General features: G+C 48.1%; 1 protein-coding gene across 1 annotated transcript; it reads right to left on the bottom strand.

The window, feature by feature from the left end:
* Positions 1–26017: 26017 nt before the first annotated feature.
* On the bottom strand, positions 26018–27651 carry LOC142290759 (trophoblast glycoprotein-like). Its single transcript, XM_075334751.1, has one exon. It carries the CDS (start codon positions 27272–27274, stop codon positions 26189–26191), a length of 1086 nt encoding a protein of 361 aa, XP_075190866.1. The 5' UTR covers positions 27275–27651; the 3' UTR covers positions 26018–26188.
* Between the last annotated feature and the right edge of the window lie 41454 nt (positions 27652–69105).

Here is a 69105-nt window from a genome sequence, read left to right as displayed (position 1 = left end):
CATACTATACAAGGATAAGGCTGCACATCAAACTTAGATAATGGTATAATACCTCAAGCATATGGAAAACTATTGGAAAATACAATGAAAAATGCTACTTGCTAACTTGAACATGTGAATAATGAATTGCATACCTGCCATGAATATTAGGAAAAAGGAGATATTTAGCAATTGCATTGATCAATGTAACTGATCCCTTTTTCCTAATATTCATGGCAGGTATGCATTTCATTATTCACATGTTCAAGTTAGCAAGTAGCATTTTTCATTGTATTTTCCACTATTTTTCCATATGCTTGAGGTATTATACCATTATCTAAGTTTGATGTGCAGCCTTATCCGTATATAGTATGTATTTTTTTGGCTTGCACTCATAATATATATATTAGTGCTCACTTCAGTTATCCTATTCAGTTATATGTAGTTTTTTTCTGAATGTGAACACAGCTCTGCCCCTTTCGGCCATGTTTTTTCCATCTCCTATATAAGAAAGTCCTTAGTTACCCCTCTCCACCCACAGCAGTTTTTAATTGCAATGAGATGACACACAGTTAGGGTCACAGAGCTAGGGACCCCAATATAGAGATATACCTTGACGAGGTCTTGGGGCTCAGTTACATTGATCAATGTGATTGCTAAATATCTCCTTTTTCCTAATATTCATGGCAGGTATGCAATTCATTATTCACATGTTCAAGTTAGCAAGTAGCATTTTTCATTGTATATTCCAATATTTTTCCATATGCTTGAGGCATTATACCATTATCTAAGTTTGATGTGCAGCCTTATCCTTGTATAGTATGTATTTTTTTGGCTTGCACTCATAATATATATATTAGTGCTCACTTCAGTTATCCTATTCAGTTATGTGTGTTTTACTGAGACTGTGTCTTCATCATTGGGCTGAGTGAGTACCACCATGCCATGCGGCACAGCGCTGCCCCGCGATCCTGCACCTTGCCAGGCCCCGTAGCCCACCTGCCATCCATCGCTACCCCATCACCGGGCCCCGGGACAACCAACCCCCTACCCACGGAGGGGAGAACTAACAACCAACCTGCTCCCAGTCACCGCTCCCGGGATCCCCGTCTAGAGCAGCGGTGGTGTCACCAAAATCACCACAACCGTGGGTGGCGTCACGGACAATAAATCCCCACAATCAAATCCCCTTTTCACTCACGGGCGAGGAGCGCCGCTCGAGTCCCCGGCTTCCGGCCCACCGCTCGAGCCACCACCGAGCAGCAGCAGCGGCCGCAGCAGCAGCGGCAGCCGGACCCGAGCAGTGGGAGAACGCAGTGTCCCCTCCTCCGCCCGCGACAACTTGGCATCACGAACAGGATCCTACCGTTCTACCGATTGGTGGAAGTGCGCCTTGTGTGACTGCCGGAGGTGTCCGGCCGGAAAATTTGAAAAGCCGCCATCTTGGGCGCGAAGAGTTCCCGCTCGAGCGTCTCCTCGAGTAGTGGAGGCGCGAAGGCCTAAACCCCGCCCCAATAGAGGAGGAGCCGAAAAAGAGGCTAAAGGGGACGAAATGGCGGCTGGTCGCATGTGAGCGCGGCTATGGAAGCAGGGACGCCAGGACCCTGCGGCCATTTACTGGTTCCTGGAAGAGGCCGCTGCTAAAGATGCTGAGTTCGACCGACAACACCGTGGTCCCCGCGCCTGGCCCCGCAGCGTGGGTGGAAGTCCGGACCGTCCAGCTAAGCAGCCGTCTGCAGGTCCGCATGCATCTCCTCCTGGAGGAGCGGGAGGCCGACATGGCGGAAGTGGTGGTGGCCATACGGAGACGCGAGGTGGAGGGAGTCTTGGAAGGGAGGGTAAGTGACCCACGCCCCTGTACCCCTAGTGGGTCGGTCATCGCGGCTGAGGGACCCGGTCCATACCCGCTCGCCCTGCTACCTCTCCCACTACCCGTGTTGGCTGCTGCTGCCCCGCCACAAGGCCCGCTACCACCACCACCGGTAGCGGTACCCTGCCAATCCGCCCCGGCGGACCGACCTGCAGCAGAAGCTCGTGACTGCCCTGATCCGCTTCCATGGAAGAAGCCGAAGGCTGAGGCAGTCAGCAAAGATGCACCGGAGGCACGGCGGGGATGCAGCTGCCAGGAGGCAGAGCAAGCCATGTCACAGCGGGGTCCCTCATTACTGAAGGTGCCGGTCGTAGCCGACACGGAGGGACTCTGGCTGGGTCCGTCCCCCACACACGCTGAACCGGAGCAAACAGAAAGTGCTCCCGGCTGGGAGCGGCGGCAACGGCAGCTGCGCAGGGAGATCGATGCCCGAGAGGGGTGTAGAGCGGATGTGCATGCCCGCATGAATATGGAGGAAGATCACCCGCAGCGAGCTACCATCGGGGTCCACAGCGGTGCACCATGTGAAGGTGGCACTAGAGCCCCGCGATGGAGAATGGACTGTTGAGCAGTAAAAGTCGGCGGTCCTCCGCCTAAAAGTTGTCCCCGTTGGGACCACCAGCGTGCTGGTCACCGTTTGAAAGTTTGAAAAAGAATGATAAGTGAATGAAACAGAAGAAAGTTATCTGATTGTCAACTGTGATTTGAACCGGTCGTAGCCGGCAGCTGGTCCCCGTTGGGACCCTTTTCACCACTTTACATAAGAAACTACTCATGGACAAGCCTGAGAACTTGCAGGGCAACCACAAACTAGTGGCATGTAAATAAAAATGTTTGTTACAGCTCCCACCGTTACCGCCTCCGGAGAGGCAGATTGGAGGAAGGGCCCGCAGTGGAGTAGGCTGGGGCCCAGCCACCACCGGAACCGGGGGCAATCCTCTGGGGGTTTCAGGGGCTCCCCATGGACGTGGATCCCCTGAAAAGGACAGAACCCGCTCGGGCAAATTGTGCAGGACTGGGGTCAAGGGGTGCTGTTTGCTTAGAGGCAGCATCAGGGCCAGGTTGCTTGGGTGGGAGAGAGCGGAAGCCGTAACCGTTTGCAACCGTTAGTAACGTTTGAGTAAGAGTACCTCCCGATGTGGGAAGATGTTATTATAATTGTATGTCTGTTACCGTTTTTTATATTTTTCAGTTGGTGACAATAAAACCGGTGATGGACAGGCAGCCCGCAGACGGTCTGCATTAAACTAAGGGGGAACGTGGCGCCCTGGACAAGCCAGGGGCCACAGAGCACAACACCCACACACCCCACACTCCCAGCAGGCACACCAAAGCCACAACACAAAACCCTTGTTGCCTTCCTCCAGGGGCTGATGTCCACACCAGGGGGTGGGCCAGGCGGTTGGTCCCGCCCACTGAGGAGTTCACAGTCTTGGAGGAGGGAAAACAGCTAGTCTAGTTGGAGAGGTGAAAGTGAGAGCAAGTGAAGTAGCAGTCGAGCAGTCTAAAGTGAGTCCGGGTGTGTGGCCCGGACAGATCAGCAAGGTTGGCAGACAGTGGTGACCGTCTGCAGGAGTGGCCGATTGGAGTCTACCGTAAGGACTGTGGATGGGTGGTGGCCCGGCGGTACCGGACCGGTACACAAAGAGAAGCCAGCACCATCTGGCAGGGGCTTTTCGGACCCCAGCAAGGCTAGGAGTCGCCGTGAATTTGCCAAATCCGTTAGTGAAGGGGACCTCCTGGGTTTCCAAACAGTCAAGTCACGACAGAAGCCAACCGTCCAACCGAGTGAGAGAGACACCGCCACCGCCAAGGCAACCGTTTCTCAGGGCCAGTGCCTGCGGGCAAAAGGGGCTCCTCCGGCCCATATCCAAGCCGGGGAGCGGGTTACCGGTGGGAACCCATTGGGACCGTACAGACATCTTAGGTGCAGGGAAAAGCAGTCACCACCAACCTGCCGGGAGCAACAACACCGCAGCCGTCTGTGGGACCCATCCATCCAGCCGTGTGTTTTACCGAGACTGTGTCTTCATCATTGGGCTGAGTGAGTACCACCGTGCCGTGCGGCACAGCGCTGCCCCTGCGACCCTGCACCTTGCCAGGCTCCGTAGCCCGCCTGCCATCCATCCCTACCTACCCCATCACCGGGCCCCGGGACAACCAACCCCCTACCCACGGAGGGGAGAACTAACAACCAAGCTGCTCCCTTTCATCGCTCCCGGGATCCCCGTCTAGAGCAGCGGTGGTGTCACCAAAATCACCACAACCGTGGGTGGCGTCACGGACAATAAATCCCCATAATCAAATCCCCTTTTCATTCACGGGCGAGGAACGCCGCTCGAGTCCCCGGGATCCGGTCCACCGCTCGAGCCACCACCGAGCAGAAGCAGCGGCCACAGCAGCAGCAACGGCAGCCGGACCCGAGCAGTGGGAGAGCGCAGCGTCCCCTCCTCCGCCCGCGACATATCTATCCCTCTATCTATCTATCTCTCTATCTATTATCCCTATATCTATCTATCCATCCATCCATCATATCTGTTATACAGTGTGTCCACCCATATCCTGTATACACCGCACCTATATACAGTGTGTCCACCCATATCCTGTATACACTGCACCTATATACAGTGTGTCCACCCATATCCTGTATACACCGCACCTATATACAGTGTGTCCACCCATATCCTGTATACACCGCACCTATATACAGTGTGTCCACCCATATCCTGTATACACCGCACCTATATACAGTGTGTCCACCCATATCCTGTATACACCGCACCTATATACAGTGTGTCCACCCATATCCTGTATACACCGCACCTATATACAGTGTGTCCTCCCATATCCTGTATACACCGCACCTATATACAGTGTGTCCACCCATATCCTGTATACACCGCACCTATATACAGTGTGTCCACCCATATCCTGTATACACCGCAACTATATACAGTGTGTCCACCCATATCCTGTATACACCACACCTATATACACTGTGTCCACCCATATCCTGTATACACCTCACCTATATACAGTGTGTCCACCCATATCCTGTATACACCGCACCTATATACAGCGTGTCCACCCATATCCTGTATACACTGCACCTATATACAATGTGTCCACCCATATCCTGTATACACCGCACCTATATACAGTGTGTCCACCCATAGCCTGTATACACCGCACCTATATACAGTGTGTCCACCCATATCCTGTATACACCGCAGCTATATACAGCGTGTCCACCCATATCCTGTATACACCGCACCTATATACAGCGTGTCCACCCATATCCTGTATACACCGCACCTATATACAGTGTGTCCACCCATATCCTGTATACACCGCACCTATATACAGTGTGTCCTCCCATATCCTGTATACACCGCACCTATATACAGTGTGTCCACCCATATCCTGTATACACCGCACCTATATACAGTGTGTCCACCCATATCCTGTATACACCGCACCTATATACAGTGTGTCCACCCATATCCTGTATACACCACACCTATATACAGTGTCCACCCATATCCTGTATACACTGCACCTATATACAATGTGTCCACCCATATCCTGTATACACCGCACCTATATACAGTGTGTCCACCCATAGCCTGTATACACCGCACCTATATACAGTGTGTCCACCCATATCCTGTATACACCGCAGCTATATACAGCGTGTCCACCCATATCCTGTATACACCGCACCTATATACAGCGTGTCCACCCATATCCTGTATACACCGCACCAATATACAGTGTGTCCACCCATATCCTGTATACACCGCACCTATATACAGTGTGTCCACCCATATCCTGTATACATCGCACCTATATACAGCGTGCCCACCCATATCCTGTATACACCGCACCTATATACAGTGTGTCCACCCATATCCTGTATACACCGCACCTATATACAGCGTGTCCACCCATATCCTGTATACACCGCACCTATATACAGTGTGTCCACCCATATCCTGTATACACTGCACCTATATACAGTGTGTCCACCCATATCCTGTATACACCGCACCTATATACAGTGTGTCCACCCCTTTCCTGTATACACCGCACCTATATACAGTGTGTCCACCCATATCCTGTATACACCGCACCTATATACAGTGTGTCCACCCATATCCTGTATACACCTCCCCTATATACAGTGTGTCCACCCATATCCTGTATACACCGCCCCTAGATACAGTGTGTCCACCCCTATCCTGTATACACCGCACCTATATACAGCATGTCCACCCATATCCTGTATACACCGCACCTATATACAGTGTGTCCACCTATATCCTGTATACACCGCAAGTATATACAGTGTGCCCACCCATATCCTGTATACACCGCACCTATATACAGCGTGTCCACCCATACCCTGTATACACCGCACCTATATACACTGTGTCCACCCATATCCTGTATACACCGCACCTATATACAGTGTGTCCACCCATATCATGTATACACCGCACCTATATACAGCGTGTACACCCATATCCTGTATACACCGCAACTATATATAGTGTGTCCACCCATACCCTGTATACATTTCACCTATATACAGTGTGTCCACCCATATGCTGTATACACCGCACCTATATACAGTGTGTCCACCCATATCCTGTATACACCGCACCTATATACAGTGTGTCCACCCATATTCTGTATACACCGCACCTATATACAGTGTGTCCACCCATATCCTGTATACACCGCACCTATATACAGTGTGTCCACCGATATCCTGTATACACCGCAACTATATACAATGTGTCCACCCATATCCTGTATACACTTCACCTATATACAGTGTGTCCACCCATATCCTGTATACACCGCAACTATATACAGTGTGTCCACCCATATCCTGTATACACCGCACCTATATACAGTGTGTCCACCCATATCCTGTATACACCGCACCTATATACAGTGTGTCCACCCATATCCTGTATACACCGCACCTATATACAGTGTGTCCACCCCTTTCCTGTATACACCGCACCTATATACAGTGTGTCCACCCATATCCTGTATACACCGCACCTATATACAGTGTGTCCACCCATATCCTATATACACCGCACCTATATACAGTGTGTCCACCCATATCCTGTATACACCGCACCTCTATACAGTGTGTCCACCCCTTTCCTGTATACACCGCACTTATATACAGTGTGTCCACCCATATCCTGTATACACCACACCTATATACAGTGTGTCCACCCATATCCTGTATACACCGCACCTATATACAGTGTGTCCACCCATATCCTGTATACTCCGCACCTATATACAGTGTGTCCACCCATATCCTGTATACACCGCACCTATATACAGTGTGTCCACCCATATCCTGTATACACCACACCTATATACAGCGTGTCCACCCATATCCTGTATACACCGCACCTATATACAGCGTGTCCACCCATATCCTGTATACACCGCACCTATATACAGTGTGTCCACCCATATCCTGTATACTCCGCACCTATATACAGTGCGTCCACCCATATCCTGTATACACCGCACCTATATACAGTGTGTCCACCCATATCCTGTATTCACCGCACCTTTATACAGTGTGTCCACCCATATCCTGTATACACCGCACCTATATACAGTGTGTCCACCCATATCCTGTATACACCGCACCTATATACAGTGTGTCCACCCATATCCTGTATACTCCGCACCTATATACAGTGCGTCCACCCATATCCTGTATACACCGCACCTATATACAGTGTGTCCACCCATATCCTGTATACACCGCACCTATATACAGTGTGTCCACCCATATCCTGTATACACCGCACCTATATACAGTGTGTCCACCCATATCCTGTATACACCGCACCTATATACAGTGTGTCCACCCATATCCTGTATACACCGGAGCTATATACAGTGTGTCCACCCATATCCTGTATACACCGCACCTATATACAGTGTGTCCACCCATATCCTGTATACACCGGAGCTATATACAGTGTGTCCACCCATATCCTGTATACACCGCACCTATATACAGTGTGTCCACCCATATCCTGTATACACCGGAGCTATATACAGCGTGTCCACCCATATCCTGTATACACCGCACCTATATACAGTGTGTCCACCCATATCCTGTATACTCCACACCTATATACAGTGCGTCCACCCATATCCTGTATACACCGCACCTATATACAGTGTGTCCACCCATATCCTGTATACACCGCACCTATATACAGTGTGTCCACCCATATCCTGTATACACCGCACCTATATACAGTGTGTCCACCCATATCCTGTATACACCGCACCTATATACAGTGTGTCCACCCATATCCTGTATACACCGCACCTATATACAGCGTGTCCACCCATATCCTGTATACACCGCACCTATATACAGTGTGTCCACCCATATCCTGTATACACCGCACCTATATACAGCGTGTCCACCCATATCCTGTATACACCGCACCTATATACAGCGTGTCCACCCATATCCTGTATACTCCGCACCTATATACAGTGCGTCCACCCATATCCTGTATACACCGCACCTATATACAGTGTGTCCACCCATATCCTGTATACACCGCACCTATATACAGTGTGTCCACCCATATCCTGTATACACCGCACCTATATACAGTGTGTCCACCCATATCCTGTATACACCGCACCTATATACAGCGTGTCCACCCATATCCTGTATACACCGCACCTATATACAGCGTGTCCACCCATATCCTGTATACACCGCACCTATATACAGTGCGTCCACCCATATCCTGTATACACCGCACCTATATACAGTGTGTCCACCCATATCCTGTATACACCGCACCTATATACAGTGTGTCCACCCATATCCTGTATACACCGCACCTATATACAGTGTGTCCACCCATATCCTGTATACACCGCACCTATATACAGTGTGTCCACCCATATCCTGTATACACCGCACCTATATACAGTGTGTCCACCCATATCCTGTATACACCGCACCTATATACAGTGTGTCCACCCATATCCTGTATACACCGGAGCTATATACAGTGTGTCCACCCATATCCTGTATACACCGCACCTATATACAGTGTGTCCACCCATATCCTGTATACACCGGAGCTATATACAGTGTGTCCACCCATATCCTGTATACACCGCACCTATATACAGTGTGTCCACCCATATCCTGTATACACCGCACCTATATACAGTGTGTCCACCCATATCCTGTATACACCGCACCTATATACAGTGTGTCCACCCATATCCTGTATACACCGCACCTATATACAGTGTGTCCACCCATATCCTGTATACACCGCACCTATATACAGTGCGTCCACCCATATCCTGTATACACCGCACCTATATACAGTGTGTCCACCCATATCCTGTATACACCGCACCTATATACAGTGTGTCCACCCATATCCTGTATACACCGCACCTATATACAGTGTGTCCACCCATATCCTGTATACACCGCACCTATATACAGTGTGTCCACCCATATCCTGTATACACCGCACCTATATACAGTGTGTCCACCCATATCCTGTCCACTGCCATTAACTAAAGAACGGCGGCAGCTATAGGCATAGAAGTGGTGTCTAGGTATAGTAAAGTAGCCATGTGCTATGCAATGAAACCACCTATAGCGCCACCTGGTGGAAAACAACGGAGTTACCATTTTTATCTCGGAAACGGAAAGAGATAGAGAAAAAAAGTGGATTAAAAAATTGTAGATCATCATCAATTCAATCCGAGTCCACACCTTGCACAGAAATGCTGTGATTAGAAGGTGTAAACCTCACAAGGCTGCGGACGTGAAGCGACACCTCATGGAGGCCGCCTACAAGTCACTGGGTATAGAGGCTGTGTGGCCTCCGCTCACCTGACCTGACCCCACTGCACTTCTTTCTGTGAGGTCACATCACACAGCAGGTGTATGCGACCCCTCCCCCAACATTGCAGGACCCACCACCACGTATCACAGATGCTTGTGCAAACGTGTCACCTACCATATTGCACAACGTGCAGCAAGATACAGTATGCTGTGCAGAGGCCAGATGTGCATTGCAGCCATATACAGTATGCTGTGCAGAGTGCAGATGCGCATTGCAGCCAGATACAGTATGCTGTGCAGAGGCCAGATGTGCATTGCAGCCAGATACAGTATGCTGTGCAGAGGCCAGATGTGCATTGCAGCAAGATACAGTATGCTGTGCAGAGGCCAGATGTGCATTGCAGCCAGATACAGTATGCTGTGCAGAGTGCAGATGCGCATTGCAGCCAGATACAGTATGCTGTGCAGAGGCCAGATGTGCATTGCAGCCAGATACAGTATGCTGTGCAGAGGCCAGATGTGCATTGCAGCAAGATACAGTATGCTGTGCAGAGGCCAGATGTGCATTGCAGCCAGATACAGTATGCTGTGCAGAGGCCAGATGTGCATTGCAGCCAGATACAGTATGCTGTGCAGAGGCCAGATGTGCATTGCAGCCAGATACAGTATGCTGTGCAGAGGCCAGATGTGCATTGCAGCCAGATACAGTATGCTGTGCAGAGGCCAGATGTGCATTGCAGCCAGATACAGTATGCTGTGCAGAGGCCAGATGTGCATTGCAGCCAGATACAGTATGCTGTGCAGAGGCCAGATGTGCATTGCAGCAAGATACAGTATGCTGTGCAGAGTCCAGATGTGCATTGCAGCAAGATACAGTATGCTGTGCAGAGGCCAGATGTGCATTGCAGCAAGATACAGTATGCTGTGCAGAGGCCAGATGTGCATTGCAGCCAGATACAGTATGCTGTGCAGAGGCCAGATGTGCATTGCAGCCAGATACAGTATGCTGTGCAGAGGCCAGATGTGCATTGCAGCAAGATACAGTATGCTGTGCAGAGTCCAGATGTGCATTGCAGCAAGATACAGTATGCTGTGCAGAGGCCAGATGTGCATTGCAGCAAGATACAGTATGCTGTGCAGAGGCCAGATGTGCATTGCAGCCAGATACAGTATGCTGTGCAGAGGCCAGATGTGCATTGCAGCAAGATACAGTATGCTGTGCAGAGGTCAGATGTGCATTGCAGCAAGATACAGTATGCTGTGCAGAGGCCAGATGTGCATTGCAGCAAGATACAGTATACTGTGCAGAGGCCAGATGTGCATTGCAGCAAGATACAGTATGCTGTGCAGAGGTCAGATGTGCATTGCAGCAAGATACAGTATGCTGTGCAGAGGCCAGATGTGCATTGCAGCAAGATACAGTATGCTGTGCAGAGGTCAGATGTGCATTGCAGCAAGATACAGTATGCTGTGCAGAGGCCAGATGTGCATTGCAGCCAGATACAGTATGCTGTGCAGAGGCCAGATGTGCATTGCAGCCAGATACAGTATGCTGTGCAGAGTCCAGATGTGCATTGCAGCAAGATACAGTATGCTGTGCAGAGGGCAGATGTACATTGCAGCCAGATACAGTATGCTGTGCAGAGTCCAGATGTGCATTGCAGCCAGATACAGTATGCTGTGCAGAGGCCAGATGTGCATTGCAGCAAGATACAGTATGCTGTGCAGAGGCCAGATGTGCATTGCAGCCAGATACAGTATGCTGTGCAGAGGCCAGATGTGCATTGCAGCCAGATACAGTATGCTGTGCAGAGGCCAGATGTGCATTGCAGCAAGATACAGTATGCTGTGCAGAGCCCAGATGTGCATTGCAGCCAGATACAGTATTCTGTGCAGAGGCCAGATGTGCATTGCAGCAAGATACAGTATGCTGTGCAGAGTCCAGATGTGCATTGCAGCCAGATACAGTATGCTGTGCAGAGGCCAGATGTGCATTGCAGCAAGATACAGTATGCTGTGCAGAGCCCAGATGTGCATTGCAGCAAGATACAGTATGCTGTGCAGAGTCCAGATGTGCATTGCAGCCAGATACAGTATGCTGTGCAGAGGCCAGATGTGCATTGCAGCCAGATACAGTATGCTGTGCAGAGGCCAGATGTGCATTGCAGCAAGATACAGTATACTGTGCAGAGCCCAGATGTGCATTGTAGCAAGATACAGTATGCTGTGCAGAGGCCAGATGTGCATTGCAGCAAGATACAGTATACTGTGCAGAGCCCAGATGTGCATTGTAGCAAGATACAGTATGCTGTGCAGAGGCCAGATGTGCATTGCAGCAAGATACAGTATGCTGTGTAGAGTCCAGATGTGCATTGCAGCAAGATACAGTATGCTGTGCAGAGGCCAGATGTGCATTGCAGCCAAATACAGTATGCTGTGCAGAGTCCAGATGTGCATTGCAGCCAGATACAGTATGCTGTGCAGAGGCCAGATGTGCATTGCAGCCAGATACAGTATGCTGTGCAGAGGCCAGATGTGCATTGCAGCAAGATACAGTATGCTGTGCAGAGGCCAGATGTGCATTGCAGCCAGATACAGTATGCTGTGCAGAGGCCAGATGTGCATTGCAGCAAGATACAGTATGCTGTGCAGAGGTCAGATGTGCATTGCAGCAAGATACAGTATGCTGTGCAGAGGCCAGATGTGCATTGCAGCAAGATACAGTATGCTGTGCAGAGGTCAGATGTGCATTGCAGCAAGATACAGTATGCTGTGCAGAGGCCAGATGTGCATTGCAGCCAGATACAGTATGCTGTGCAGAGGCCAGATGTGCATTGCAGCCAGATACAGTATGCTGTGCAGAGTCCAGATGTGCATTGCAGCAAGATACAGTATGCTGTGCAGAGGGCAGATGTACATTGCAGCCAGATACAGTATGCTGTGCAGAGTCCAGATGTGCATTGCAGCCAGATACAGTATGCTGTGCAGAGGCCAGATGTGCATTGCAGCAAGATACAGTATGCTGTGCAGAGGCCAGATGTGCATTGCAGCCAGATACAGTATGCTGTGCAGAGGCCAGATGTGCATTGCAGCCAGATACAGTATGCTGTGCAGAGGCCAGATGTGCATTGCAGCAAGATACAGTATGCTGTGCAGAGCCCAGATGTGCATTGCAGCCAGATACAGTATTCTGTGCAGAGGCCAGATGTGCATTGCAGCAAGATACAGTATGCTGTGCAGAGTCCAGATGTGCATTGCAGCCAGATACAGTATGCTGTGCAGAGGCCAGATGTGCATTGCAGCAAGATACAGTATGCTGTGCAGAGCCCAGATGTGCATTGCAGCAAGATACAGTATGCTGTGCAGAGTCCAGATGTGCATTGCAGCCAGATACAGTATGCTGTGCAGAGGCCAGATGTGCATTGCAGCCAGATACAGTATGCTGTGCAGAGGCCAGATGTGCATTGCAGCAAGATACAGTATACTGTGCAGAGCCCAGATGTGCATTGTAGCAAGATACAGTATGCTGTGCAGAGGCCAGATGTGCATTGCAGCAAGATACAGTATACTGTGCAGAGCCCAGATGTGCATTGTAGCAAGATACAGTATGCTGTGCAGAGGCCAGATGTGCATTGCAGCAAGATACAGTATGCTGTGTAGAGTCCAGATGTGCATTGCAGCAAGATACAGTATGCTGTGCAGAGGCCAGATGTGCATTGCAGCCAAATACAGTATGCTGTGCAGAGTCCAGATGTGCATTGCAGCCAGATACAGTATGCTGTGCAGAGGCCAGATGTGCATTGCAGCCAGATACAGTATGCTGTGCAGAGGCCAGATGTGCATTGCAGCCAGATACAGTATGCTGTGCAGAGGCCAGATGTGCATTGCAGCAAGATACAGTATGCTGTGCAGAGTCCAGGTGTGCATTGCAGCCAGATACAGTATGCTGTGCAGAGGCCAGATGTGCATTGCAGCCAGATACAGTATGCTGTGCAGAGGCCAGATGTGCATTGCAGCAAGATACAGTATGCTGTGCAGAGGCCAGATGTGCATTGCAGCAAGATACAGTATGCTGTGCAGAGGCCAGATGTGCATTGCAGCAAGATACAGTATGCTGTGCAGAGGCCAGATGTGCATTGCAGCCAGATACAGTATGCTGTGCAGAGGCCAGATGTGCATTGCAGCAAGATACAGTATGCTGTGCAGAGGCCAGATGTGCTTTGCATGAAGATACAGTATGCTGTGCAGAGGCCAGATGTGCATTGCAGCCAGATACAGTATGCTGTGCAGAGGCCAGATGTGCATTGCAGCAAGATACAGTATGCTGTGCAGAGGCCAGATGTGCATTGCAGCAAGATACAGTATGCTGTGCAGAGACCAGATGTGCATTGCAGCAAGATACAGTATGCTGTGCAGAGTCCAGATGTGCATTGCAGGAAGATACAGTATGCTGTGCTGAGTCCAGATGTGCATTGCAGCAAGATACAGTATGCTGTGCAGAGGCCAGATGTGCATTGCAGCAAGATACAGTATGCTGTGCAGAGGCCAGATGTGCATTGCAGCCAGATACAGTATGCTGTGCAGAGGCCAGATGTGCATTGCAGGAAGATACAGTATGCTGTGCAGAGGCCAGATGTGCATTGCAGCCAGATACAGTATGCTGTGCAGAGGCCAGATGTGCAATGCAGCAAGATACAGTATGCTGTGCAGAGGCCAGATGTGCATTGCAGCAAGATACAGTATGCTGTGCAGAGACCAGATGTGCATTGCAGCAAGATACAGTATGCTGTGCAGAGTCCAGATGTGCATTGCAGGAAGATACAGTATGCTGTGCTGAGTCCAGATGTGCATTGCAGCAAGATACAGTATGCTGTGCAGAGGCCAGATGTGCATTGCAGCAAGATACAGTATGCTGTGCAGAGGCCAGATGTGCATTGCAGCCAGATACAGTATGCTGTGCAGAGCCCAGATGTGCATTGCAGCAAGATACAGTATGCTGTGCAGAGGCCAGATGTAGTATGCTGTGCAGAGGCCAGATGTGCATTGCAGCAAGATACAGTATGCTGTGCAGAGTCCAGTGCATTGCAGCAAGATACAGTATGCTGTGCAGAGGCCAGATGTGCGTTGCAGCCAGATACAGTATGCTGTGCAGAGGCCAGATGTGCATTGCAGCAAGATACAGTATGCTGTGCAGAGGCCAGATGTGCATTGCAGCCAGATACAGTATGCTGCGCAGAGGCCAGATGTGCATTGCAGCCTGATACAGTATGCTGTGCAGAGGCCAGATGTGCATTGCAGCAAGATACAGTATGCTGTGCAGAGTCCAGATGTGCATTGCAGCCAGATACAGTATGCTGTGCAGAGGCCAGATGTGCATTGCAGCAAGATACAGTATGCTGTGCAGAGGCCAGATGTGCATTGCAGCAAGATACAGTATGCTGTGCAGAGGCCAGATGTGCATTGCAGCAAGATACAGTATGCTGTGCAGAGCCCAGATGTGCATTGCTGGAAGATACAGTATGCTGTGCAGAGGCCAGATGTGCATTGCAGGAAGATACAGTATGCTGTGCAGAGTGCAGATGTGCATTGCAGCAAGATACAGTATGCTGTGCAGAGTCCAGATGTGCATTGCAGGAAGATACAGTATGCTGTGCAGAGGCCAGATGTGCATTGCAGCAAGATACAGTATGCTGTGCAGAGGCCAGATGTGCATTGCAGCAAGATACAGTATGCTGTGCAGAGGCCAGATGTGTATTGCAGCCAGATACAGTATGCTGTGCAGAGCCCAGATGTGCATTGCAGCAAGATACAGTATGCTGTGCAGAGGCCAGATGTAGTATGCTGTGCAGAGGCCAGATGTGCATTGCAGCCAGATACAGTATGTTGTGCAGAGCCCAGATGTGCATTGCAGCAAGATACAGTATGCTGTGCAGAGGCCAGATGTAGTATGCTGTGCAGAAGCCAGATGTGCATTGCAGCAAGATACAGTATGCTGTGCAGAGGCCAGATGTGTATTGCAGGAAGATACAGTATGCTGTGCAGAGGCCAGATGTGCATTGCAGCCAGATACAGTATGCTGTGCAGAGGCCAGATGTGCATTGCAGCAAGATACAGTATGCTGTGCAGAGTCCAGATGTGCATTGCAGGAAGATACAGTATGCTGTGCAGAGGCCAGTTGTGCATTGCAGCAAGATACAGTATGCTGTGCAGAGGCCAGATGTGCATTGCAGCAAGATACAGTATGCTGTGCAGAGGCCAGATGTGTATTGCAGCCAGATACAGTATGCTGTGCAGAGCCCAGATGTGCATTGCAGCAAGATACAGTATGCTGTGCAGAGGCCAGATGTGCATTGCAGCCAGATACAGTATGCTGTGCAGAGGCCAGATGTGCATTGCAGCAAGATACAGTATGCTGTGCAGAGGCCAGATGTGCATTGCAGCCAGATACAGTATGCTGCGCAGAGGCCAGATGTGCATTGCAGCAAGATACAGTATGCTGTGCAGAGGCCAGATGTGCATTGCAGCAAGATACAGTATGCTGTGCAGAGTCCAGATGTGCATTGCAGCAAGATACAGTATGCTGTGCAGAGGCCAGATGTGCATTGCAGCAAGATACAGTATGCTGTGCAGAGGCCAGATGTGTATTGCAGCAAGATACAGTATGCTGTGCAGAGCCCAGATGTGCATTGCAGGAAGATACAGTATGCTGTGCAGAGGCCAGATGTGCATTGCAGGAAGATACAGTATGCTGTGCAGAGTGCAGATGTGCATTGCAGCCAGATACAGTACGCTGTGCAGAGGCCAGATGTGCATTGCAGCAAGATACAGTATGCTGTGCAGAGGCCAGATGTGCATTGTAGGAAGATACAGTATGCTGTGCACAGGCCAGATGTGCATTGCAGCAAGATACAGTATGCTGTGCAGAGGCCAGATGTGCATTGCAGCAAGATACAGTATGCTGTGCAGAGTCCAGATGTGCATTGCAGGAAGATACAGTATGCTGTGCAGAGGCCAGATGTGCATTGCAGCAAGATACAGTATGCTGTGCAGAGGCCAGGTGTGCATTGCAGCCAGATACAGTATGCTGTGCAGAGGCCAGATGTGCATTGCAGCAAGATACAGTATGCTGTGCAGAGTCCAGATGTGCATTGCAGGAAGATACAGAATGCTGTTTACAGGCCAGATATGCATTGCAGCAAGATACAGTATGCTGTGCAGAGCCCAGACGTGCATTGCAGCAAGATACAGTATGCTGTGCAGAGGCCAGATGTGCATTGCAGCCAGATACAGTATGCTGTGCAGAGGCTAGATGTGCATTGCAGCAAGCTACAGTATGCTGTGCAGAGGCCAGATGTGCATTGCAGCCAGATACAGTATGCTGTGCAGAGGCCAGATGTGCATTGCAGCAAGATACAGTATGCTGTGCAGAGGCCAGATGTGCATTGCAGCCAGATACAGTATGCTGCGCAGAGGCCAGATGTGCATTGCAGCAAGATACAGTATACTGTGCAGAGGCCAGATGTGCATTGCAGCAAGATACAGTATGCTGTGCAGAGGCCAGATGTGCATTGCAGCAAGATACAGTATGCTGTGCAGAGCCCAGACGTGCATTGCAGCAAGATACAATAGGCTGTGCAGAGGCCAGATGTGCATTGCAGCCAGATACAGTATGCTGTGCAGAGGCTAGATGTGCATTGCAGCCAGATACAGTATGCTGTGCTGAGTCCAGATGTGCATTGCAACAAGATACAGTATGCTGTGCAGAGGCCAGATGTGCATTGCAGCAAGATACAGTATGCTGTGCAGAGTCCAGATGTGCATTGCAGCAAGATACAGTATGCTGTGCAGAGGCCAGATGTGCATTGCAGCAAGATACAGTATGCTGTGCAGAGGCCAGATGTGCATTGCAGCAAGATACAGTATGCTGTGCAGAGGCCAGATGTGCAGTGCAGCCAGATACAGTATGCTGTGCAGAGGACAGATGTGCATTGCAGCTAGCTACAGTATGCTGTGCAGAGGCCAGATGTGCATTGCAGCAAGATACAGTATGCTGTGCAGAGGCCAGATGTGCATTGCAGCCAGATACAGTATGCTGTGCAGAGGACAGATGTGCATTGCAGCACGATACAGTATGCTGTGCAGAGGCCAGATGTGCATTGCAGCAAGATACAGTATGCTGTGCAGAGCCCAGACGTGCATTGCAGCAAGATACAGTATGCTGTGCAGAGGCCAGATGTGCATTGCAGCAAGATACAGTATGCTGTGCAGAGGCCAGATGTGCATTGCAGCCAGATACAGTATGCTGTGCAGAGGACAGATGTGCATTGCAGCCAGATACAGTATGCTGTGCAGAGGCCAGATGTGCATTGCAGCAAGATACAGTATTCAGTGCAGAGGCCAGATGTGCATTGCAGCAAGATACAGTATGCTGTGCAGAGGCCAGATGTGCATTGCAGCAAGATACAGTATGCTGTGCAGAGGCCAGATGTGCATTGCAGCAAGATACAGTATGCTGTGCAGAGCCCAGATGTGCATTGCAGCCAGATACAGTATGCTGTGCAGAGCCCAGATGTGCATTGCAGCAAGATACAGTATGCTGTGCAAAGGCCAGATGTGCATTGCAGCCAGATACAGTATGCTGTGCAGAGGCCAGATGTGCATTGCAGCAAGATACAGTATGCTGTGCAGATGTGCATTGCAGCAAGATACAGTATGCTGTGCAGAGTCCAGATGTGCATTGCAGCAAGATACAGTATGCTGTGCAGAGCCCAGATGTGCATTGCAGCCAGATACAGTATGCTGTGCAGAGCCCAGATGTGCATTGCAGCAAGATACAGTATGCTGTGCAAAGGCCAGATGTGCATTGCAGCCAGATACAGTATGCTGTGCAGAGGCCAGATGTGCATTGCAGCAAGATACAGTATGCTGTGCAGATGTGCATTGCAGCAAGATACAGTATGCTGTGCAGAGTCCAGATGTGCATTGCAGCAAGATACAGTATGCTGTGCAGAGTCCAGATGTGCATTGCAGCAAGATACAGTATGCTGTGCAGAGGCCAGATGTTCATTGCAGCAAGATACAGTATGCTGTGCAGAGTCCAGATGTGCATTGCAGCCAGATACAGTATGCTGTGCAGAGGCTAGATGTGCATTGCAGCAAGATACAGTATGCTGTGCAGAGGCCAGATGTTCATTGCAGCAAGATATAGTATGCTGTCGAGATGCCAGATGTGCATTGTAGCAAGATACAGTATGCTGTGCAGAGTGCAGATGTGCATTGCAGCCAGATACAGTATGCTGTCGAGATGCCAGATGTGCATTGCAGCCAGATACAGTATGCTGTGCAGAGTGCAGATGTGCATTGCAGCCAGATACAGTATGCTGTGCAGAGGCCAGATGTGCATTGCAGCCAGATACAGTATGCTGTGCAGAGGCCAGATGTGCATTGCAGCAAGATACAGTATGCTGTGCAGAGGCCAGATGTTCATTGCAGCTGACGGGGGCCACTAATGAGCGCCATATGCGTGACCAGCATTCAATGTTTGGGGGGTCATGGGTTTCATATCATAGCATTTCTGTATGCAAGGTGTGGATTCGTAGTGAATTGATGAGGCCCTACAACTTTGTAATTTGCTTTTTTACTCTATTTCGTTCCATTTTCGAGATAAAAATGGTAACTCCGTTGTTTTCCACCAGGTGGCGCTATAGGTGGTTTCATGGCTACTTTACTATACCTAGACTTCTATCTACACAAAATGTCTTTTTTGCTCAAATTTTGTTCCCAGATTTGTCTGCGTCCGGGGTTAGACGAGCGTTCGGCATCCGATGTGATCTGCTAATGACGCTGTCTCAAACTCTGCTGCACGCGGGATCCGAGCGTCATCCACCGTCATCTGGATCTCTCTCATGCGAGAAACGGATCACAGGTGCGGAGATTAACCCCTCCATCTCCTCCGCTGCCTGCCTCTGCGTATATCAGACTGTGCTCCTCCACTTCGTATGCTCATCCTCACCAGACATAATACATCCACCGCACAGGTGCGGCATATCAAGATGCTGATTAGACAGCAAAATTATTGCACAGGTGCGCCATAGTCTGGTCACAATAAAAGGCGACTAAAATGCGCAGTTTATTCACACAGCGCAATGCACTGCGGGATCCTTTCTAGAGGATAATCACTAGACAAAGCATTACAGATAATGTAGTAGATGTCACCTGCAGTCCTATGTAACACCACAGATAACACAGTGATATATCTGAGTACAGATAATGTAGTAGATGTCACCTGCAGTCCTATGTAACACCACAGATAACACAGTGATATCTCTGAGTACAGATAATGTAGTAGATGTCACCTGCAGTCCTATGTAACACCACAGATAACACAGTGATATCTCTCTGAGTACAGATAATGTAGTAAATGTCACCTGCAGTCCTATGTAACACCACAGATAACACAGTGATATCTCTGAGTACAGATAATGTAGTAGATATCACCTGCAGTCCTATGTAACACCCCAGATAACACAGTGATATCTCTGAGTACAGATAATGTAGTAGATGTCACCTGCAGTCCTATGTAACACCACAGATAACACAGTGATAAGTGTCTTAAGTGTCTCATTATTGATAATGTAGCAGATGTCATACAGCAGGGCCCCATACTGGCAACATTTTCAGGTCCCTTGAGACTCCACCCAGGCTCCATCCCAGCTCCGCCTCCACCTCTAAAAACGTCCATAGTATCCCCCCACACACACACACACACAAAACTTCCAGTCTTACACACACACACACACACACACACAGACACAGTTATGGCCGAAAGTGTATTATGTACCCACACATAATGCTCCTTTGAATAATACACCCTGATAAAATGCCCCTCTGTATAATATCCCCCCAGACACACTGCTCCTCTGTATAATATCCACCCACACACACTGTCCCTATGTATCATATCCCCCCAGACACACTCCCCCTCTGTATCATATACGCCCATACAATGCCCCTCTGTATAACATACCCCAATACAATGCCTCTCTGTATAAAATCCCCCAAACATACTGCTCCTCTGTATAATATCTACTCCACACACTGCTCCTCTGTATAATATTCCCCAGACACACTGCTCCTATGTATAGTATCCACCACACACTCCTCCTCTGTATAATAACCCCCAACACACACTGCTCCTCTGTATAAAATCCCCTTCATCACTGTTCCTCTGTATAATATCCACCTCACACACTGCTCCTCTGTATAATATCTCCAACACATAGCTCCCCTGTATAATAATCCCCACACACTCTGCTCCTCTGTATAATGTCCATCCCACATACACTGCTCCTCTGTATAATATTGCTCAAACATTGTGCTCCTCTTTATAGTATCCACCACACTGCTCCTCTGTATAATAACCCCCTAAACACACTGCTCCTCTGTATAATATCCCCCACACACTTCCCCTGTATATAATATCACCCCCCCACACACTGCTCCTCTGTATAATATGCCAACACACTGCACCTCTGTATAATAACTCCCCCACACACTGCCCCTCTGAATAATATCTCTCCACACACACTGCTCTTCTGTATAATAACTCCCCCACACTGCACCTCTGTATAATATCTCCCCACACACACTGATCTTCTGTATAATATCTACCCCACACACTGCTCCTCTGTATATTATCCCCCACATACACTACCCCTATGTATAATATCCCCCCAGACACGCTTCTCCTCTGTATATATACACCCACACAATGCCCCTCTCTATAATATACCCTGATACAATGCCCCTATGTATAATATCCACCCAAACATCCTGCTCCTCTGTATAATATCCACTCCACACACTGCTCCTCTGTATAATATTCCCCAGATGAACTACTCCTCTGTATAGTATCCACCACACACTTTTCCTCTCTATGATAACTGCCAACACACACTGCTCCTCTGTATAATATCCCCCCACACTGCTCCTCTGTATAATATCCCCCACACACACTGCTCCTCTGTATAATATCCCCCCCACACACTGTCCCTCTGTATAATATCCCACCCACACACAATATCCCCCATACTGTTTCTCTGGATAATATCCCCAACATATAGCTCCCCTGTATAATAACCCCCACACACACTGATCCTCTTTATAATATCCCACACACACAGACTGCCCCTGTGTATAATATCCCCCCAGACACACTGCTCCTCTGTATAATATCCACCCACACACACTGTCCCTATGTACCATATCCCCCCAGACAGACTCCCCCTCTGTATCATATACCCCCACACAATGCCCCTCTGTATAATATACCCCAATACAATGCCCCTCTGTATAATATCCCCCAAAAATACTGCTCCTCTGTATAATATTCCCCAACACACACTGCTCCTCTGTATAATATCCCCCACACACTGCTCCTCTGTATAATATCCACTCCACACATTGCTCCTCTGTACAATATTCCCCACACACTGGTCTGTGTATAATATCACTTTACACCCACACAATGCCTCTCTCTATAATATACCCCGAAACAATGTCCCTCTGTATAATATCCACCCAAACACACTATAATATCCACTCCACACACTGCTCTTCTGTATAATATTCCCCAGATGAACTGCTCCTCTGTATAGTATCCACCACACACTCCTCCTCTCTATGATAAGCGTCAACACACACTGCTCCTCTGTATAATATCCCCCTACACTGCTCCTCTGTATAATAAACCCCCCACACACTGCTCCTCTGTATAATATCCCCCCACACACTGCCCCTCTGTATAATATCCCACCTACACACTGCCCCTCTGTATAATATCCACACACACACACTGCTCCTCTGGATAATATCCCCCCATACTGTTCCTCTGGATAATATCCCCAACATATAGCTCCCCTGTATAATAACCCCCACACAAACTGATCCTCTTTAAAATATCCCCCACACACAGACTGCCCCTGTATATAATATCCCCCCAGACACACTGCTCCTCTGTATAATATCCACCCACACACATTGTCCCTATGTATCATATCCCCCAGACACACTCCCCCTCTGTATTATATACCCCCACACAATGCCCCTCTGTATAATATACCCCAATACAATGCCCCTCTGTATAATATCCCCCAAACATACTGCTCCTCTGTATAATATCTACTCCACACACTGCTCCTTTGTATAATATTCCCCAGACACACTGCTCCTATGTATAGTATCCACCACACACTCCTCCTCTGTATAATAACCCCCAACACACACACTGCTCCTCTGTATGAAATCCCCTTCATCACTGTTTCTCTGTATAATATCCACCTCACACACTGCTCCTCTGTAAAATATCCCCAACATATAGCTCCCCTGTATAATAATCCTCACACACACTGCTCCTCTGTCCCCCACACACAGACTGCCCCTGGATATAATAGTCCCACACACTGCCCCTATGTATACTATCCCCCCAGACACACTCCCCTCTGTATCATATACCCCCACACAATGCCCCTCTGTATAATATACCCCAATACAATGCCCCTCTGTATAATATTCCCTCAAACACACTGCTCTTCTGTATAATATCAACTCCACACACTGCTCCTCTGTATAATATTCCCCAACACACACTGCTCCTCTGTATAATATCCCCCACACACTGCTCCTCTGTATAATATCCACTCCACACATTGCTCCTCTGTACAATATCCCCCACACACTGCTCTGTGTATAATATCACTTTCCACACATGGTCCCTCTGTTTAATATCTCCACATACAATGCTCCTCTGTATATTATTCCCCCCATACTGCTCCTCTGTATAATATCCCCAACACATAGCTCCCCTGTATAACCCCCAACCCACTGCTCCTCTGTATAATATTCCCCACACAAACTGTCACTCTGTATAATATCCCCCACACACACTGCCCCTGTGTATAATATTCCCCCACACAAGTAATTGACCCGGGCTTTGGCCGGGTCCCCCTCTTCATTGGGCCCCATACTCCAGTCATGTTTGTCATTCCCTAATTGTGGCCCTGGTCTCTCAGTGATACTGTAACTCTGCATACAGATAATGTAGTGGATGTGACCTTCAGTCCTATGTAACACCACAGAAACCTAGTGATATATATCTGAGTACACATATGTAGCAGTAGATGCTACTTGCAGTCCTATGTAACACCACAGATAACACAGTGATATCTCTCTGAGTACAGATAATGTAGTAGATGTCACCTGCAGTCCTATGTAACACCACAGATAACACAGTGATATCTCTGAGTACAGATAATGTAGTAGATGTCACCTGCAGTCCTATGTAACACCACAGATAACACAGTGATATCTCTGAGTACAGATAATGTAGTAGATGTCACCTGCAGTCCTATGTAACACCACAGATAACACAGTGATATCTCTCTGAGTACAGATAATGTAGTAAATGTCACCTGCAGTCCTATGTAACACCACAGATAACACAGTGATATCTCTCTGAGTACAGATAATGTAGTAGATGTCACCTGCAGTCCTATGTAACACCACAGATAACACAGTGATATCTCTGAGTACAGATAATGTAGTAGATGTCACCTGCAGTCCTATGTAACACCACAGATAACACAGTGATATCTTTCTGAGTACAGATAATGTAGTAAATTTCACCTGCAGTCCTATGTAACACCACAGATAACACAGTGATATCTCTGCATACAGATAATGTAGTGGACGTGACCTTCAGTCCTATGTAACACCACAGAAACCGAGTGATATATCTCTGAGTACACATATGTAGCAGATGCTACTTGCAGTCCTATGTAACACCACAGATATCACAGTGATATCTCTGAGTACAGATAAAGTAGTGAATGTAACCTGCAACTCTATGTAACACCTCAGGTTGCAGATACCAATATACTGATAATATACCTTTTGATACATTCAGCTGTATGTGGTTTAGTATGGTGATTATTATTTTTGCGTTTCTCCCTCTCTAATTATACATCCCATACATCGCCCCCTCCATAATATACCCTCTACACTGCCCTATCTACCTTTCTCCATAGTATCTCTCCCCTATGTATAATATCCCCCCAGACACACTGCCCCTCTGTATCAGATACTCCCACACAATGCCCCTCTGTATAATATACAACCAAACACTCTTCTCTGTATAATATCAACCACACACACACTGCTGCTCTGTATAATATTCCCCCCCAAACACTGCTCCTCTGTATAATATCCCCTCACACACACATTGCTCCTCTGTGTAATATCTGCCACACACTGCCCCTGTGTATAATATCACTCGCTACACACTGCCCATCTGTATACTATCCTCCCACACTCTGCCCCTTTGTAAAATATCCCCCGCACACACTGCTCCTCTGCATAATATCCCCCACACACTTCCCCTGTGTATAATATCACTCCCTACACACTGCCCCTCTGTATAATATCCCCCGCACAAACTGCCCCTCTGTATAATATCCCAACACACATACACTGCTCCTCTGTATAATATCCCTCATACACACACTGCTCCTCTGTATAATATCCCCCAACACGCTGCCCCTGTATAAAATATCCCCCACACACTGCCACTCTGTATAATATCCCCCACACACTGCTCCTCTGTATAATATCCCCAATACATACTGAGCCTCTGTATAATACCCACCAACACACTGCCCATATGTATAACATCCCCCACACACTGCTTCTCTGTATAATACCCCCCACACACTGTTCCTCTGTATAATATCCTCAACACACTGCTCCTTTGTATATAATAACCCCTCTCACACACTGCCTCTCTGTATAATATCCACCCCCACACACTGTTCCTCTGTATAATATCCCCTCACACACATACTGCCCCTGTGTATAATATCCCCCACACACTGCTCCTCTGTATAATATCACCCCACACACACTGCCACTATATATATATATATATATACCAGGGGCATATTATACTTAGTGGCAGTGTGTGTGGGGTGATATTATGCTACGTTCAGCTGTGAGGACATTGTACCCCTGAGCTCCTGTACAATATTTTGGGGAGGTTTCTCTCACTCGAGAGTATAAATCAGATGAGTGGAATCCGATAAATAAAGGGATTGCTCTCGCACCAATGTTATTCAATGAGGTGCAGATCTGCGGGGTTTTCGGGGTGTCCCCTTTCTGGACATCTTTGCCCCTTATTTGGGGTCCTCGCTCTCCCGACTGATTGCACAACAAATTCTACTCACCAGACGTTGTTGCAGGGGGTGACCTGTATTGGGTACGGTATATATACGGTATATACAGAGCAATTCTACAGCATACATGTACATTATATACAGATTATGACTTCATTCCCATTTGCATTATAATAAATAGCAATCTCCAGGCAGCAGATCTGGAGACCAGTTTGACCAGTTTTAAATCCCAGTTGAGGCGTTTGACCTCCTCGGGTCGGAGTCTTGTTCGTATCGGTAGTGATATCCTTCCATTTGGTCCCTGCAGGCTTCCCGGAAGTTATTGAGCCACCTCTTAATCCCTCGTCTGTTCAAGTAGAGGACCATAAGGAATATAACTCCTATCAGAGCCAGCACTATACCAAAGAAGACGTAGGAGGCAGTCTCGAGCTCCTCGCTGATACACTTCAGGGTCTCCGTTTTCATCTTTACGACTAAGGTCCCGTTTTGGTTCGGAGGAGCGGAGCACTTCAGATTTTGATCTGCTGAGTTCTGAGTTGTATTTTGTAGCCACACGATCATGTCAATGGTCTTACAGTCACAGACGATTGGGTTGGGGTTTAGAAACACTCGGACTTTCATCTCCTCGATCTGCAGAATTGTTTCTTTATCGATCATCTTAATGGAATTATTCCCCAGCTTAATGGTCTGCAAGCTTCGAAGATCCAAGACGTTCTTGGGGAACGTTTGTAAATCATTGCCGATAAGTTCTATATTCCGGAGGTTCATCAACACATCGTTCCATGGAGAGTTAAACAGTTTAGTCTGAGCTGTTTCCCGAAGGGCACTGTTCAACTTTAAGGTTACCAGTTGACTTAATCCCAAAAATGTCTCATTAGATAAAGACTCCAGGGGGTTGTTGCTTAAATCCAAGGTGGTCAAGTTGGGTAGGTCATAGAATGCCTTCGACTCGATGGCTTGAATGTTGTTATTGGTAAGAAGAAGGGTTGTTAGATTGCTTAACTGTATCCCATCCTTCTGGAAGTAGGAACGTTGCAGGACACTTAATTTGCTTCCAGTGAGTGACAAGTTCTGAACCCAGTGAGGAACATCCTCTGGGAGGTCCTGCTGAGAAGACAAGAAATGGCATTGCACCACACCAGTCTTATTATGGCAGTGGCAATTAAAGGGGCAACAAAGAGTGACATTGACCAAGACGAGCATCCCGATCAACTTCAAGACCAAAGAACCATGAGCTTCAGAAGATCTTAGCAAGGTGGTGGTGATCATGAGGTGGCCATGCCGGTTGGGACTGAATCTTGACAGCATGTCTCAGAGTTTTGAGTTGATTTCGGAAAATGACTACTCTTGTGTCCTGGTGACTGTCAGTGAAAGGAGGCACCAAAACTGGCGTCTGCTCTCTCATCCTCAGCTGCTGTCAATCCATGGGGAGGCTGGAGTCTCTTGGATGTTCTCCAGCAGCATCACAGGGAGCTTCTGAAGTCAGGGAGCCCGGCGTCCTTGGATTGGAAACTCTTAATTTGATTTTGACGTCTCTGGCAGGTCAGATGGATGGAGTGGTGTCTAACAGAGATGCCTCTCCCCTCTCCACCACACGAGAAGAGGCGCCCGCCCCTCATCAGCTGCTCTCTATTGTAGAGGATGGGAGGCTGGAGAGATTTGCTGGGATGTAATCGCCGGTATCACTCCGTGTATACGTACCCGGATAACAACACTTAACCCTCTGATGCTCTGCACTGAGATGCGAAGATCCTCCAATGATACAATCGCCCTCCTACCGTGTCCTCCTCACATTCACTCCACACATCATCACCTTTTTTATACATTTTTGATTACATTTTAGAAGACTCAAAAGAGAAGAGGAAAGAATTTTTTTCCTGTAATGGTTTTGTGAATGTTTTGTCTTAAGAAATGTTTTTTTTTTTCTCATTTATCACAAATCCGCATAAAATACAGAATTATTACTGATCGGCTTTATCCTCTAAAATGTTTCATTTCTGTTCCTTTTTGCTTTCTGCAACTTTTACATTTTTCTTTTGTATTTCTACTCTTTTTAGTTTAAGGATTAATTCATTTTTACTGCTGTTTTTGACAGTTTTGCTAAAATATCGATTGGAGCGATGCAAAAAAAAAAAGAAAGCATGACTTTCAAAAATTCAATCCACTGATTTCTTAGGGTTAAACATTGTCTTAATATCGATCCATTAGAACATAAGACACTGAAGATGATCCCAGGAGCATGGAAAAGTATTACATTCAAAAGGAATGAAACAATTTTACTACTATATCGTCACCTATCCCTTGTAGACTGTGAGCCCTCGCGGGCAGGGTCCTCTCTCCTCCTGTAGACTGTGAGCCATCGAGGGCAGGGTCCTCTCTCCTCCTGTAGACTGTGAGCCCTCGCGGGCAGTGTCCTCCTCCTGTAGACTGTGAGCCATCGCGGGCAGGGTCCTCTCTCCTCCTATAGACTGTGAGCCATCGCGGGCAGGGTCCTCTCTCCTCCTGTAGACTGTGAGCCCTCGCGGGCAGGGTCCTCTTTCCTCCTGTAGACTGTGAGCCCTCGCGGGCAGGGACCTCTCTCCTCCTGTAGACTGTGAGCCCTCGCGGGCAGGGACCTCTCTCCTCCTGTAGACTGTGAGCCATCGCGGGCAGGGTCCTCTCTCCTCCTGTAGACTGTGAGCCCTCGCGGGCAGGCTCCTCTCTCCTCCTGTAGACTGTGAGCCCTCGCGGGCAGGCTCCTCTCTCCTCCTGTAGACTGTGAGCCATCGCGGGCAGGGACCTCTCTCCTCCTGTAGACTGTGAGCCATCGCGGGCAGGGTCCTCTCTCCTCCTGTAGACTGTGAGCCATCGCGGGCAGGGTCCTCTCTTCTCCTGTAGACTGTGAGCCCTCGCGGGCAGGCTCCTCTCTCCTCCTGTAGACTGTGAGCCCTCGCGGGCAGGGACCTCTCTCCTCCTGTAGACTGTGAGCCCTCGCGGGCAGGGACCTCTCTCCTCCTGTAGACTGTGAGCCCTCGCGGGCAGGGACCTCTCTTCTCCTGTAGACTGTGAGCCCTCGCGGGCAGGGACCTCTCTCCTCCTGTAGACTGTGAGCCCTCGTGGGCAGGGTCCTCTCTCCTCCTGTAGACTGCGAGCCCTCGCGGGCAGGGACCTCTCTCCTCCTGTAGACTGTGAGCCCTCGCGGGCAGGCTCCTCTCTCCTCCTGTAGACTGTGAGCCCTCGCGGGCAGGGACCTCTCTCCTCCTGTAGACTGTGAGCCCTCGCGGGCAGGGACCTCTCTCCTCCTGTAGACTGTGATCCCTCGCGGGCAGGGACCTCTCTCCTCCTGTAAACTGTGAGCCCTCGCGGGCAGGGACCTCTCTCCTCCTGTAAACTGTGAGCCCTCGTGGGCAGGGTCCTCTATCCTCCTGTACCTGTCTGTGTCTTGTATTGTTTATGATTACTGTACTTGTCCCTATTATGTATACCCCTTTTACATGTAAAGCGCCATGGAATTGATGGCGCTATAATAATAAATAATAAGTGTGAACGAGCCCCAACACTGAGGATGATGACCGCAGCTCTGCACGGAGAACGTTGTGTCTATACAATGCTCATAGTATGTACCGTGGACGGTGAGGCTGGAGATAATCATTAGGATTGGTTTACACAGTTGCCACACTTACATACACACTTTCTGTGCCAGGAAAAGTCCCCTTAGACCCTACTAAAGCTTCTTATACAGCCAGATCACATCTCATACTTTGCACTGACGAGGGACAATCACCCCCAAAACACCGTGTCTGCAAATTGAGGTTCTGATCTGGCATAAAACCTAAGGCTCGTTAAAGGGTCACTTTTGAATTGCTGGATTCTACTTCCAATAGGTGGCGCTAGAGTTCGTCTCCTTCCTCCTGGAAAAGTCCAAGTATCTGTAAAGTGTAAAGGAAATGATTCCTGGATTACTAAATATTTTAAAACTTTAAATCTGAAAATTGCGATGTGCATTTATATTCATTCCCTCTGAGTCAGCACTTTGTAGGACTACCTTTCTTTGTCTTGCATTTATATTCATCCCCCTGGGTCAGCACTTTGTAGGACCATCTTTCTTTGTCTTGCATTTATATTCATCCCCCTGAGCCAGCACTTTGTAGGACCATCTTTCTTTGTCTTGCATTTATATTCATCCCCCTGAGCCAGCACTTTGTAGGACTACCTTTCTTTGTCTTGCATTTATATTCATCCCCCTGGGTCAGCACTTTGTAGGACCATCTTTCTTTGTCTTGCATTTATATTCATCCCCCTGAGCCAGCACTTTGTAGGACTACCTTTCGTTGTCTAGCATTTATATTCATCCCCCTGAGTCAACACTTTGTAGGACCATCTTTCTTTGTCTTGCATTTATATTCATCCCCCTGAGTCAGCACTTTGTAGGACCACCTCTCTCTGTCTTGCATTTATATTCATCCCCCCTGAGTCAGCACTTTGTAGGACCACCTCTCTCTGTCTTGCATTTATATTCATCCCCCCTGAGTCAGCACTTTGTAGGACCACCTTTCCCTCTCTTTTGGGGTCTCTCCAGCTTTGACCATCTAGAGGTGACATTTTCCTCTTCCTCTCTCGCTCGGTGAGGTTAGATGGAGACGTCAGTGATCAGTGATTTCCTCGTCTTGTCACAGATTCTCGGTGGATTTGGGTCTAGCCCGCGACTCGGCTGCTTACTCACAGGAATATGCTCTGATCTGAACCCTCCATAGAGGCTCTGCAGGATGTTGAGAATCACTGTCCTTCTAGAAGGTGAATCTACGACACAGTGTCAGGTCTGTTGCAGCCTCTCAAAGGTTTTCCTGCAGGATTGTCCTGTATTTAGCTCCATCCATCTTCCCATTAATTCTAACCAGCTTCCCTGCCCCTGCTGAAGAGAAGCCTCCCCACAGCAGGATGTGGCCTCCACCATGTGTGACGGTGGGGAGGGGTTTTTCAGAACAATGTGTATTGTTAGTTTTCTGCCACACATAATGTTTTGCATTTAGCCGAAAACGTTCTACTTTGGTGTCCTCTGACCACAGCACCTTCTCGCAGAAGCTTCATCTTGTGGACAGTTTCTCTCCCCTGAGCTGTGAATCTCTGCAGTTCCTCCAGTAACCATAGACCCTGCAGATGTCTGCTGATTTGAAAAGCAGACATGTGCGGCTAAGTGCTTACCACTTAGATCGCCCTGTCAAAACGGGACAGCATGACTTAAATGGCTGAGGCAAGGATCGTGCATTTCCTCGCCACCATCCGAAGCCCCATGATGTGATCATGGGGAGCCGATGATTGCCATGGTAGAGACGGAGTGCTGACTCTCACAGGAATGCTGCACTTCTTCTGATCAGAGCTGTGCTGCTCTGATCAACAGAAATGAACAAGCGATCAGACTGCCGATCCTTATAGTCCCATAGGGGCAATAGTAAAATAAATAATAAATGTAAAAAAAAAGTTTTGAAAAATACGAAAAAAATAAAACAACCTAAAATTTTAAATCACCCCCCTTTTGCCCCATTGAAAAACAAAAAAAAAAACAGTTAAAAAAATATGCACACATTTGGTATTGCCGAGTTCAGAATTTTCTGTTCTATCAAAATATAAAATCAATTAATCTGATTGGTGCACAGCGTGGTGAGAAAAAAAAATTCTAAACGACAACATTACGTTTTTTGGTTCACACAAATTTTTTTAAGATGTAATAACAGGAGATTAAAAGTTGCATCTACACGAAAATGGTATCATTAAAAACGTCAGCTCAAGGCACAAAAAATAAGCCATCACTGAGCCCCCGATCCCGAAAAAATGAAAACGCTACGAGTCTACGAAAATGACAACAAAAACTGCTATTCTTTAACAAACTTCAGAATTTTTTTTAACCCTTTAGAAAAAAGTAAAAGTGTACAATGTTTGGTGTCTACAAACTCGCACCGACCTGAGGCATCGCACTGACATTTTAGTTTTATCATAAAGTGAACACGGTGAATAAAAAATCCGAAAAACAATCGTGTAAACGCATTTTTGGTTGCATTTTCACACCATTTGTCATTTTTTTCCCGTTTTCCAGTACATTATATAGTAAAACTAACATCTTTACTCAAAAGTACAACTTGTCCTGCAAAAAACAAGCCCTCATATAGCAAGATTGACAAAAAAATAAAAAAGTTATGGCTCTCGGAAGAAGGGGAGCAGAAAACGAAAAACAGAAAATCGCCCAGGACTGAAAGGGTTAAACAGTGATTTTTATCAAAACTGCATGAAGCAGCCCAGTAAGTGACACATCGCTGGAATCAGGATCTCTGCCTCTACATTATTCTGCTCTTAGATTAGGTGGCAAAAACCTGGTGACAGATTCCCTTTAATGGATTAAGCAATAGCGAGGTGCAATATTAGACAGTGCAGCTGCTGCAGAACCTCTTTATACATAGAGAATACACTGCAGTGACCAGATTTTTGCATTTCCGCTGCTCTTCTTCCTCTACCATACAGAACACATTGTGCTGATGCAGGTATTTGCTTTTTCCGCCTCCTCTGATGCCCGAGCAGCTGTGTAACTAGAGTCACAATATAAATCATAGTCCATTATCCGGAGATGCAGCCGGGCCCGAGCTTTATTGCTGCTTATCTGAGAGAAGGCACCAAAATCAATTATCTAGATGTCTCCACGAGAAGCGGACTGGACGATGCACACGATGTACAAACCACAGAACATTCCACGTAATGTATCCGACCCACGAGACGAGAGCAAAGGCACCGAGGACCGAAAGCTGAACACCACTGAAAGTGCATCTATCTCTCTATGTATCTATCATATATCTATTATATATCCATATATCTAATATAAATCTATCTCAAAAATTAGTAAGGTAGTGCGATAAATCTCTCTACACTCGTCACCATTGAAATTGAAATTGCAACATCAAGAACGAAAATTCATGGAATGATGGAAATCACACGATGGAGACGTTTCTGATCTGTGAATTATGTGAAAATGGAAATAAAATGGATTTCTCCAGTCTGGAGTCTGAGCCTCGGCTGCTATCAGTCAGGTTATTATCGATCATCTGAGGAAGGTTCTGCCACTGAATGCAATTAGGCAAAGACATCAGGATCCACTGCCGGCAGCTCCTGTGTAATCACTGACCAATTACATCCTCGATGTGCTCCATGGAGACAGGTGTGGAGATGCTGCAGCCAGGAGAAACAGGTCTGGAGATGCTGCAGCCAGGAGAAACAGGTCTGGAGATGCTGCAGCCAGGAGAAACAGGTCTGGAGATGCTGCAGCCAGGAGAAACAAATCCAGAGATTGTGTGTCCAGAAGAGACAAGTCCGGAGATGGTACAGCCACAGGAGAAAAGTCTGGAGATAGAGCAGCCATAGGAGACGAGTCAGGAGATGGTTCAGTCATGGGAGACAAGTCCAGAGATGGTGCAGCCATGGGAGACAAGTCTGGAGATGCTGCAGCCATGGGAGTCAAGTCCGGAGATGGTGCAGCCATGGGAGACAAGTCTGGAGATGGTTCAGCCATGGGAGACAAGTCCAGAGATGGTGCAGCCAGGAGAGACAAGTCCGGAGATGCTGCAGCCATGGGAGACAAGTCCAGAGATGCTGCAGCCATGGGAGACAAGTCTGGAGATGGTGCAGCCATGGGAGTCAAGTCCGGAGATGGTGCAGCCAGGAGAGACAAGTCCAGAGATGGTGCAACCAGGAGGGACAAGTCTAGAGATGCTGCAGCCATGGGAGACAAATTCAGAGATGGTGCAGCCAGAAGAGAATAGTCGAGAGATGATGCAACCAGGAGAGACAAGTCTAGAGATGCTGCAGCCATGGGAGACAAATTCAGAGATGGTGCAGCCAGAAGAGAATAGTCGAGAGATGATGCAACCAGGAGAGACAAGTCTAGAGATGCTGCAGCCATGGGAGACAAATTCAGAGATGGTGCAGCCAGAAGAGAATAGTCGAGAGATGATGCAACCAGGAGAGACAAGTCCAGAGATGCTGCAGCCATGGGAGACAAGTCCAGAGATGGTGCAGCCATGGGAGACAAGTCCAGAGATGCTGCAGCCATGGGAGACAAGTCCAAAAATGCTGCAGCCATGGGAGACAAGTCCAGAGATGGTGCAGTCATGGGAGCGGGTTTAGACCACATCTCACAGTAGTGCAAGGAACATGTGACCTGGCATGGTCATGTGGAAAAACAACTCCCAGGACACTTTCCCTTTCCTTTATGAAGCCTCTTCATCTTGTTGTCCGTGTGGTGTTCATACCATGCTCTGGCTATACTAAAAAGAACAGGCCTCCAATCCAGCCTCCATTACTGTAAGGGAACCTATAACATCAGTAAAATGACCTAGTATTAGAGGAACTCAGAAACAAGTGGGTTTTGCTGAGAATACAGAGGTGTCACGTTGACTCCTTGGCCTTGTGAGTCTGAGCGTTATAGTGTGGGCAGTTGGGCATTGCCGGGCTGAATGCACTGGTTACAATGCGGAGAATGGTGGCTGGAGACACAAACTATCTGAATTGCAAGGGGCTTGGCTCTAAATTACCCCACGGGCCGGTCACAGCCCAGCAATTGTAATATTATTATTGAGGCCTTCCTGGAAACATGAGCCCAGGACCAGGCATAAAAAGATGGGTGACCCAATAGGAAGCTGTTCACACGCGGGGGTCGGCCGATGCTGATCGTGTTCCAGAATTAATTTCTCCTTCCAGCAAATACACAGAAGATATCTTTACACTGGAATATTCAGGTATTTCTGTTATTTCTCCCTTTTTATTCTGTGTTCTGTATATTTAAGTGTTGCTTTTATCTTTATTTTTATTACTTAATTGTTTGAATCACTTTATTTTTTATATTAAAGTTTAAAACTTTAACAAGTTTGTCCCTTGTTTCTGAGAGGGTGTGACTAATTGATTTCTGGAGGGTCGCATATTTCGGGGACTAATTACCGTTGTGTTTGATTGTGTGTCACGGTGTGATTTATCACCACTTTATAGACCATAACAGAGGTTAATTGCCTGATTGAGTGGAGAGAATTAACCCTTGCAGGTGCACCTCACGTCATGTGCCAAGAAGGGTGTACTGTGACAACTTGGTGGCCGCGGTGGGATATCTGAATGGTCTGGATGACCCCCGCTCCCCCCGGATGTTGTTGACATTTAACTTTGATAGCCTTTGAGAGAGATGAAGTTTTGCAACACAACATCGGACCACATGATATCTATCTATGTAGGGCATGTTTGATCTCAGTTGGCGGCGTTGAGGCCAGGAGAGGGTTAACTATTGATTTGCGGAGCGTTGGCTGTATTGATTTCTGTCTTTGCTTGGTACAAGTGGCAATAAACACTTGTAACAGCTTCAATCTGCAGAGATTCACATCATTACATTTGTGGCGTCCCCCACACGTCCCGGTGATGAGATGTGACTATGTGTTGCTGATGTGTAGCTCTCGCTGGGGTGACATTCATTCTGGTGGCCCCACAACTCCACCGGAGAGGACCTGAGTTATTTGCACTTATAAAGCTACAAATTAAATCCAAATTGTAGGAACCAAATGTTCCATCTGAAGCTCCTAAGCCCCTTCTGATGATCTGCACCCGAGACCTTGAGTGTCCTTCATAGTCCTATATACTGTTGTCCTAAGCCCCCTCTGATCATCTACACCCGAGACCTTGAGTGTCCTTTATAGTCCTATATACCGTTGTCCTAAGCCCCCTCTGATCATCTACACCCGAGACCTTGAGTGTCCTTCATAGTCCTATATACCGTTGTCCTAAGCCCCCTCTGATAATCTGTACACGAGACCTTGAGTGTACTTCATAGTCCTATATACCGTTGTCCTAAGCCCCCTCTGATAATCTGTACACGAGACCTTGAGTGTCCTTTATAGTCCTATATACTGTTGTCCTAAGCCCCCTCTGATGATCTGCACCCGAGACCTTGAGTGTCCTTTATAGTCCTATATACCGTTGTCCTAAGCCCCCTCTGATGATCTGCACTCGAGACCTTGAGTGTCCTTTATAGTCCTATGTACCGTTGTCCTAAGCCCCCTCTGATGATCTGCACTCGAGACCTTGAGTGTCCTTTATAGTCCTATATACTGTTGTCCTAAGCCCCCTCTGATGATCTGCACCCGAGACCTTGAGTGTCCTTTATAGTCCTATATACTGTTGTCCTAACCCCCTCTGATGATCTGCACCCGAGACCTTGAGTGTCCTTTATAGTCCTATATACCGTTGTCCTAAGCCCCCTCTGATGATCTGCACTCGAGACCTTGAGTGTCCTTTATAGTCCTATATACCGTTGTCCTAAGCCCCCTCTGATGATCTGCACTCGAGACCTTGAGTGTCCTTTATAGTCCTATATACCGTTGTCCTAAGCCCCCTCTGATGATCTGCACTCGAGACCTTGAGTGTCCTTTATAGTCCTATATACTATTGCAAACTAAATTATTCACCCCAAAATTGTAAAACTGCTCGACTATCACCAGTGGAATCAGTGAGAATAAATGGAGGTTGCCACACTCGGCTTCCACTCCATTCAGATGGGGCACTTCAGAAACTTGTGTTCGAGATTGGTGGGTTCCTAGCGGTCAGACATCATTCCATTGGGTCGTTATCCCCTACTATGCTATCATTAGCAGATAGCTCATCACCTTGTTGCAGACCCTTTAAGAGAAGACATCTTTACACAAAGAAGAAAAAGGATAAAAGAAGATACAAAGACAGATAATACCGGACACAGAGTCACAAAGGAGCACCGGCTGCAATACATCTATCCATCCATCTATCTATCTATCTATCTATCTATACAGTTATCTATAAAGTTTTGTTATTTTAGCTGTTTACAAAAACATGTTCAGAAATACAATTCTATATATAATATGGGCTGAAAGTGCACACTCCCAGCTGCAATATGAGAGTTTTCACATCCAAATCGGAGAAAGGGTTTAGGAATCATAGCTCTGTAATGCATAGCCTCCTCTTTTTTAAGGGATCAAAAGTAATTGGACAAGGGACTCTAAGGGCTGCAATTAACTCTGAAGGCATCTCCCTCGTTAACCTGTAATCAATGAAGTAGTTAAAAGGTCTGGGGTTGATTACAGGTGTGTGGTTTTGCATTTGGAAGCTGTTGCTGTGACCAGACAACATGCGGTCTAAGGAACTCTCAATTGAGGTGAAGCAGAACATCCTGAGGCTGAAAAAAAAGAAAAAATCCATCAGAGAGATAGCAGACATGCTTGGAGTAGCAAAATCAACAGTCGGGTACATTGTGAGAAAAAAGGAATTGACTGGTGAGCTTGGGAACTCAAAAAGGCCTGGGCGTCCACGGATGACAACAGTGGTGGATGATCGCCGCATACTTTCTTTGGTGAAGAAGAACCCGTTCACAACATCAACTGAAGTCCAGAACACTCTCAGTGAAGTAGGTGTATCTGTCTCTAAGTCACCAGTAAAGAGAAGACTCCATGAAAGTAAATACAAAGGGTTCACATCTAGATGCAAACCATTCATCAATTCCAAAAATAGACAGGCCAGAGTTACATTTGCTGAAAACCACCTCATGAAGCCAGCTCAGTTCTGGAAAAGTATTCTATGGACAGATGAGACCAAGATCAACCTGTACCAGAATGATGGGAAGAAAAAAGTGTGGAGAAGAAAGGGAACGGCACATGATCCAAGGCACACCACATCCTCTGTAAAACATGGTGGAGGCAACGTGATGGCATGGGCATGCATGGCTTTCAATGGCACTGGGTCACTTGTGTTTATTGATGATATAACAGCAGACAAGAGTAGCCGGATGAATTCTGAAGTGTACCGGGATATACTTTCATCCCAGATTCAGCCAAATGCCGCAAAGTTGATCGGACGGCGCTTCATAGTACAGATGGACAATGACCCCAAGCATACAGCCAAAGCTACCCAGGAGTTCATGAGTGCAAAAAAGTGGAACATTCTGCAATGGCCAAGTCAATCACCAGATCTTAACCCAATTGAGCATGCATTTCACTTGCTCAAATCCAGACTTAAGACGGAAAGACCCACAAACAAGCAAGACCTGAAGGCTGCGGCTGTAAAGGCCTGGCAAAGCATTAAGAAGGAGGAAACCCAGCGTTTGGTGATGTCCATGGGTTCCAGACTTAAGGCAGTGATTGCCTCCAAAGGATTCGCAACAAAATATTGAAAATAAAAATATTTTTTTTGGGTTTGATTTATTTGTCCAATTACTTTTGACCTCCTAAAATGTGGAGTGTTTGTAAAGAAATGTGACAATTCCTACAATTTCTATCAGATATTTTTGTTCAAACCTTCAAATTAAACGTTACAATCTGCACTTGAATTCTGTTGTAGAGGTTTCATTTCAAATCCAATGTGGTGGCCTGCAGAGCCCAACTCGCCAAAATTGTGTCACTGGCCAAAGATTTCTGGACCTAACTGTATATGCATCCCTCCATCTATTCCTCTATTATCTCTCTATCTATATCTATCTATCCCTCTATCTATCTATCTCTCTATCTATCTATCTATCTATCTATCTATCTATCTATCTATCTATCTATCTATCTATCTATCTATCTATCTATCTATCTATCCCTCTATCCATCTATCTATCTATCTATCTATCTATCTATCTATCTATCTATCCATCTATCTATCTATCCCTCTATCCATCTATCTATCTATCTATCTATCTATCTATCCATCTATCTATCTATCTATCTATCTATCTATCTCTCTATCTATCTATCTATCTATCTATCTATCTATCTATCTATCTATCCCTCTATCTATCTATCTATCTATCTATCTATCTATCTATCCCTCTATCTATCTATCTATCTATCTATCCCTCTATCTATCTATCTATCTATCTATCTATCTATCTATCTATCTATCTATCTATCTATCTATCTATCCCTCTATCTATCTATCCCTCTATCTATCCCTCTATCTATCTATCTATCTATCTATCTATCTATCTATCTATCTATCTATCTATCTATCCCTCTATCTATCTATCCATCTATCCCTCTATCTATACCTCTATCTATCTATCCCTCTATCTATCTATCTATCTATCTATCTATCCCTCTATCTATCTATCCCTCTATCTATCTATCCCTCTATCTATCTATCTATCCCTCTATCCCTCTATCTATCTATCTATCTATCTATCCCTCTATTATCTTTCTATACTGAAGGATGAGTGACTTTTGCATGAGCAGTATTTTTATATGTATTTCCCCTTCGTATATGGCGCCATCCTATACCGCGGCGGTTTGATGTTGGTCTGTGTACTGTGATATCTCGGCGTCTCGTTACGGCCGCGCTGCTTGTGGCTTCTTATAGTCGGACCGGTTACTCCGGGGTTAATATATTATTTACAGGGGAGATCCCTGGAGAAATCCCATCATGTTGTTTCCAGGATCCGCCGCTCTTCGGTGACATCCGCTGGCGGGGGCAGATCTCCAGCCGGTGGTCTCTTATTGATCGGCCTCCAGGGTCTCGGGCCTTGTGCCCTGTATACGGGTGGGGACGCAGAAGACTTGACCTTTCCCGGAGACTTTCTTATATACAGACGTTTATCTGCTCCAGGAAGGAAGCCTTCAGTCTTCAGTGGTATTATCATTGCCCTAGACCACCAGGGATGTGACTCCCTTCACCATATTATTCCACCAGGTTATGCTTAACCCTTTCATTGATAGACCACCAATGTTATTATTATTATTAACCTCTCCTCTGCCATGGACCACCAGGGATGTGATCAGAAATCTCTTCACTACCCAATCCCACCAAGGACTATGTACAAAAAGAACTTTTCAGTGCCCTAGCGACTAATTGCGGCTCAAACCACCAGGGGTGCAATCATTAATGCAATCACGAGTCTGTTCCAGCAGTAATATACCATTACTCCTTTCTTTGCCCTTGCACAGAGGTGTTAATATTCGCCCCTTTCTTGCCTTTGACCACCAGGCTTGTTATCCTTAATCTCTTTCATCACTCTATCCCACCAGGGATCACCTAAGATCTCCATTCCTTGCCCTTTTTCAGCAATCTGCTGATTATTACTGTTTCAATGTCCCCAGACTACAAGAAATGAGGTCATTTATTCCATCATTATCTTATCCCATGAAAGGTAGTATCATAAACCCTTTCACCAACCTAGACCACCAGAAATATTATCATTGACCCCTATGCAAAACTATAACTGCTGCTTCCAACCCTGTCATTGCTCTATACCACCAGGGACGTAGTAATGAATCTCTTTCATTACCCTATCCTACCAGGGAAGGAACTGTATAATTTACCCAACAAGGATGTTAATATTAGAGGGGTTGAGCGCGACCGGACAACCCCAGCTTTATCAATATAGGACCCCTATTAAAATATAAGCAGAATATCCCTCCCGCAGCGGCATCATTCCAGTGACATCAGCACCATTGTTACTGGCAGTGACATCGGCACCATTGCTCAAGGCAGTATCGGCACCATTACTTTTGGCAGTGACACCGGCACCATTGCTATTCACAGCGACATTGGCATCATTGCTCAAGGCAGTGACATCGGCACCATTACTTCTGGCAGTGACATTGGGACCATTGCTTCGGGCAGTGACATTAGCACCATTGTTACTTGCAGTGAAATTGGCACCATTGCTTCTGGCTGTGACATTATCACCGTTGCTTCTGGCAGCGACATCGGCATCGTTGCTCCTGGCAGTAACATAGTTGTATCACATGTCTGCTGCGGCCAATGACCTGCAATTTTTCATCAGAACGGACCATCCTCGCTGATGGGAAATTGATGAACTGCATCTGAGGAGCGGCCGCTCATTGTCTGCTGTGGGGACGTGACACCAGCACCATTGCTTCTGGCAGTGATATCGGCACCATTGCTTCTGGCAGTGACACCAGAACCATTGCTTTTGGCAGTGACACCGGAACCATTGCTTCGGGCAGTGACATTAGCACCATTGATTTTGGCAGTGACACCGGCACCATTGCTTCGGGCAGTGACATTAGCACCATTGATTTTGGCAGTGACACCGGCACCATTGCTTCGGGCAGTGACATTAGCACCATTGATTTTGGCAGTGACACTGGCACCATTGCGTCGGGCAGTGATATTAGCACCGTTGCTTCTGGCAGCGACATCGGCATCGTTGCTCCTGGCAGTAACATAGTTGTATCACATGTCTGCTGCGGCCAATGACCTGCAATTTTTTATCAGAACGGACCGTCCTCGCTGATGGGAAACTGATGAGCTACATCTGAGGAGCAGCCGCTCATTGGCTGCTGTGGGGACGTGACGCAACATTGCTGCAACGGCGCTGCTGCAGGATTTGAGGGTAATTCAAATATGTTCAAATATATTGAATTTTCCTTAAAAAATCAGATTCTCCTGAAGATTTAGGAATAATGTAAATTCAGTTTTCTTTGACATCGATGAAGGAGCAGCCATATAAAAGCCGCGCTCGCTGCCAACACGCGTCCGCTCCTGGCAGGCGCAAGAGGCGGCCGACCTCCGGGGATAATACATATTCAGGGGGAGCGCTCCTCACCTTGCCTCATTACGGCTGATGGATGGCGCGGGGTCGCTCCACTGCAAACACTTAATAGGAAATCCTTCTCTGCTGTTTATTTCCCCACTCGGTGACAGCGGAACCTGGATGAAATATTGTGCGATAATCAAACAGAACGCGGCGTCTGTAATTAACGGAGACGAAGTAAAGGAAGGAGCCTCTCTACAAACTCAAAGGAAAGAGAAAACAATCTAAAATGCTATAGTTGAATACTTTTGCAATCTTTTTTTTTTAATATTTCCCAAGAGGATCCAAACATAACATTGTGTAGTATTTCCCACATCCTGTACTAATGTCCCCATCCTGTGCCACTTCCTGGTAAATATGTCCCCCATCCTGGTATATGTCCCCATCATGGTCCCATCCAGGTTTATGACCCCATCATGGCTATATCCTGGTATATATTGTCCCATCCTGGTATCATGGCCCTATACTGGTATATATATCTGTGGTGCCCCTGAGTTTCAGGTGCCACAGGGTACTACAACTAACCCCGGATTCCTGGAGTGCCGGTAAAACACCACAAAATACACACACAAATCCACGCCCTTTTCCCCAGACTGGGTGACAGGCTAGAGACGGAACTGATGGATGTCCACCTATTGTTGGGACATATCCAATCCACTAGTCACAAACCTGGGAGGAGGAGGGGCTAGTCAGTGAGTGATGGGAGATGGACATCTTGTCAGACAGAAGTCAGTAAGACGTCAAGTCAGAAGTCAGTACACAGACGGAAAGTGTAAAGTGACTGAGTAAAAGGAGTACGGTTGCCAGGGAGAGTACGGTACGAGTACTCACTGGACCGAGCACCGACGGGGTACAGAGCCCTAGTTCAGGAAGACGCTTCAGGCTTACCTGATAAGAATCTGCCAGTTGAGGGGATCATCAAGGACCTTACCGACATTAGTGTCCAGGGCACAGCAGCAAAGAGGGAACCTGGGAACAGGGACAGAGGTCCGACCCAAGAGAGGTTCAAGCTGCCTGCCATACGGGCCAAGACTGTGACAACCAGAGGGGACCCCAAAATGCTCCAAGTCACGGGGACCCACCAACTACAAACGGGTGCATGTAAGTAAGTACATAAGTAAAGATCACCAGATCACTACACCGGCACTGGAAGAAAGGGAATACCGGATTGATAGAGACAGCACCAGCCGGGTTGCAGACACTCCAAACCAGTGAGAAAAGCACAAGTTACACCGCAGACCCTGTGCTGTCTGAATTATTCCTACACCTCTGCATCATTATACTACAACCACCATCATCCTCCCCTGGGGCCTAGCTCTACTTCCAGATGGCCATAACATCTAAGCTGCCCAATACCACCAGCCCCAGCAGTGAGAGTCTGTGCAGCAACAGCTTTCCCCATATAGCCGCATACCGCAAGTGGCGTCACAAAAAACACTATATTTTACTCTTCACTTGTACAATTCCCCTTTTTAAGCGACTCCCAGGGTTACGGAACTGGGCAACGGCCACCCGTGATATGTCCCAGTGAATACAAGGCCCGGAACCGAGTGCCCCAAAGCCCTGGGGTGCGTCATATCCCCATCATCACTCACTCATGATATAAGTCCCCAACTTTGCCTCATCCTGGTGTAAGACCACCATCATTCCTATATTCTGGTATATATGGCCCCATCCTGGTATATATGTTCCATCATGGCCCATCCTGGTATATATGGCCCCGTCATGGTATATATGTGCCATCATGGCTCCATCCTGATATATATGTTCCCATCATGGCCCTCTCCTTATATATAGCCCCTTCATGATATATAGCCCTCCATCCTGGTATATAGCCCCCCATATTTGTATATAGCCCTCCATCCTGGTATATAGTTCCCCTTCCTGATATATAATCCCCCATCCCGGTATATAGCCCCCTAATCCTGGAGTATAGCCCTCCATTGTGGTATATAGCCACCCATCCTGGTATATAGCCCCCTCATCCTAGTATATTACCCTCTCATCCTGGTATACAGCCCTCTCATCTTTGTGTATAGCCCCCATCATGCTATAAAGCCCCCACTGCACTGCACACAGTAAAAACAAAAATGATTATACTCACTTTACTTATGCTCCCCCGGTGTCCTGCTGCGACACTTGCATGCCAGCAACTGACCAGCGTGTAAGCGGCGCAGCACATGACATCAGTGTCATGTACGGCAACTTACAGCACCAGCAGCTGTCAGCATATTCTCTGCTTCCCAAGTGCAGGATCGGGTGCATGGGGAGCAATGAATATTCATGGCCTTAATCAGCGGCCACCACATCGCAGTGCAAGGACCCGATGGGTCTCTGTGCTCCAATGTATTTCAGCTGGATGCGTACCCTCGGACAGATCTAGCTGAAGCAGGGGCTGGCGGGCACCTTGCACCCTCGGGCCCGGTCGCAGTGATGATCCCTGTGACTGCGGTCATTACACCCCTGCTTTTGAATGACACCATTCATTTTATCACATCATGTAAGGGAATGCTGGAAAAAAGTTCCAAGTGTGGTGAAATCCCCCCCCAAGAAGTGAAATTCTGTAACTGTTTTTTGGGGTTTTATATTTACAGCGTTCATTTTACCATAAAACTGATCTGGCAGAATGATTCTCATAGGCAGTACAATTACGAATATACCAAACATGTATAGTTTTTGTTTTATTTAAGTGTTGAACAAAAATTCTGAAATTTTGAATAAAAAAAAATCTTGCCTGTGTCACGACTTTCTGAGAGCTGTAACGTTTTCAATCTTTGGTATATGGAGCCATGTGAGGCAGATGAAGGCTGAATGATGTGGCCTTCATCTGCAGGGAAACAACCCATGACATCTTTTGAAAATCTATGCATCTCCATGGTAACAGACTACAAACAAACCCTACTTGTTGTCTGATATGGTCCTGCAGTCCTGTGCTACTCACTCCATCTGAAGCTCCTTCTGTTAGTATTCACAAAGAGACCACAGAGACTCACAAAGTGAGGGAGATTTTAGATAATGCTGATGGCAAAGTTGGTTATTTATTTTTTTATTTTAGATTAACAGCATCACCTTTAATGCTATGTCTATGTTCGTGCAGAACAACATACCCCAGATTAAAGGGGATCAGTCAGCAAATAAAAGGCCATGCAGGACATGCTTTCTGCCCTAATTTGAGCACTTTAACTCAGACCTAATTCTTCAGAACTTCTATCTACATGATCCATCCCGTCTACATGTTGGGCCTAAAAAAAGCACTGAAGGGTTTAGGCTTTCTCCTGTTTTTGATAACCAGCCAAGATAAAGCAGACAGTTGGGGTCTGGTATTCTCAGGATGGGAAGGTCCATGGTTATTTGGCACTTCTCAACCTAAAAATAGCAGCCTATAGCCACCCCATGAGTGTTGCATTTATTATATGCGCCAATTCTGGTGCTTCACCTTGGCTCTTCCCGATTAACCTGGTGCGGTGGCAATTGGGATAAAGGGATATAGGGCTGATGTCAGCTGTGTAATGTCAGCTGGCATCGTGCACAGAAGTTAGTAGTGGAAAAGCATCTATTATTATTAACCAGTGATGGGCGATCCCAATTTGTAAAGTTTTGGGATTGTACCGATCACATAGTGATTGTGTACACAATCCCGATCACAAGCTTTCCTGTGGCTTCACTTTGACCGGTGGTGGTTCTTCTTCGATAGGTGTAAGTTCCTCATTAACTAGTAGTTTTTCCACCTATATTGATGATGGCCCCAGTTTTGAGGGTGGTGTGCTACTTACACTGGTGGCGGTTGCAAGTCATTGGTATCTGTTCTGCTTCCATTACTTGTTGTTTTGCTTCCAGTGTTGGTTATTTTACTTCCACTGATGGTGGCTCCACCTGTACTGGTTGTGGTTGTTCTTTTATCGGTGGTAAGTGTATTTCTATTGGTTTCAACTATACTGATGAAAGTTTTACCTTCACTCACAGTAATTCCTTTTATGTTCGTGATGGTTCTACCTCCTCTAATGCTTGGTCAATTCTCCATCATGGTGGATCCACCTTCGCTTGTTCTGGTTGTACTTACACTAGTGGTGGTTTCATCTCTTATTGATGGTGATTCCAGGTCCATTGGAGATGGTATTACTTCTGCTTGTGGTGGTTCAACCTTTACTAATGATTCCAGCTCCATCAGTCATGGTTCTACTTCCACGATTGGTATTTCCACCTTGATTGATAGCAGTGCCCTTCCACCAGTTGTGGCTCTAATTCTAGTAATAATGGTTTTACCTACACTACTAGTGACTCTACTTCCACTGGTTGTGGTTCTACCTCCACTAGTGGTAATTCCATCTATATTGATAGTGGTTCCCTGCAACCAGTGATGTCGTATAATTCCACAAGGCCTTTACTTTCATTAATGGTACTTCCATTAGTGGTAATTTGAACTTTACTGATAGCGTTATCTTTCCACCAGTTGCGGTAATAACTCCACCAGTGATGTTTTTCCTGCACTGATGGTGGCTCAACTTCCATTGTTTGTGGTTTTGCTTTTACTAGAGGAGATTCCATTATTTATGATGTCTGAGGAGTCTATTCCCATTGATGGTGCTTCCACTTCCATTGATGGTGGTTCCAATAACAAAATTGGTCATTTCACCTCTACTGATAGCAGTACCCTTCCACCAGTAGTGGTTCTAACTCCACTAGTGACAGATTTTCCTGTGCTGATGGTGATTCCACTTGGTAGTGGTTATATTATCACTAATGGGGATTCCATCTTCACAGCTGATGACTCAACTTCCATTGGTGGTAATCCTACAAATAATAGTGGTGGTTACACTTTTGTGGCATGGTGGATCCCCTTCCCATGAAGGTGATCCCATCTTTATTGTTGCTGAATTGTGAAATAAAACATAATAAAGAGCTTTTCAGATTTTTTAGAAAGCTATCTGAGGTGTGGCATGGTTGACAGACAGTCCTGTGGTGTCCGGCTGTAGAGGGTCGCAGCGTTTGGCTACACAAACTGCTCCCAGACCTTCTATTCTTCCTTCTGTGGTGTAAATTGTATCCTATGTATCTTCTCTGCTTGGGATTTATCCCTTTACTTTTAGGACCCTGTTGATATTCTCACCTTTCAGCTGGTAATCATCATCACTTCCCCTTGTGTCCTTAAAAACTCATATTTCCCCTTGGTGTTTGCTGGTGATAGTTTATTCCTATATAGGCCTTGGATGCAAGCAGTCGGCTTGCAATCATCTAAAGAAACATTGTCGTTTGTTGCTGTTTCTCTCCTTGAGTCCTTTTTTTGTTGGCTCCCTATCAAACTAATAGAAGAAAGCAGTGGAAAAATCCAGCTGGACTCCAAAGGGATAAATAAAAATGCTTCTTTATTTATATCAACTCGATTAAAAATATATATCCATTTCTCAAGTAAAGACACCGGCTTGTTCACACTGATGCATGGCAGATGTATACTACTACGCGTTTCGGCGGAACGCCTTCCTCAGGTCATGACCTGAGGAAGGCGTTCCGCCGAAACGCGTAGTAGTATACATCTGCCATGCATCAGTGTGAACAAGCCGGTGTCTTTACTTGAGAAATGGATATATATTTTTAATCGAGTTGATATAAATAAAGAAGCATTTTTATTTATCCCTTTGGAGTCCAGCTGGATTTTTCCACTGCTTTCTTCTATTATCTTCTCGGCTTGCTGCCGTAATCCGTGCCGGACCAAAGGGGACTAACAGGAGGATATATTCAGGCTTGTCTCTGCAGTGGTGAGCGGTTTTGTTTGTTTTTTGTACTTGCCTATCAAACTAAAGTCCACAAATGCTCTGGGACCCAACCAAAAGAGGTAACCTTGCCGTTGGCTGTTGGGCTCACATAAAACTGGCCAAATTTGTGTGCTAAGTATCTAAATTTTTTAATGTTTTTATAGCAGTAATGCATGTCTATATTCCTATATTCATTGCTCCACATATCTTAGCACTACAGAGTGCAACTGTCTCCTTTTTGTTACTATGCTTGATGTTCAGCTTGCACCTGTTCACATAAGAAAGATAGGAGGTGCCATCACTCTTTATCTTAGATTACAGGGTTGTGCCTTCTAATTAGGCACTCCTGCTCTTCAGCCTCAGGTGATTTTAATTCTCCATTTGCAGGTTCTTGTCCGCCCATAAATTGTAGGGGTTATTAACCCAAAAAGACCCAACAAAAGAGGTCACCTTGCCATTGGTTGTTGGGCTCATATAAAACTGGCCATTTTTGAGTAGAAAGTATCTACATTTTTGCATTTTTTACTTAGCAGTAATGCATGTCTATATTCCCATATTCATTGTTCCACATATCTTAGCACTACAGAGTGCAACTGTCTCCTTTTTGTTACTATGCTTTATGTTCAGCTTGCACCTGTTCACATAAGAAAGATAGGAGGTGCCATCAGTCTTTTTCTTAGATTACAGGGTTGTGCCTTCTAATTAGGTACTCCTGCTCTTCAGCCTCAGGTGATTTTAATTCTCCATTTGCAGGTTCTTGTCCACCCATAAACTGTAGGGGTTTTTAACCCAAAGAGAGGCATTAGTCTGATAGGGACCCAGCAAAAAAAGGTCACCTTGCCGTTGGCTGTTGGGCTTATGTAAAACTGGCAATTTCGGGGGATTAGTATCTTAAATTGTACATGTTTTTCATAGCAATAATGCATGTCTATATTCCTATATTCATTGTTTCACATATCTTAGCACTACAGATTGCAACTGTCTCCAGTTCGGGGTCAGCCAGGGTCAGGTATCCTGCTCGGCGCATTGATGTGGACCCTATCTAGGGTGGCCAGGGGAGCCAGGGGCTAGCGGAAGATTTGGTCAGGGATCACATCCCCCCCTTCCATAGACGCAGGGTCTCCCTTATCTGGACCGCAAACGTGATACTTCCCCGTACCTAGCGTGACACATCCCTTTAGACTAATCTTTGAGCCAACTCTACAAGGCATCGATGGGCCTGTCCTATCTGTATTCGCCCCTGAGTATATCCTCCACTTGTCTCTCCATCATGTATGAGTCTGGGGGCAGCTTGTGATCTTCTGATTGCATTTTATGTTTCTCGTGTTACCGTCCGCTCCGCGTGTACTCACCCGCGGAGAAGAATTGATGTTTACGGCAATGGATTCCGCCCTTTCCAGATGTTTCCTATTGTTCCAGATTCGTCTCGCAATGAATGATTTATGATCATAAAACTCAATGTAAAATTAAACATAAAAGAACCCGGCAAGTCACGTGACACAAGTATATTCAATAACAGCTACATTTATTTAACCCCTTGAAGGGTGGAGTGAATTGACTGTTTTTAGTACTGGTTATTAGAAGCGACCCTATGAGTTAGGGTCAGGGAAGGACAGATTTCTTGGTGAGGTCATGGAGGTGCTTTAGTAGTTTAACCCCTTAAATGCCACCATATTTGGAAAAATTACAAATCCCCTGCACCGATGTGGCTGGAAAAGTAAAAAAGAAAAACTGCAGATCTCCAAACATTTTCTGGAAAACACAAAAGTTCTTACATTTATTAATCTTGGTCCTTAAAGGGTAAAAGAATAACTAAAATATATGTGGATCAAAATATTTGCAGTTTTCTGAAAAAAATAAATTAAACAATTTACAATTTTATTTGTGTAAACTGCCTAAGAAAGCCACGGACATTTTCCACATTATAGAAGATTAAATTAGCCAGAGAAAGCTCACATGACCTCAGGAGCCGCCAGGCAGGATTCATCACATCACATGTCATAGCATAGCCAATCAATTGAGACTATCATTGCTTTCCCCCAGTATACAGAGATACATGATAAGATCCTGTCTGCAGCCACCACTAGGGGGAGCTCCCTGTATACAGAGATACATGATAAGATCCTGTCTGCAGCCACCACTAGGGGGAGCTACCTGTATACAGAGATACATGATAAGATCCTGTCTGCAGCCACCACTAGGGGGAGCTACCTGTATACAGAGATACATGATAAGATCCTGTCTGCAGCCACCACTAGGGGGAGCTCCCTGTACACAGAGATACATGATAAGATCCTGTCTGCAGCCACCACTAGGGGGAGCTCCCTGTATACAGAGATACATGATAAGATCCTGTCTGCAGCCACCACTAGGGGGAGCTCCCTGTATACAGAGATACATGATAAGATCCTGTCTGCAGGCACCACTAGAGGGAGCTCCCTGTATACAGAAATACATGATAAGATCCTGTCTGCAGCCACCACTAGGGGGAGCTCCCTGTATACAGAGATACATGATAAGATCCTGTCTGCAGGCACCACTAGAGGGAGCTCCCTGTATACAGAGATATATGATAAGATCCTGAATGCAGCCACCACTAGGGGGAGCTCCCTGTATACAGAGATACATGATAAGATCCTGTCTGCAGCCACCACTAGGGGGAGCTCCCTGTATACAGAGATACATGATAAGATCCTGTCTGCAGCCACCACTAGAGGGAGCTCCCTGTATACAGAGATATATGATAAGATCCTGTCTGCAGCCACCACTAGGGGGAGCTCCCTGTATACAGAGATACATGATAAGATCCTGTCTGCAGTCACCACTAGAGGGAGCTCCCTGTATACAGAGATATATGATAAGATCCTGTCTGCAGCCACCACTAGGGGGAGCTACCTGTATACAGAGATACATAAGATCCTGTCTGCAGCCACCACTAGGGGGAGCTCCCTGTATACAGAGATACATGATAAGATCCTGTCTGCAGCCACCACTAGGGGGAGCTCCCTGTATACAGAGATACATGATAATATCCTGTCTGCAGTCACCACTAGGGGGAGCTCCCTGTATACAGAGATACATGATAAGATCCTGTCTGCAGCCACCACTAGGGGGAGCTCCCTGTATACAGAGATACATGATAAGATCCTGTCTGCAGCCACCACTAGAGGGAGCTACCTGTATACAGAGATACATAGGATCCTGTCTGCAGCCACCACTAGGGGGAGCTCCCTGTATACAGAGATACATGATAAGATCCTGTCTGCAGCCACCACTAGGGGAAGCTCCCTGTATACAGAGATATATGATAAGATCCTGTCTGCAGCCACCACTATGGGGAGCTCCCTGTATACAGAGATACATGATAAGATCCTGTCTGCAGTCACCACTAGGGGGAGCTCCCTGTATACAGAGATACATGATAATATCCTTTCTGCAGCCACCACTAGGGGGAGCTCCCTGTATACAGAGATACATGATAAGATCCTGTCTGCAGCCACCACTAGGGGGAGCTCCCTGTATACAGAGATACATGATAAGATCCTGACTGCAGCTACCACTAGGGGGAGCTCCCTGTATACAGAGATACATGATAAGATTCTGTCTGCAGCCACCACTAGGGGGAGCTCCCTGTATACAGAGATACATGATAAGATTCTGTCTGCAGTCACCACTAGGGGGAGCTCCCTGTATACAGAGATACATGATAATATCCTTTCTGCAGCCACCACTAGGGGGAGCTCCCTGTATACAGAGATACATGATAAGATCCTGTCTGCAGCCACCACTAGGGGGAGCTCCCTGTATACAGAGATACATGATAAGATCCTGACTGCAGCCACCACTAGGGGGAGATCCCTGTATACAGAGATACATGATAAGAACCTGTCTGCAGCCACCACTAGGGGGAGCTCCCTGTATACAGAGATACATGATAAGGTCCTGTCTGCAGCCACCACTAGGGGGAGCTCCCTGTATACAGAGATACATGATAAGATCCTGTCTGCAGCCTCCACTAGAGGGAGCTCCCTGTATACAGAGATACATGATAAGAACCTGTCTGCAGCCACCACTAGGGGGAACTCCCTGTATACAGAGATACATGATAAGGTCCTGTCTGCAGCCACCACTAGGGGGAGCTCCCTGTATACAGAGATACATGATAAGATCCTGTCTACAGCCTCCACTAGGGGGAGCTCCCTGTATACAGAGATACATGATAAGATCCTGACTGCAGCCACCACTAGGGGGAGATCCCTGTATACAGAGATACATGATAAGAACCTGTCTGCAGCCACCACTAGGGGGAGCTCCCTGTATACAGAGATACATGATAAGATCCTGTCTGCAGCCACCACTAGGGGGAGCTCCCTGTGTACAGAGATACATGATAAGATCCTGTCTGCAGCCACCACTAGGGGGAGCTCCCTGTATACAGAGATACATGATAAGATCCTGTCTGCAGCCTCCACTAGAGGGAGCTCCCTGTATACAGAGATACATGATAAGATTCTGTCTGCAGCCACCACTATGGGGAGCTCCCTGTATACAGAGATACATGATAAGATCCTGTCTGCAGTCACCACTAGGGGGAGCTCCCTGTATACAGAGATACATGATAAGATCCTGTCTGCAGACACCACTAGGGGGAGCTCCCTGTATACAGAGATACATGATAAGATCCTGTCTGCAGCCACCACTAGGGGGAGCTCCCTGTATACAGAGATACATGATAAGATTCTGTTTATTAGATAGCTAATTGTACAGTTCAGACTTCAAATCAATTAAACAGTTTCATTTCTATTCTCTTTAGATAAAGTAAAAAATATAATTAAATGCAAAGTCTACAACAATGAAGCATTGTTCTCAGACGTCTGAGTAATTCCTCTGTTTTCTTCCTTTGTGCAGATGAGGGTAACGCTGTAAATATCTTGTATTATTGTCATCTGCTAATTTTAACATCTGATATCAGAGCCGGCGGAGACGACGCGTAATTTAAGAAGAAGTTTTAATTACCGCAGCTGCTCAGCGATGGAAGGATCTGATCATAATGAAGATGAGATTAATCACTGTGGAGTAAATCTGGCCGTGGTGCACGTGCGACGTGAAAACATGGAATACAGGTGTATGGACCGAATATAGAAAAGTAGATAATATGGAGAGAAGTGTCAATGATATAGAAACAGATATATAAGAAAGTTCAAGAAATATAGACAAAATATATCCTACAGGTATAAATAAGAATAAATAAGGTGAGGCTCGCGGTGACATTACTCCTCATAGACTTCTACGGGTCAGAACTTCTTCTTTATATGAAGCCCTGAGTTTTGCCGTGAAGATTTATCTCCTTCGATTTCCGCCTCTCGTGTCGTGACGTTTATGACAAATCTCCCACTCGTCCTTTCTGCTGAGGTGGAAAGTGTCGGCCTTTTAAAAATACATCAGTGTCCTGGCAGCCGCCCCGAGAGGCCCCGCTGTAATCTGTCACCTCGCCAGCGGTCCCGGTAGAGCGCTTTCTTCACCGGTGACAGTCAGGGGAAACCTTGGAAGTGCCACGTCCTTCTGCATAAATCACTGAGGGGAAACCACAGGATGACGGTGACTGCTATGAAATAAGCTTGTAAATTCTCGTGTCCGCGACGAGATGGCGGTTATACAAGTCCGTACATAAACTTCTCCCACAATTCAAAATTTGTCTTTGCAAAATTTATTTTAGAAATTGTTCAAGTTGTTACCAATGTTCACAATTTGGTGCAAAATTAACCACAGATGAAAGGAATTAAAATCACAAAAAAATAATAAAAACACAAAAACTTGTAAGGCTATGTTCAGATTTTTCCTGACCAAAACCTGATCTTGTGGCAGGAAATCTCCTTTGAGTCATCTGTGTTTTTGGTGAGTTTTGTATTGGTGTTTTTGCTGCGGATTTGGTGTGGATATGCTGCGTTTTTTCTACAAAATGAGTTTTATCAATGAAAAAATGTTGCAAAAACAAGGTGCAAAGTATAGTAACAGTCAAAGCGAAAGCGCTTCACTTGGAGGTTACTATAATAATGGACTCTGCCACAAGAGCTACCTCTCTGTGACAAGTAGGAACTGTTCAGATGATCTAAAATCATCCAACAACTGTGGAGTTAAGGCAGCAGCAAAAGTCAGGAAGTATCCAGCAGTGACCAAGGGGATGCTAGAAAGCAGGGAGTGTGTATCTGCCTCTGCAAAAGAAAACTAGTGTCTGTTTGTCTCTCTGCAAAGAAGGAGCAGGGCTCAGAAAGTGTAGTGTATGTATCCTGAGAAAAGTCAAGCTACAAAGATCTGCCAGTTCAGGAAAGAGACTGCCAGGAGTGGAGAACAGCTCAGGATAGTTCAAAAGCAAACTCTGTATAGCAGAAGTATAGTGGAGAGAAGTGGCCAAGTACAGGATTCACTCCTCCCCCTCACCTCACTGTATGATAAGGTACAGTGTACTGTTCTGTGAGCATCTACATTGAAAAGAGAAATACTCTGTGTAAGCACAAAAGATAAACTTTGAACAGACTGTAATGTATGTTATTTGCGAAGACTATTAAAGCCTTGTTATATAGCTGTATGTTGCTGGAAAGTGGTACATCCCTTCATGTATAGAAGATGCTAATTAAGTGTGCCCTGATATAATCCTCCAAATTTCCACAGAACTCATGTTTATTTAGTCTATCCCCTCTATACAGAGTTTTGGACATGCAACATCTCTGTTACTTATCTGTCCTTTCTCCCACTGCCACACATCACGACCCTCCGACAATCTCTCCACTTGTCTCATAGGTAGCAAAGGTGCACAAAATGAGGGTAAGCTCCAGGTTTGCCTGGCTTCCACTCCATATTTATTGGATCTCAGCCCATCTGATGGGAGCCTCACCTCCGAGGCTATTCCTCTTCTGTGCCACTAAAATCTTTTGGCATCTCTTAGCTGTAGTCCTTATAGCTGTCAACTATGTGCCCAATACTCCTATCATAGGAGAATCCCAATGTCCAAACTAGCGAAAAAGGAACTGAGACCAGCATTTGTCATACTCCCCAGCATTGGAGTTGTCAGTATGGGATTCTTTCCATTAGGGCAAACCCCTGACCTGATGGGGATGGTTTCAGACTAGCTCAGGACTGACAACTCTTGGACAGGATTTCCATTATCCGTGACTCGTTTCTAGCCCAGAATAGCCCCCAAATTCACTGAGGTTTTATCTGAAAAATCATCTCAGCTGCGGCAAATGTAGGACTATAAATTATATATTGCTCCCACTATCCCATATTTGCCACCATTTCTGGAGACCCTTAAGCTCTTCCCACAACAACAAATCACTAGTGAATCAATAGTCACTGGGAGCTCATGGCTGGTAAATATGCACAACTCAGAGCAGAGATATAAAGACCTGAGAGAGAAAAGACAAACAGAAATCCAGAATTCATGTGTCAATCACCTCCTGGTGGTCCGCACATCAATATTTATCATCAGGCTCCCTCCATGTAATAGAAACTTCTGTCATCTCCACAATGAAGACACAAGTCAGAACTAAACAGAAGATAGATAGATATACAGACAGAAACATAGATATTTCCCTCATACCTAGAACCAAGGCCTCATCACACCCATCCACCTGAGTGGGGACAGGTATACCCTGCCAACTACAAAGGCAGATGTGTCAGCAGCAACCAGGGGAACTGTTCTCCAGCCTCGTGAACAAGAGGATCTTCAGTTTCCTCATCGATCATGCCGAACCACCGCACCACGGACCACATCTACACTATGCACAGTCTCGTCCACAACACAAAGCACAGGAAGATGTACGCCTGTTTTGTGGACTTTAAAAAGACCTTTGACTCAGTGTGGCACCCGGGATTATGCCTTAAACCGTTCGAGAGCGGAATAGGAGGAAAGACGTACGATGTCATCAAAAGCTCCTACACCGAGAACCTCTGCAGTGTGAGTGTGAGCGGGAGAAGAACGGCCTATTTCCAGCAGAGCCATGGAGTCAGACAGGGCTGCAGCCTAAGTCCAACGCTCTTCAACATTTACAACATTTGCATCAATGAGCGGCCACCACTCTGGAACCTTCCAAAGCTCCAGGTCTCACACTCTATGACACCCAGATACAGATGACCTACTGCTGCTATTACCAACCAAGAAAAACCTCCAAGACAAGCTGAAAATCCTGGAGAAAATCAGACACACGGGCACTACTGATCAACCTAAAAACAACCAACATCATGGTGTCCAAAGGAGAAAGACAGGGTCAGACCTGCACCTTCATTTGTCCTAAACAACGGCGCTCTTACAAATACACCTACCTGGGCCTAGAAATTCACCAGTCAGGGAGCTCCAACAAACTATAGAAAGACAAGGCAGGCAAAACCTTGTATGCCATCCGAAGGAAACTCTATCATCTGAAGCCACCAGTTAGGGTCTGGCTAAACATCTTCGCTTCCATCATCTCCCCAATCCTACTTTATGGGAGTGACGTCTGGGGCCCTCACACTTACGCACATTGGTCAAGGTGGGATTCCTGTTCAACAGAAATATTCCACCCGGAATTTTGTAACCACCTTCCCCAGGTCCATCGAAGCACTTCAAACAGTGCCTGTTGGGCCGAACTGGGCAATTTGAAAAGGATAGTGTCATTTCGGGCTCACCTACAGAGTAGCAATCCAAGCTCCCATCACCATAAAGCCTTTATACATATAGGTGTGTGTGGCGCCTCTGAGGCTCTGGTAGCCACAGGATACTGCACCTCAGTTAAGGAGCGGTACCCATCTCAGGTAAAGGGGGGGGCAATCACCGGTGTTCCACATTCACACTCTACATACAGCTTAGGAGCCTTCACACAGGGGGGATGGCTCAGGGTAGGCAGGGGGTGGCCATCATGATGCATGGGACTTCCCAGGTCACTGAAGCCAGCCACCTGGGGGGCGGGTTCCACTTGGGGGTAGAAATAGGCGCAACACACTCACATCAAGGGGAGACCAGTCGGGACCATTGTTCTGACAAGACATCTCAGGAACTGTTGGATTTTACTAGGCCCGGGGCTTGGAGCGGGAGCTCAGCCCAGGTTCCTAACTGCTGAGGGGGACATTCTAGGAAAAGGACATTCTCTCTCTTTCTCTCTTCAAACACCGATGGTGGCCCCCTTACTTGCTTGGGATTGACCTGAGCCCACGACGGCAGAGAACAGCACCTGGGTGCAGCTTTAAATCAGTGAGTAAAATAACCTGGAAGCACAGTTGCCGACTCAGATGCTGATTAGCGATGCCATCGCCCCGTGCTCCGGCGCTCCCGGGTGACTGCTATTTTCCACCCGGGGCCCTCTCCCACTGAGGGGAGCGACACCATCTCGGCTGCCATAACACCTGCCCCGGTGAGGAATTCTGCAGCGGTGGCTATTCCCTGGCCGCGTAACACAGGTGACGTCACAACAAGCTCTGCCCATTACCCTGCTTTCCCTTTGGTTACTGCACGCCTTGTTCAACGGAACCGGGCAAGGCCACCCGTGACATCACCTGACCTGACCCGAAACGGCCCGGCAATGAGTAGGCTAACCACCTGCATGTGCGTGCTAAGCCTCTCAGATAACCTTTCCAATTCTGCTATACAATGCAAAAAGATGGAGGCAGCGCTCTTTTGCAAGATGGTGTCCTTTAATGGTCCATTAGTGTGACAGCGACATTTCGGTTCACCAGGAACCTTTCTCATGCAGTGCATACATTGAAAACAGGAAGTATAGTGTCTCATTTGCATAGATAATTTGCATATAATTAATACAATTATCATAATAACAGTATCGCCATCTTTGCAACAGAGTGCTGCCTCCATCGTTTTGCATTAGAAGTGTAATTCCCCATTGTTGCGGATCCTCTTTCGGGCCGTGTACACTTTGCACATCTTGCTGCAGTTTTCTCTCTGCAGACGTTGAGCATTGATCGTCCTTTCTCCGGATTCCTCTTTAATAACTTCCTCTTCTATTCACAACTGTGCTGACATTTTATGGCGAGAAAATCGACTGAACGAGAAGCGAGTTGTTTTCCGGTGGAACGCGGTATTTAATCTTTCGCGGGTGGAACTCTCAAGGACGATGCGCGGATTAAACCTTCATGTTTTCTGCATCCCATTTGCAAAACAAATGATTTTGTCTCCGGCTCATCCTGCCGTTTAGGAATAAATTGCTGTAATGCATAATTCAGCAGCGGCCTCAGATGTGGCGTCGTTAGCAGGTGAGGCCGGGACATCCGCCCCAACACACAAAGGAAAGCAATTTTATTGATTTAATTATTTATTGTAAATGAGGCATAATAAGGAACACCGCTCAGATTCGACCAGCAAAAGGCAAAGCAAGGAGGAGAAGAATACAAAATGCTGAAAAAATAAAGAAAAATGAAGGAAAGGAATAAAACATAACAACAAAGGAGATGAAAAAAAAGATACAAAGTTTACGAAAACTGTATAATACATGTATGAAGATGATACAGAGCTTAAAAAAAATGAAATAAGAAAATGTATTAAAAACATCGTATCATCGAGCCTTTACACACTACGATGTCGCATGCGATGCCGGAAGTACGTTATTTTCAATTTGACCCCACCGACATCGCACCTGCGATGTCGTAGTGTGAAAAGCCCGCCTAAGTCTGAACTGGGTGCAAGAAACCAGAATCTGCATTACTGCCATGAACATATGAATAAAGAGACTTAGAATGGAGTTCCAACCGTTATTCCTTATTTGTTAGTTGTTTTTCGTTTGTGAACCCTCCCCAACCACACCTATTGCCAATCCATATCATACGCATAAATAGCCTGGGTCTCAGCTTCCCATACACGGTAGGTTTTTTAACTGCATGAGAGGACACACACAAGCTAGGGACCCCAACGTAGAGAAATACTTTGGCGTAGTATTGGGGCTCTATTGCATTGATCAATTCAGTAGCTAAATTTCTCTTTATTCATATGTTCATGGCAGTAATGCAGATTCCATTTTTCACATTTTCACTCTTACATATAGCTATTGGATTTTTCATGTCAGTATTCACACAGCAGTTTCTATTACATGTATTCCCCTTGCATAGTCACTGGTGTGCATACCTTCTCTCCCTATGGTGGAACCGTAGGGACTGGGGACGGGCGGTGGCCCGCCGGTACCAAACCGGGGAACCGATTGGAAACCGGAGCACCAGGAGGGGTACTCAGACCCAGTACGAGGCCCCGAACCGACACGGCTGAGTCAAATCAACTGATTGAGGACTAGACTTTAGGACCTATCCCACACAAGACCTGTTAGAAGACAACAGCCCAGCCATACAGGGTAAAGCCACCACCAAGGCATAGAGACCCAAAGGGCCAGCGTCTGCGGGCAAACGGGCTCCTACGGCATATACCAGTCGGGGAGTGGACTACCGTTGCTTAGGCATAGGAGTCAAACATTCATACAAAGAGGTGCAGGAGAAAGACGGAAACCACTAACTTATTCTGGGAGAAGCTGCAGCCGGCTGCGGGCACCGTTCATCACCCCGTTTGGTTTACCAGAGACTCCAGTGTATTGTGTCATAGTGAGTACACCAGTGCCCTCGGGCCGCACACCGCACCGCACCGCACCGCATCAGCACCCAGCACGCACCCGCTCCCACGTCTCAGCACCTCCCCCGGGACCATCACTCCCCTACCCATGGAGGGGTCAACACCAGGCTGCGCAACACCGTCCCCGGGAGGCCTAGTTAACGGCAGTGGTGGTGTCCATCTATTCACCACAACCCGTGGGTGGCGTCACAAACTTATATCCCAAACCAAACCACCGCGGCCCCAGCCTTGGAACTTCCCCGTCAAGTCCCTGCGTGTAGCGCCAACTCCCTTGCAGAGCAACTTGACCCCCGGGTCCGTGAGAGGCTTGAGCCACCACCCACCGTACGAGCATGGATCTGAGCGGCTCGGCAGTCGCAGCCGAGCCCGCGGGGTGGTACACAGGCAGACCCCCCCACCCCTGTATCCTCTGCAGTGGGCAGTGTATGGTCTGAGCACTGATAGGCGCACCCCCCCACCCCTGTAACCTCTGCAGTGTGCAATGTGTGGCGCCCTGGACTACCCAGGTAGCCACAAACATAATACCACACACACCCCCTCCCCTGGATAGTTCACATCAGTCAAACAAAAACCCTTGTTGCCTCCCTCCAGGGTCTGATGTCCACACCAGGTGGGGCGGAGCCAGGCGGTTGGCCCCACCCACCGAGGAGTTCGCAGGCCTGGAGGCGGGAAAAGTGACAGATAAAGTTTGGAGGTGAAAGTGAGAGGACAGAAACTGTCGGTGCCTGGGTGGGGACCCAGACACAAACAGCAAGGTCGTCAGACGGTGATGGCCGTCTGCAGGAGTTAGTGGACCTCTGCGGAATTGTAGGACCGGGGTTGGGTGGTGGCCCGCCGGTACCAAACCGGGGAGCGGAGTGAAGCTAAGCACAAAGGCAGGGCGATCGGACCCTGACTAGGCTTGGAGCTGCCGACAACGGTCAAATCCGAGAGTGACCGGAACCCCATCAACCTGTCCGGGGAGAGCAAAGACACTGCAGCCGGCTGCGGGACCCGTCCATCCAGCCGTTTGGTTTACCAGAAACTCTGTGAGTTCGTGCCTGAGTGAGTACCACAGTGCCATCCGGCACCGCGCTGCACTGCCCCTGCAACCCTGCACCCCAGCCATCCAGCCTCCCCATATCACCACCGGGCCCCGGGATCACCAACCCCTACCCACGGAGGGGAAACCAACATCCTAGCTGCTCCCTGCCATCGCTCCCGGGATTCCCTTCACCAAAAGCGGTGGTGCCCACTATCACCACGACCCGTGGGTGGCGTCACGGACTATCTCCCCAAAACAAACCATCCCCTTTTCACTCGTGGGCGAGGAGCGCTGCTGGAGTCCCCCGGGTCCGGTCCACCGCTCAAGCCACCGAGCAGCAGCAGCCGCGGACCCAAGAGTAGCGAGCGCGGCCCCTCCGCCCATGACAACTTGGCGTCACGAACAGGATAGAACCGATCTACCCACCGGTAGAAGTGCGCCTTGCAGTCCCCGCCGGCGGCGTCCAGCCGAAAAATTTGAAGTTCCGCCATCTTTGGTGCGAAGATTTCCCGCTCGAGCGTCTTCCCCGAGCAGGGGAGGCGTGAAAGCGAGGCCCCACCCCCAGAAGAAGGAAGTGCTAGAAAGAACCAAGGGGGGCGGGTGCAGGTGTACCTGATGTAGCCGAGGGTATAAAGAGCAGGGACGCCAGGACTCTGCTATATATCCGGTTCCTGGAAGCACAAGTGCCAGTATGTCCACCCCATCTGAAAGCCCCGAGTCCCCGGAGCCTGCGCCCGGGATAGCAGCGTGGATGAATGCCCAAGTGATGTTGCTGTGCTGTCGCAACCGGGCCCAGGTGCGTGACCTGCTGGATCGCTGGACCGCTGAACTGGAGGAGCTGGCTGCGGTCGTGCGGGCGCATGAAATAGAGGCCATGCTAGAGGAGCTGGTGAGTGACCCACGCCCTTATGTCCCAGAGGGACCGGCCGCTGTGGCTGAAGGACCCGGTCTACCCCTGGCCCCTGCAGGGCCCACTCCATCGCCCGTGCTGGCCGCTCTTACTGCCCCGCTCAGCCCGTCGCTCCCGATGGGGATGGGGGAGTCCGCGCTGACGCCCCGCCAGGGCCCGGAGGCCCGAGAGGATGCCGGCAAACCGAATGCTGGAGCGGTTGACTCAGAAGAACCGATGGCGGTCCTCTGTGCACCGACCGATGACGAATCGCCTGCCACTGAGGAGCCACGGGTCTGGGCTCAGTTAGAAACCGTATCTGTTCTGTCGGATCCCGCCCTCAGTCCCCTAGAGTCAGATGACAGCGGCTCAGGGGCTGCCACAGAGCCTGTCTCAGAGGAAGAAGGAGTCTTCGGCTTGTATAATATGGAGGCTACCTACATCCCTCGGAGTGGAAAGAATGGATGCCGGGCGGCCCTTCCCCGGCGCGCCTGCCACGTGCTGGAGGGGCTGGAACCTGTAGTTCTTCACCTAGAGCAGGGCGAGGAGTACGTGTGACGGGAGTGTACAACAGAGCAAAGGATGGACGAGGCCGAGGGACGATCCAACAGGTTTATTCACAAGAACACTGGAACAGCACACGATAAGTCCACGTAAAACAGATTCGGGGGCCCTTCTCGACAATCCTCGGACCGGATAACAAAGCAATCGTCCTTACAGTAGTCCAAAGAGTTCCACACAATCCCACGGGCCGCCACACAGGCCTAGCTCCGTCCGTGTCCACAGCCACCCAGGCTGGGAGCTCCTTCTTCTCTTTAGTTTCAGCTCACTCTGAAGTTACAAAAAGGGAAATGCATTGTCTGTGCTCCTTGACCAGCCCACCATGTTCAGGGGGTAGGGGTCACACATCCTATCATCAATGGTTTGGTCCATCACAGGGCTCCCATATGTCTGCCAGCCACAGTAGATGAAGGGATCCCCTGCTGTGCAGAACAATGACTATTCCTTCACTGGCCAATGCAATTACAGACTAGATACACAACTCTGGATAGAAGAAGACAGGCTATTTACATAATCACATTAGATGCCAAGACTACAATTGTATGAGAGAGACACATTGAGCCCAGTAGCTCCCCCAAGGAAATACATGAATTACAACTAATACAACCAGGGAAATATACATATCAGGACATAGTATCACAGCATATACAGTGAGAGGGTAAATTACATCTTCACAATCCCTCCCCCTCCCAACTTGTGTACGTACTAGGGACCTCTACAAGTCACTGGTTAAGTACACACAGGCAGAGCGTTACTTACATGTGGCTTCATGCAGCCACGAATTGGCATCGTAGCTCTCCCACATCATTGCCCAGGAGAACAGCTGCAGGCAGACCACCCATCACCCCAACCACACATCGCCTGACCCCAAAACCAAAGTTCAGATCCGCAGTGGCTGTGGGAATAGTCCTCCATTGTCCACCAGCCAGTTCAATGACAATCCCAGGTCCTCTATGGATTGCCTCAGGCCGAACCACTCGGGGATCAGCCAGTGTGAGGAAAGCACCTGAGTCACAAAATCCAACAAGTCTCTGTCCATCCAGCACAACCTCCTGCAAGTGCTTACCTCGATGAGCAGAAGTCGTCATAACTGCGGGTCGCACCCCGTAAACTCCTGGTGGTGCAACATGGGGGGCTGAGTCACTAGGCCAGTCCTCACATAGCGGTGCCACATCTTCCTCCATGGCACTGGGCTGTAAATAATTAACAATCCGATTGGGTGCAGGATCAGTCCTCATTTGAACAGCTGGGCAGGAGACTTGCCGATGCCCTGACTGTCCACATTGATAGCATCTGAGCTGGGTCTCCCTCCATCCAAGGCGTCCTCTTGGGTAAGGGGTAGGGGAACTTGGAGGCCGGCTCCCACCTGAAGGTGCTGTAGGGGTTTGAGGATGATTCCTCCATGGGCTGGCTGGGCATGAGGCCTGCAAATGCCCGGGATGCCTACAAACATAGCACCTGCGCTCTGTTACTTCCTCTCCCCGGCGTATTCCAGAAAGTGCAGTAGAAGCAACTGGAGGCACATTAACACGGGTATCAACATGTGGTGGCTTAGAGGAAAGGGGAACAATGGGGACAGAATAACTGAGGGCATCCGGTGTTGTGGAGCTGTTAGGCGTCTCTCCATCCTCCAACAGAACCCTCCACTGAGACTTGATAGTGAGCACCTCATCAGCTAGAGCAGCAGCTTCCTCCACTGTCGCTGGTTTTCTCTCACGCACCCATTCCCGGATCTCAGCGGGGCACTGGGCAAAGAACTGTTCTTTTAGGATGACCTGGAGGAAGGTCTGCCAAGTTAAGGCCCCCTCTCCCTCCAGCCAGCGATGGCACACTTGTTTCAGTCTGTGGGCAAACATCTTGAAAGACACTTCTCCATCACAGGCTAATGTACGGAACTTAGTCCTATAAGTATCTGGGGTCACGGCATAATGTTCCAGAATGGTCTGTTTTATCTCCCCATACTCACAATTCCACTGAGGGTCCATAGCTCTATAGGCGTCGACAGCTCCACCCTCCAAGAGGCCCACCAGGTGTCTGACTCGCTCTCTTTCTGGGACTTCCATTAATCGGCACTGATGCTCAAAGTCCTGAAAGAAGCCCTCAATGTCACCTGCAGCTTCATTAAATGGCTTAAAGTCCTTGCGGGACACTCTGGAGAATTCCCTCATAGTTGGTGCTGTGGTTACAGTTTGTCTGGAGCCTCTAGCTGCTTCCACAGCAAATCTCCTCTCCAGAAATGCCCTCTCCTTAGCTCCGCGAATAGCCTCCCTATTATCTTCTATGGTGGCCTCATCTTCAAGCAGTGCCATCTCCTCCTCATACCACACAACCCATTGACTTTTTTGGGTATTTACCTCCAGCTCCCGTCTTTCTTCCGTTTGCTGTGAGGATCCTTCCTCCACGTCATTTTGCGAGCAGACTCCTTCTAGCGCCTCAATCAGCTGCTCCTTGGAAAGTCCTTTGAAACGAACTCCTACTTCACGGGCCTTTGATTGCAGGCTCCCCAAAGTCCAGGTCTTGTACTCTGCAGTGCTGGTTCCTGATGTTGAGCCATTGTCCTCCATTCCTTCTGCTCTGATCCCAGCGCTGCCAACCAGTTTGTGACGGGAGTGTACAACAGAGCAAAGGATGGACGAGGCTGAGGGACGATCCAACAGGTTTATTCACAAGAACACTGGAACAGCACACGATAAGTCCACGTAAAACAGATTCGGGGGGCCTTCTCGACAATCCTCGGACCGGATAACAAAGCAATCGTCCTTACAGTAGTCCAAAGAGTTCCACACAATCCCACGGGCCGCCACACAGGCCTAGCTCCGTCCGTGTCCACAGCCACCCAGGCTGGGAGCTCCTTCTTCTCTTTAGTTTCAGCTCACTCTGAAGTTAAAAAAAGGGAAATGCATTGTCTGTGCTCCTTGACCAGCCCACCATGTTCAGGGGGTAGGGGTCACACATCCTATCATCAATGGTTTGGTCCATCACAGGGCTCCCATATGTCTGCCAGCCACAGTAGATGAAGGAATCCCCTGCTGTGCAGAACAATGACTATTCCTTCACTGGCCAATGCAATTACAGACTAGATACACAACTCTGGATAGAAGAGGATAGGCTATTTACATAATCACATTAGATGCCAAGACTACAATTGTATGAGAGAGACACATGGAGCCCAGTAGCTCCCCCAAGGAAATACATGAATTACAACTAATACAACCAGGGAAATATACATATCATGACATAGTATCACAGCATATACAGTGAGAGGGTAAATTACATCTTCACAGTACGGAAATGAGCAATAATGGCAGCGGTACTCCGTTGCAACCCAGTTGTCCCCGTTGGGACCCTCAGCACCTTGTTTCAGTTGAATGAATGAACATTAATCATCCGAGTTTGTAACCTGATTTCCAACCAGTTGATTTTACCATCCAAGAAGGAAGAAAAGTTGTCCCCGTGGGGACCTTATGTGTTTATACTAGCCCCTTCAAAGACAAGGCCGGGAACTTGCAGGCCAACCACGAACTTGTGGTCTTGTAAATAATTTGCTGGGCTGTGTTCCGTTGCTGCCTCCGGAGAGGCAGATTGGAGGAAGGGCCTGCAGCAGAGTAGGCTAGAGCCCGGCCGCCACCAGGACCGGTGGCCATCCTCTGGGGGTCAGGGGTCCCCCTGGACGTGGGGTCCCCTGAAATGACAGCCGGGTGGTGTGAGACACCGTACCCGTTCCCGCTTGGGTGACCTGGAACCGAGTTCCTTCTTCCGGGCTGGGGAAGAGGGGTGCTGCCCATTTCTTAGGGGCAGCATCAAGGTGTAGGTTGCTTGGGTGGGGAAGCGGAAGAACATGAACCCGTCCGTTATTATTAAAAATGTTTTTATATGTTTTGCAACGTTAAAGTGCCGAGCCTCCCGTAAGGGAAGAATGAAAAATATGCTTCTGTTCAAATGTTTTCCATGTTAATTTATATTTTGCAGAAAAATAAAGCCAGTGATGGACGGGCAGCCCGCGGATGGTCTGCATTTCACCAAGGGGGAATGTGGCACCCTGGACTAGCCAGGTAGCCACAAACATAACACCACACACACACCCTCCCCTGGATAGTTCACATCAGTCAAACAAAAACCCTTGTTGCCTCCCTCCAGGGTCTGATGTCCACACCAGGTGGGGCGGAGCCAGGCAGTTGGCCTCACCCACCGAGGAGTTCACAGGCCTGAAGGGGGGAAAAGTGACAGATTAAGTTTGGAGGTGAAAGTGAGAGGACAGAAACTGTCGGTGCCTGGGTGGGGACCCAGACACAAACAGCAAGGTCGGCAGACGGTGGTGGCCGTCTGCAGGAGTTAGTGGACCTCTGCGGAACCGTAGGACCGGAGTCGGGCGGTGGCTCGCCAGTACTGAACCAGGGAGCGGAGTGAAGCTAAGCACAAAGGCAGGGCCATCGGACCCCGACTAGGCTTGGAGCCGCCGACAAAGGTCAAATCCGAGAGTGACCGGAACCCCAGCGGTTTCCTAACACCCAAGACCCGACAGAAGGCAACAGTCCACACCGTGAGGATACACAGCCACCGCCACAGGCTAGAGATCCAAGGGCCAGAGCCTGCGGGCAACACGGGCTCCTCCGGTACCTATACGCCGGGGAGCGGACTACCGTTGGGAAGCCATCAGAGTCAACACATACATACACAGGTGCAGGGAAAGACAGCCACCATTAACCTGTCCGGGGAGAGCAAAGACACTGCAGCCGGCTGCGGGACCCGTCCATCCAGCCGTTTGGTTTACCAGAGACTCTGTGAGTTCGTGCCTGAGTGAGTACCGCAGTGCCATCCGGCACCGCGCCGCGCTGCCCCTGCAACCCTGCACCCCAGCCATCCAGCCTCCCCGTATCACCACCGGGCCCCGGGATCACCAACCCCCTACCCACGGAGGGGGAACCAACATCCTAGCTGCTCCCTGCCATCGCTCCCGGGATCCCCGTCACCAGCAGCGGTGGTGTCCACTATCACCACGACCCGAGGGTGGCGTCACAGACTATCTCCCCAAAACAAACCACCCCCTTTTCACTCGTGGGCGAGGAGCGCTGCTCGAGTCCCCCGGGTCCGGCCCACCGCTCGAGCCACCAAGCAGCAGCAGCAGCCGCGGACCCGAGAGTAGCGAGCGCGGCCCCTCCGCCCGCGACACAACGTATAGTCTGAGCACTGACAGGCGGACCCCCCACCCCTGTAACCTCTGCAGTGTGCGGTGTATGGTCTGAGCACTGACAGGCGGACCCCCCACCTCTGTAACCTCTGCAGTGTGCGGTGTATGGTCTGAGCACTGCCAGGCGGACCCTCCCACCCCTGTAACCTCTGCAGTGTGTGGTGTATGGTCTGAGCACTGACAGGTGGATCCCCCACCCCTGTAACCTCTGCAGTGTGTGGTGAATGTTCTGAGCACTGACAGGCGGACCCCCCCCACCTCTGTAACCTCTGCAGTGTGTGGTGTATGTTCTGAGCACTGACAGGTGGACCCCCCACCCCTGTAACCTCTGCAGTGTGCGGCGTAAGTAAATGGAAAAATAAAGTCATGACTCCTGTGGGATGGGGTGGCTCCACATAGACTGTATTTACTCCCTAAGGGTCCTTCATAATTCATCAACCTGAATAAGATAAAAAATGAAATTGCTGATTTTCAGGTATGTTTGTGTGACGCCCTGGCGCCGCCAGGTGGTCACAGAAGGTACTACACCCCCACACAACACCTTCCCACACCGGGTCCCATCAGCCACAAAACCCCAGCCACCCCCCTCAGGGTAAGAAGGACACACCAGTGGGCAGGTCCAGGTGAATTGGGAGCGCCCACCTAGGGATCTTGAGGATCCGGGGGAGGGAACCAGTGAGTTCAGTGAAGTCGAAGTTCAGGTTCAGTCAAGTGTGGAGTGAGGAGTGCAGTGGGTCAGTGACAGTGGCAGACCCTGGGAGTCGAGACTGTGCCTAGTGCAGGTAGCCAGGGTAGTGGCTCTGGTCTACTGGCTAGGTGGCAAGCAGTGGACCGTGTCCAAAGGCGACGGGAGTCCGGTCACGGGAGATCCCAGAGTGGACCGGGACAGGGTTGGAGCCCGCCGATACCAACAGCGGAGATCCGGTCTGGAAACCGTGCACAGGCGGGGTACCTGGACCCTAGTTAGAAGACGGTTGCAAGCCGCTTCTCTAATTCACCAGGCCGGGAGCATGTTTCAGGCCTAGCTCCAGAAGTTTAGCCCAGATAGAGCGAAACGGCAGCCCACCGCGGGGATAGGGTATCTGCAAACACCCACTAAAATCCCAAGGGTCAGTTTTCGCGGGCACGACTCCCAACCAAAATACACCGGGAGCGGACTTCCCCGTTCCATACGGAGTTGTCCAGAAGTGAGAAAAAGTACAAAGTGTCGGAGGAAGGGACATCGGTACACCAGCCGGGTGTGGGACCCGAGTACACCCGGATGCAGCAGCCGGCCACTGACACCTTGGTTTACCAACAGACTTGTGTGCAGTTATTCAACAGTGAGTACATCAACACTCCCTGGTCCGGCCCAGCGCGCCACCTCTGGCCTACATCACTCCCCGTGTTCTGGACACTGAGCCCCGGGGCAACCATCCCTAACCACGGAGGGGTTAAGATCCAGCTGTCATCCCATCGCCCCTGAGTGCTCCCCAACAGCAGCTGTGGTACCCTACCCTGGGTGGCATTCAAAGCAAGAAGGCCTGTGGAGACACCATCACATGTTTCTCAACGCTGGCAGGAAACTAGCCAGGTCTTTCACCGGGAAGGAACAACCACGGGAAGGGCAGTCTCCAGTCAAGGAGACCACATATGCCAAACATGGTATCCATCCACAGACAGCCGTTTCGGGGTATTTGCCCCTCATCAGTGTGGAGTAGGAATCTGGCTAGTGGGACATTGCCTAGTGAAAGACTATGTGAGCAAGGATGGTTGACCTTAGGGAGATCAACATCCACCACTGCGGAGACACCATCACGTGTTTCTCAACGCAGTGATTCTAGAGCAATGCCCCCTGGGAAATATTCAAAGCAAGAAGGCCTGCGGAGACACCATCACATGTTTCTCAACGCTGGCAGGAAACTAGCCAGGTCTTTCACCGGGAAGGAACAACCACGGGAAGGGCAGTCTCCAGTCAAGGAGACCACCTATGCCAAACATGGTATCCATCCACAGACAGCCGTTTCAGGGTATTTGCCCCTCATCAGTGTGGAGTAGGAATCTGGCTAGTGGGACATTGCCTAGTGAAAGACTATGTGAGCAAGGATGGTTGACCTTAGGGAGATCAACATCCACCACTGCGGAGACAGCATCACGTGTTTCTCAACGCAGTGATTCTAGAGCAATGCCCCCTGGGAAATATTCAAAGCTTTGAATATTTCCCAGGGGGCATTGCTCTAGAATCACTGCGTTGAGAAACACGTGATGGTGTCTCCGCAGTGGTGGATGTTGATCTCCCTAAGGTCAACCATCCTTGCTCACATAGTCTTTCACTAGGCAATGTCCCACTAGCCAGATTCCTACTCCACACTGATGAGGGGCAAATACCCCGAAACGGCTGTCTGTGGATGGATACCATGTTTGGCATAGGTGGTCTCCTTGACTGGAGACTGCCCTTCCCGTGGTTGTTCCTTCCCGGTGAAAGACCTGGCTAGTTTCCTGCCAGCGTTGAGAAACACGTGATGGTGTCTTCGCAGGCCTTCTTGCTTTGAATATTTCCCAGGGGGCATTGCTCTAGAATCACTGCGTTGAGAAA

Source organism: Anomaloglossus baeobatrachus, chromosome 2 (assembly GCF_048569485.1).
Source record: "Anomaloglossus baeobatrachus isolate aAnoBae1 chromosome 2, aAnoBae1.hap1, whole genome shotgun sequence".
Classification (NCBI taxonomy): Eukaryota; Metazoa; Chordata; class Amphibia; order Anura; family Aromobatidae; genus Anomaloglossus; species Anomaloglossus baeobatrachus.
This window is presented reverse-complemented; position numbering and strand designations above follow the sequence as displayed.

What these genes read in the sequence shown, in the direction of transcription:
- LOC142290759 (XM_075334751.1), bottom strand. Translation starts at nt 27,274, where the DNA reads ATGCTGTCAAGATTCAGTCCCAACCGGCATGGCCACCTCATGATCACC.